General features: G+C 56.7%; 18 protein-coding genes across 18 annotated transcripts in view; 3 read left to right on the plus strand and 15 right to left on the minus strand.

The window, feature by feature from the left end:
• Window positions 1-4: 4 nt before the first annotated feature.
• Window positions 5-3,899, minus strand: B0H18DRAFT_956769 (uncharacterized protein; the record flags this gene model as incomplete). Its single annotated transcript, XM_048042488.1, has 12 exons — window positions 5-557; window positions 804-946; window positions 968-1,031; window positions 1,302-1,565; window positions 1,783-1,915; window positions 2,139-2,387; window positions 2,441-2,461; window positions 2,523-2,742; window positions 2,804-3,068; window positions 3,185-3,391; window positions 3,482-3,544; window positions 3,604-3,899. Coding segments are annotated over 12 exons (2,478 nt in total), but the record flags the coding sequence as incomplete, so codon positions are not given.
• Window positions 3,900-4,318: 419 nt separating this feature from the next.
• On the minus strand, window positions 4,319-5,319 carry B0H18DRAFT_956770 (uncharacterized protein; the record flags this gene model as incomplete). Its single annotated transcript, XM_048042489.1, has 5 exons — window positions 4,319-4,424; window positions 4,517-4,700; window positions 4,752-4,840; window positions 4,870-5,039; window positions 5,095-5,319. 5 exons carry the CDS (start codon window positions 5,317-5,319, stop codon window positions 4,319-4,321), a joined length of 774 nt encoding a protein of 257 aa, XP_047890548.1.
• A 975-nt stretch (window positions 5,320-6,294) lies between these two features.
• Window positions 6,295-7,325, minus strand: B0H18DRAFT_956771 (uncharacterized protein; the record flags this gene model as incomplete). Its single annotated transcript, XM_048042490.1, has 5 exons — window positions 6,295-6,393; window positions 6,619-6,721; window positions 6,763-6,805; window positions 6,832-7,051; window positions 7,101-7,325. 5 exons carry the CDS (start codon window positions 7,323-7,325, stop codon window positions 6,295-6,297), a joined length of 690 nt encoding a protein of 229 aa, XP_047890549.1.
• A 686-nt stretch (window positions 7,326-8,011) lies between these two features.
• Window positions 8,012-11,293, minus strand: B0H18DRAFT_956772 (uncharacterized protein; the record flags this gene model as incomplete). Its single annotated transcript, XM_048042491.1, has 11 exons — window positions 8,012-9,076; window positions 9,100-9,305; window positions 9,355-9,420; window positions 9,491-9,719; window positions 9,778-10,127; window positions 10,175-10,279; window positions 10,314-10,335; window positions 10,359-10,479; window positions 10,519-10,608; window positions 10,777-10,852; window positions 10,993-11,293. The coding sequence occupies 11 exons, from the start codon at window positions 11,291-11,293 to the stop codon at window positions 8,012-8,014; spliced, it is 2,631 nt and encodes an 876-aa protein (XP_047890550.1).
• A 140-nt stretch (window positions 11,294-11,433) lies between these two features.
• Window positions 11,434-13,360, plus strand: B0H18DRAFT_880510 (uncharacterized protein; the record flags this gene model as incomplete). Its single annotated transcript, XM_048040773.1, has 2 exons — window positions 11,434-13,178; window positions 13,231-13,360. Coding segments are annotated over 2 exons (1,875 nt in total), but the record flags the coding sequence as incomplete, so codon positions are not given.
• A 4,995-nt stretch (window positions 13,361-18,355) lies between these two features.
• B0H18DRAFT_956774 (uncharacterized protein) lies at window positions 18,356-21,359 on the minus strand (the record flags this gene model as incomplete). The annotated part of the gene is made up of 5 exons (XM_048042492.1): window positions 18,356-19,755; window positions 20,503-20,597; window positions 20,673-20,806; window positions 20,860-21,197; window positions 21,353-21,359. The coding sequence occupies 5 exons, from the start codon at window positions 21,357-21,359 to the stop codon at window positions 18,356-18,358; spliced, it is 1,974 nt and encodes a 657-aa protein (XP_047890552.1).
• A 6,615-nt stretch (window positions 21,360-27,974) lies between these two features.
• On the minus strand, window positions 27,975-30,941 carry B0H18DRAFT_956775 (uncharacterized protein; the record flags this gene model as incomplete). The annotated part of the gene is made up of 13 exons (XM_048042493.1): window positions 27,975-28,142; window positions 28,200-28,367; window positions 28,421-28,563; window positions 28,630-28,712; window positions 28,983-29,070; window positions 29,124-29,226; window positions 29,488-29,552; window positions 29,734-29,824; window positions 29,875-30,000; window positions 30,053-30,282; window positions 30,338-30,355; window positions 30,415-30,655; window positions 30,711-30,941. 13 exons carry the CDS (start codon window positions 30,939-30,941, stop codon window positions 27,975-27,977), a joined length of 1,755 nt encoding a protein of 584 aa, XP_047890553.1.
• Window positions 30,942-31,436: 495 nt separating this feature from the next.
• Window positions 31,437-33,492, minus strand: B0H18DRAFT_956776 (uncharacterized protein; the record flags this gene model as incomplete). Its single annotated transcript, XM_048042494.1, has 7 exons — window positions 31,437-31,864; window positions 31,918-32,259; window positions 32,387-32,840; window positions 32,883-32,921; window positions 33,039-33,098; window positions 33,128-33,287; window positions 33,467-33,492. 7 exons carry the CDS (start codon window positions 33,490-33,492, stop codon window positions 31,437-31,439), a joined length of 1,509 nt encoding a protein of 502 aa, XP_047890554.1.
• A 162-nt stretch (window positions 33,493-33,654) lies between these two features.
• B0H18DRAFT_1121583 (uncharacterized protein) lies at window positions 33,655-35,698 on the plus strand (the record flags this gene model as incomplete). The annotated part of the gene is made up of 7 exons (XM_048034352.1): window positions 33,655-33,663; window positions 33,759-33,890; window positions 33,944-34,348; window positions 34,423-34,620; window positions 34,670-34,740; window positions 35,013-35,601; window positions 35,654-35,698. The coding sequence occupies 7 exons, from the start codon at window positions 33,655-33,657 to the stop codon at window positions 35,696-35,698; spliced, it is 1,449 nt and encodes a 482-aa protein (XP_047890555.1).
• A 7,330-nt stretch (window positions 35,699-43,028) lies between these two features.
• B0H18DRAFT_1213150 (uncharacterized protein) lies at window positions 43,029-46,004 on the minus strand (the record flags this gene model as incomplete). Its single annotated transcript, XM_048036505.1, has 7 exons — window positions 43,029-44,031; window positions 44,104-44,136; window positions 44,955-45,020; window positions 45,081-45,105; window positions 45,165-45,285; window positions 45,345-45,511; window positions 45,584-46,004. The coding sequence occupies 7 exons, from the start codon at window positions 46,002-46,004 to the stop codon at window positions 43,341-43,343; spliced, it is 1,524 nt and encodes a 507-aa protein (XP_047890556.1). The 3' UTR covers window positions 43,029-43,340.
• Window positions 46,005-47,002: 998 nt separating this feature from the next.
• Window positions 47,003-49,126, minus strand: B0H18DRAFT_574117 (uncharacterized protein). Its single transcript, XM_048038642.1, has one exon. The coding sequence runs from the start codon at window positions 49,020-49,022 to the stop codon at window positions 47,394-47,396; it is 1,629 nt and encodes a 542-aa protein (XP_047890557.1). The 5' UTR covers window positions 49,023-49,126; the 3' UTR covers window positions 47,003-47,393.
• Window positions 48,991-49,689, minus strand: B0H18DRAFT_822848 (uncharacterized protein; the record flags this gene model as incomplete). The annotated part of the gene is made up of 2 exons (XM_048039314.1): window positions 48,991-49,489; window positions 49,538-49,689. Coding segments are annotated over 2 exons (651 nt in total), but the record flags the coding sequence as incomplete, so codon positions are not given.
• A 6,255-nt stretch (window positions 49,690-55,944) lies between these two features.
• On the minus strand, window positions 55,945-58,308 carry B0H18DRAFT_1190060 (lariat debranching enzyme, C-terminal domain-containing protein; the record flags this gene model as incomplete). The annotated part of the gene is made up of 8 exons (XM_048036036.1): window positions 55,945-56,447; window positions 56,526-56,832; window positions 56,918-57,257; window positions 57,293-57,462; window positions 57,571-57,656; window positions 57,714-57,835; window positions 57,889-57,972; window positions 58,049-58,308. The coding sequence occupies 8 exons, from the start codon at window positions 58,306-58,308 to the stop codon at window positions 56,371-56,373; spliced, it is 1,446 nt and encodes a 481-aa protein (XP_047890559.1). The 3' UTR covers window positions 55,945-56,370.
• Window positions 58,309-58,454: 146 nt separating this feature from the next.
• On the plus strand, window positions 58,455-60,094 carry B0H18DRAFT_1022312 (Brix domain-containing protein; the record flags this gene model as incomplete). The annotated part of the gene is made up of 5 exons (XM_048029582.1): window positions 58,455-58,573; window positions 58,623-58,755; window positions 58,861-58,935; window positions 58,956-59,058; window positions 59,105-60,094. 5 exons carry the CDS (start codon window positions 58,455-58,457, stop codon window positions 59,776-59,778), a joined length of 1,104 nt encoding a protein of 367 aa, XP_047890560.1. The 3' UTR covers window positions 59,779-60,094.
• A 231-nt stretch (window positions 60,095-60,325) lies between these two features.
• B0H18DRAFT_880561 (uncharacterized protein) lies at window positions 60,326-60,920 on the minus strand (the record flags this gene model as incomplete). Its single annotated transcript, XM_048040777.1, has 2 exons — window positions 60,326-60,748; window positions 60,825-60,920. Coding segments are annotated over 2 exons (519 nt in total), but the record flags the coding sequence as incomplete, so codon positions are not given.
• Window positions 60,921-61,369: 449 nt separating this feature from the next.
• B0H18DRAFT_1190070 (uncharacterized protein) lies at window positions 61,370-62,020 on the minus strand (the record flags this gene model as incomplete). Its single annotated transcript, XM_048036037.1, has 2 exons — window positions 61,370-61,377; window positions 61,408-62,020. 2 exons carry the CDS (start codon window positions 62,018-62,020, stop codon window positions 61,370-61,372), a joined length of 621 nt encoding a protein of 206 aa, XP_047890562.1.
• A 1,278-nt stretch (window positions 62,021-63,298) lies between these two features.
• Window positions 63,299-63,912, minus strand: B0H18DRAFT_826147 (uncharacterized protein; the record flags this gene model as incomplete). The annotated part of the gene is made up of 2 exons (XM_048039351.1): window positions 63,299-63,712; window positions 63,775-63,912. Coding segments are annotated over 2 exons (552 nt in total), but the record flags the coding sequence as incomplete, so codon positions are not given.
• Window positions 63,913-65,407: 1,495 nt separating this feature from the next.
• B0H18DRAFT_880539 (uncharacterized protein) overlaps window positions 65,408-66,526 on the minus strand; it is a gene marked incomplete at both ends in the record, with an annotated part of 2,061 nt that continues 942 nt past the window's right edge. Inside the window, 2 exons of the mRNA XM_048040774.1 lie at window positions 65,408-66,315; window positions 66,388-66,526. The exon at window positions 66,388-66,526 is cut by the window's right edge and continues 942 nt beyond it. Coding sequence (XP_047890564.1) covers window positions 65,408-66,315; window positions 66,388-66,526 — 1,047 coding nt within the window. The remainder of the gene's footprint in view (window positions 66,316-66,387) is intronic.

Genomic DNA, 66,526 nt, shown 5'->3' on the forward strand with positions numbered 1-66,526 from the left:
GCACGACACGCTCGACCGCTTCCCAGTCGAGCGGGCTGTTGACTACAGCGTGGATCGTGTGGTTCAGCTGCCTGAGGTTTTCATTGTCCCAGTCGTTCTTGGTGGGGACCGCGTCCGTGAAAAGCGAGTATTTTACCGCGTCATTGACCGTCTTTGTCGACGCGGTGAGTCGTCGCTCTTGGGCACGAGTCGTGGCCGCGGCGCCGAGGCGGGTGAGAAACGCGTCGAATGTGATGTGGCCGACCATGGTGCACACGCGATGAGCACAGAGCACAGAGATGCGAGGGAGCGAGAAGAGCAGAGGTGCGCGAGGAAGCGATGGGACGGGAGCACTGACGGTCAAGCCACAACGGAGACGTGGGCCCGTGCCGGATACGAACACAGATCGCGAGATTGATCTTGATCTGTGGGCACGGGGCCGGCGCGGAAGCATTGCGGAGACTTCCGGTAGCCGCGCATTCGTAGACAAGCGCCGTGCACATGAGCGCTCCGTGTCCAGACGCTCCTTTGGGCCTGAGGCGGTGACCGTCTCAACGATGCACCACCGAAGTAGCAGCCTTACTGATCGGCGGCACACTTGTCGCATTTTCACCCAAGTCGGCATCGATGCCCGAGGTCAGTTGGTCGCGGCAACGCGCACACGCCGCCACCGCCGTGTAGCGGTGTGTCTCCTGAGCGCGTCACGCCCATGCACGTATGTTTTGTTCAAGTATCATTATTGTCGCACGCACTTCATGTAATCGTATCGTCCGCATTATGCATGGACTTTGCCGTCGTCTCTCATCCTTGTCCACCTGGCTTACTGAGCGAGCGAACAGTGGCATTTTACCCGCGATCGCGCCATGACGCAATCGCGGGTTAGCGTGCCATTTCGTACGTCCTTACCAACAATGATAACCGGTGGCTGAGGCTCGTCGTCCAGGTGAGCCGTCTTCCTCTGTGTCTCCTACAGAACGGCTGTACTTACCCGCATTTGCGTCATGACGCGAATGCGGGTAAGAAGATAAGCACGTGTGGGGCGCGTCGCGCGTCTGTGCACGTGCGGTCACGCACGACTGGCCGGCACGTGGTCTAGCCGGCGTAGCCCCAAAGACGCCCACGTCGCGCGAGGCTGCTCTGCTCCGGGCACGAAAGTTGGGAACCGAGTATGAGCAACCCACTGCCGGTCCGCACGGAGTGTGCACCGTTGGCGCAGACAATACTAGTGAACACCGGCATTTGTTGTGCGAGCAGGTGGGGCGGATGGTCTGAGCCTGCGGTGAGTGTGCACCATTGGTGCATGCGGGCCACACCGCACGCACCCCTCGACTTTAGTGCAGCTCGCGCTCTCCAGAATCAGAACAGACACCCTGAGAGTAGGTTGGCGGACACCGTTCTCTGTGCCATTTACTAACATGTGAGACAGAATGAACGCAGCCTTATCTACAATAAGTCTCAGAGGATTTGTTCGCCTCCCGCAACCCGGTGTCTTCGGAGATTCTGAGCTAAGTGCACCGTCGATGGCACTGTTGTTGGCTCGCGGTGCACTCAACGCGGCCCGGCGGGGTCGTATGTACAGCTCTGTCCTGCAGTTGATGGATCAATGGACATTGTGTCACTGTGACGAAGAACTTTGACGAGAAGATTAGATCCCTCCCGCAATTCAGGAACCTTCCCGTTGTCCGCGGTGCACCAATGCAGGCATACCGCGGTAAGGGCTGTCCGGTTCGGCATCTAGCACGCATTGAGTCTTGATGTATATAGTTTGCCTTGCATTTAGGTAGCCCTTGCGTGTGCGCAAACCTCATTCCACCCGCATGCTGGTTAGCATTGACCGGAGCCGGTGCACGGGGCCTCCGCGGTGGTCGTGCACCAGTGGTGCACGTCACGCCTGAGTGCTCTCCGGTACATGCCTTGAGATCATGCACTTTACGGACTCCGTCCGGAATCGAATTATGTATCTAGCGCGTAACATCTACTTTCACACCGATGTCCGGGGCAACAACATGTACACTGCGACGGAGGAATCTTCGATTCACGCGGCACGCGCTCCGCCATGACCGAGACCGAGACAGACAAGGATTAGTCAATCAAAATAACCTGTGAATTGTCGGGTATCAGCGAGCTCGCTCGCTACACAAGCTCTGAGCATTGCGCACCTCGCGCGAACATCTCTGCTTTAGTAGCCGACAGGTGAGACACGGCGGCTGACCATTGTGCATTGCGCACACCTTCGACCTTACCTCGCGGCAACGAAAGCAGCGGTTGTCGTCCAGAAGCTAATGAACCGGTGAGTACTCTTCGGCTTTCTTTCAGTACGCTCACACTCACAACCTCGAATATAAAGTCGTCCGGATGCCCGCTAACGTCGGGCAGGCGGTCAGAGCCGTCATCGCGGTAGTGCACCCCTTCAAACCGCATTCAGTGTCCAACAGATACTTGGAGTGTGATCATTACTCACTGCGGCCCAGCCGAGCGCCGACTACGAGAGTACGTTACAGAATGTGAGTGCCATGTATTAGCATTGAGACGAGCATACATACCGTGAAGGCGGTTCAACGTGTCTATTATAGCCTCAAAATTCGCCGCGGTGGGCTCCGGACCCACAAACCTCAGCGCCATAATGCCGTGGTCCCCCAGCCAGTCCTTGAGGTCAGTCTGAATCGTTGGACCGCGAGACACCCAATCCATGATTACTTGCACCCCCATCGGGCGGCGTACTGCGGGCGGACAGGTTTCGAGTGACGCGATCCATTCCGGTGTCTACCGCAGGAGTAGTTTACTTCAGTTAGTACGTGCACTGTGCACTTGCCGTGGAACGTACGAATAACTCGCCCTCGAAGAACTCCGCGATTGCATCCCAGTTGAGATGGCTGTCTAGTACGATCTGCACAGTTGCACGAAGGCCGAGCATACGGTCATCGGTCCAACTGTCGGGGATACTGTCGGTCAGGATGCGGCCGCGGACATCGTTCGTCTCGCCGAACCGAGCGCGGTATATTCTTATTTGATCCCGAAGCTCGACGAGAGTGTACACGCCGACCATGTTGGAGCAGCAAAAGCAGAGGAAGTTTGTGTTCAGCCCCTGCCTGAGGTATCGATGCGTATCAGTGAGGGGATCACGGTGCCGGCGCGAGGTCTCCAATCATGATCCATCAGTATGTTATCCGGGGATCGGTGCCTCACGCGAGAGTTCCGTCCTCACTTTAACTGCGCCGCCCTAGAAGCTGGCACTTCTGCACGACACGCGTGAGCCGCCCGTACGTAATGTGATAAGGTGAGGGTTCGTGTCCTTGTGTTGCGCTCACAGTGATTGTTCCCGCCAGCTGCTTGCTGAGACTGTGTGCACATATCTGGTAGGTATTGCTCGCTAGGTGTTGTGCACCGCGCGGCGTGCACATCGGTGATCATCCTGAGCGTTATACATTGCGGGCACAGCACGAGGCTTATCTGAAGAGAATACCGCCGGATCACTGCTTGCGAATTTGCATCTGTGACTCACTTGACGTGACCGAGACCGGTCGCCCGGCAATACGAGTCAATGGTGCACCACTGGTGCAGCATCCTGACCCAGGCCCCGCGAGGCACCATTAATTCCGAATACGTCGTGTAAGAACGCCGCACGGATGACCGTCCGTTCGGCCGAGGCGTTGCGCCGTGCGCCAGTGGTGCATTGGCGGCATCTGATACCGAGCTTCAGCCGGAACTTGTTCCCGCGTAACGGATACAGAGTACGCCGCGCTGTAAATGGGATTGATCCACGATAGCCCATCTCCGCCGTGCGCTATTGGTGCACCACTTTGGATGTGCCCGCATGGTTCACCCGTCTTCCCCGTTGAATATGTATTGTCGGAGCAGATCGCGGCTGCGTGACGGCTTGTATCCGCACGGAGAAAGCGATCTGTGCACCAGCGGTCCATGAGGTCGTGAGCCAGCCCTTCGCTTGCTCAACCGGATTTTAAATCAATGTAACCGGGATGCCACCGCGCTTACCGGCGATGTTGAATGAGTCTAGGTGCACGCATCTGAGTCACAGGCGTCGGTGTGCGCTGCGGGGACAGCGCACAAGCTTGCGCCAGTGGCGCAGTGCACAAGCGTGTGCTCGACTCCCGGCGCAATTCTAGTGTTCACCGTGGGTGGGATCGGCATACACTATCACTGATATTTTGGCATGTGCACCTTAGCTCAACGTAAGCACTCACTCAACAACTTTCCAATCAGTCTCCTTCCGTTGTGCACCAGCATTAGACAAGTGCGCGCTGCTCGTACCATGTATTTCCGTCGTACCCGCAATTCTGTACACGGATACTATCAGGCTACACGTCGGACCTCCGCCATACTAGCCGCTGCCGGTCTCCGCGTCGTCGTCGCTCGAGTCGCTGACGTCAATGGGCTGTTTGAAGTCCCTGTCAGTCGTGAAACTAGGACCGTAAAATGCCCGAGTGCTACATACTTCAAGTGAGCAGCTCTGAAGCAGAATCCGGCATGTAATGCACGGCGGCGTGCCGTTGTGCACCACGCAGGAGTCGCAACTGACAACCTTGCAGCAATCACATCGGTTCTGCCCTTCCCGCTATTGCAGTAAGCGTGTAAGTACTTGCGGGACTTTTTTTCTCGTAAATAGTTACCCACCTCTTCGAAGACCCAGATCATGCCGCGCTGCTCTTCGGACATCTCGCCTTCTGGAGTGCCGGATTCTTTGCTGTTATTGTAGGGTATGGCTGTCCACGCGCAGTCAGTAACCCGGTGATAGGCCTCGCAAGCCCACTCACAACGGGACAGACGCATGCCGCCTAGGACTCCGGTCAGTGCTCGTTCGACGGCGTAGCAAATTTCCCACCCTTTAGATGCCCCAGAATATCTTTGATAGCCAGCCAGATATGCACGGACGGCCTGCGTCCGAGGACAATTGCCGTCTTGATGTTGCGATGGTGGATCCACTGCTCGAAGGTTCGCCGTTCGGTAGGCCTTCGGGTCACCCATCCCAGGAGCGTCATTAAAAGGTCGGGACACCAGTGGTTGTCCGCAAAGGCCATGAGTGACCCCGCCCATTCAGCCGGCTAAGGTGATACGTGTTTCCTTACTGTGCGAGGCGGTCACTGGTCGAACACTCACCAGAATTTCCCTCTCGATGAGTTCCTGCGTTCCCGCCCATGTAAGATGACCGTCCAGCACAACGCGCAACGTTTCTGCGAGCGCGCGCAGTCTCGCCGTGTCCCAGCTCCCAGGAAGGTCGTCGCTGAGAATGTTGTCGGCACTCGCCGGCTCGTTTGTTCCGAGCCGCAACCGGAAGATCTTCAGCTGGTGGCGGAACTCTGGGAGCGTGTATTCACCGACCATAGTGTAGTGGAATGACGAAGTGGTGCACCGGTTTTCCCTTGTCCATTGCTATATAACTGAAGATTTCTGGTCTCACCTCATGGCCTGTCTCGGGTAGTGCACCGTCGGTGCACTGCCGTGTTCTCTCCGCTGCGTCGTGTACAGCACTGTCAAAGCCACGTGTTTGCTTTTAACACGTCTTCTATACATTCAGTAAATTCTCAGCGCTCCGTCCGAGTTCCCTCGGCATGCAAAGTGCTCTTGTGACTTACCTCCGTCTCGAGAATCGTTCTCAAGAAGACACCAGAATTTCTGTCAGGAGCTCGATGTACGTCGTCAGGGGCCGTGCACCAGTGGCGCATGCCCGGCGAGGGAGGCTTACGTGCGGAGACAGACCAGGACCTGTGCGGATCACCGCCGTGCACCAGTGGCGCACGCCGGACTGGGGTACACCCCAGTGCACAGACACGTATTCTGTTGTGCGGGGTATGTCCCGCCGCCGTGCACCAGTGGTGCACGGGCTCGGACCGAGGCCATTAATTTATTGAGTTATCTTGGCGGAATGTTGAATGATCACAGAGAATTGTGCACGCGCTGGAGTGAGGGCGGCATCACAACACGTTGTCTGTGCGACATTGGCGCAGCGTGACAGAGCTCATCCATTGCTCTCCGTTCGCGTTGTCGCGTACGGACTTGCCAGTGCGGTGCACGGACGTGAATATTTCGTCCGCATAATGCAGTAAACCCGACCAGTCTCAGATAGGCAACTGCGAGCCGGAACCTATTATGATCAAATTAACTTAAGCACACAAACTCGGCCGCGGTGGTCAAGACGGCTGTGCATCAGTGGTTCACGGTGCACAGCGCGCGGCGCGCGGCCCCGACAATCCAGGTCCTTTCTACCCGCAAATATACGTATCAACATCGGCTAGCATTTGCGACGCGAAGATACAGGACGGGCAGTGCGCAACAACGAGAATCGGTAGATAGCGGACGTCAAGTCGAGCTCTCAGATTCACCGTCACTGTCGGCTTCCGCGTTGTCATCGTCGCTCGAGTCGCTAATCTCGATGACCTGTTTAGAGCTCTCCGTCAACTACGCAAGTCAGACAATATAAGTTGCGTGCCATTGCATACCTCTAGCGAGCACCGATGTAGTAGCATCTGACACACGAGGCATGGCGGCGTGCTGTTGTGCAGTATGCAGGGGACTTGAGATACGACCCTGCAACAGTAGCACCGTTTTTCTCCGCCCCGCTGTTGCATCAGTTAACACATGAGCATGCTGCGTTCTATCTCATCTATGTAGTGCACTTCATACCCGCTCGAAGACAAAGTCCATGCCGCGCGTCTCTTCAGGCTCGTTGTCCGCGGGATTGCCGTCCGCTTCGGGCTCGAGGTCGCGGTACTGAATGGCTGTCCACCTAGTCAGTCACCGCACGGTATTTTTCCTCAAGACACTTACGCCAGACCAGACGCCTGCCGCCTAGTACTCCGGTTAGTGCACGCTGTACGGGGATTCTGCTCCGCTCACCCTGTAGATATAGCAAGAGCTTCCGAATAATCTTCCAGTTCGTCTCGGACGGCTTGCGTCCGACAACGGTCCGCCACGGAATGTTGTGGTCTTGGATCCACTGCTGGAAGGTCCGCTGCTCGGTCGGCCCACGGGTCACCCAACCCACGGCCGCATTTACGAGGGACGGCAACCAGTAGTTCAGACCGAGGTTCCCGATGGACGTGACCCATTCGCCCGTCTGAGGTGTGGATTCGATCACTGTACTGTACAGCGGGATGGAGACTTACCATTGCTTCCCGCTCGAAGAGCTCTTGGATACCCGCCCATGTCAGATGCCCGTCCAGGATCATCTTCAGCGTATCCTCGAGCGCACCCAGTCTTAGCACATTCCAACTGTCCGGGAGGTCGTCGTAGAAGATTTTGTCCGCATCTTCTCGCTCGTTCGCCCCGAGCCGCAATCGGAAGATCTTGAGCTGAATGCGGAGCTCTGGGAGGGTGTACGCGCCGACCATAGTAGAGCGGAGGAGGATGAAAGTGTGCGGTTGCTGGCGAGCCGTCACCGTATAACTGGCTGACCTCGTGCCGCCTCATGGGCCGCTTGTGCGCTGCGGCATTCTCCGCCGACCACGTTATCACCCCTCTCGCGTGGTGCACTGCCGGTGCACTCCGTGTTTAGGCATGCCTCATGCACGACTTGTTTTGGGGTAGCATCCGCATTCAGCGTCTCTTACATACAGCGAGGGATTGCGGCGTGATAGACCGGTGCACATTCTGTTGCCGGTGCTCCATCGGTTGACCTCGTGCACCTGTGGGACTGGCACCGTCAGCGGGAATCTAAGCTGCGGCCACAGTGCACGTCTATGAACGGGTAGTCGGACATGCAGCTAATCCGCCCGCCAAGCCTCCAATAAAGGGTGTCCGCCATCCATGTGTGTTGCGGGCGGAGAGCGTCCGGCTCGCTCGACGGCGCGAGGGCTCCCGCCCTCGCGCCGCCGACCTCGCTCGCCGGCCGCTCTCGCCGGCAACACACATTGGAAGGCTTCCACCCTTTTATGTATTCTTGTCAGGCGTCGGAGCATTACCGCGAGCTCATGTATGGACCAAGCAGGCGATAAGCAATCATGCTGGGACTGTAGCGAGGAGCTGAGGGCACGCTGCGGAGGCCTGTGCACCAGTGGCGCACACCGGACGAGGGCAGTCAGTGGATGCCGAGCCAGAGCGCAACGGGTTCGGCCCACTGCCGTGCACCACTGGCGCACACCGCAGGGACATCTACGGCCAGAGCACAAGGTCGCCCCGCCGTGCACCACTGGCGCACACCGGGCCACGGTGCACCGTAGACTACTGAAGCAGGCGGGGCATGCTCCGCCGTTGTGCACCACTGGTGCATGCCTAATGAGCAGACGCGGACGGACTGTACTGCATGAGGACATGGCCACGTCGCTGTGCACCACTGGCGCATGCTCAGGGAGTGCCCTGGTGTCCAGTACAACAGCGGAAAGACGTGCCTCCGCCGCAGTGCACCACCGGCGCATGCTCCGTTAGCAGGAGGACCTGATACAGCCTCTGCGAGCTGAGGGCACATTGCGGAGGGCTGTGCACCGATGGTGCACACCGGACGAGGGAAGGCAGTGTGTGCCGAGCCCGAGCGCAACGGGTCTGGCCCACTGCCGTGCACCACTGGCGCACACCGGGCCACGGTGCGCCGTAGTGGACAGAGACAACCGATATGCGCGAGCGCATGTTCCGCTGTCGTGCACCCCGCTGTCGTGCACCCCGCTGTCGTGCACCACTGGGGAATGCATAATGAGCAGAAGCGGCCGGTCTGTACTACGTGAGGAGAAGGCCGCGTTGCCGTGCACCACTGGCGCATGCTCAGAGGAAGGCCCTGGTGTTCAGTGTAATGGCGGACAGACGTGCCTCCGCCGCCGTGCACCATCGGCGCATGATCCATTAGCAGGAGGGCCCAAGACAGCCTCTGCAAAGCACAACGGACATGGCCCCGCCGCCGTGCACCACTGGCGCATGCGGTGTGAATAAAAATGCAAGTGCCCGGTGTACTCTTTCTGCGCGAGAGACACGGCCCGCCACCGTGCACCATTGGCGCATGCGGTGTCAATGAGAATTCTGGTGCACTGCATTTTCCGTGCACAAAGACACGGCCCGGCCGCCATGCACCACTGGCGCAGGCTTCGCTATTGTGAATGCCAGTGCCCGGTGTACTCTTTTTGCGCGAGAGACACGGCCCCGCCACCGTGCACCACTGGCGCATAATTCACTACTGACAGTCGGAGCGGAGGGCTGTCTGTGCATGTCATCCCGTAGATTGTGTGCGTATTCCGTCGTATGCACTACCTTTGTTGTACTTTTCCAGGCTTCCCTGAGGGTTCTAAGACTCGTAGGCAGATGTTCCGTGCTCAGAAGTGCCGTGAGCATTGTATGCCGTGCGCCAGTGAACTTGAACAGTGTCGATTGCAGTGAGGATGCAAGTTCTGTGTTTAATGCGCCAAAGATGTGCATTTATTCCATGAGTATATGTACTCCGGTGCACCGTTTCCTGCGCCATGGCCTGTAATTTCTGTGTGTAGGGGACTTTCCTAGACTTTCCTACGTCCAAAATGTGTCCAATTTCCCCATAACTAAACCTAAACTAAACCTAAAACACATGAGGACTTACGGATCCACCACTGCTTCAAGAACAGCGCGAGAGACGCGCTCCTGGTCTCGCGCGAGCTGTCCTCTTCGAGGGTGACGTACGGTATGCGCCTCCACATGAAGTATTCCTCCATCGTGTTCGGGAAGTTGCCCTCTGCGGTCCGGTACTGCCATTTGAAGCAGGTCGCGAGCACAAGGGGGAACTGGTCATATTGATTTGACTGTTTCAGCGACATGAGCCACGGGTCGGTCTGTCAACGTGTCGTTTAGTGCGGCCGTATCTCGCGGCAACACGAAAGCTTGACTTACCAGGATGTGGTGCTGGACGATGTACTGGAATGCGTCCCACGAGACAGCGCTGTTGAGCAACGAACGCAACAGGCGGTTGAGCGCCTTGAGTTGCTTAGCGGTCCATTCGCTGGGCTGCGGCGGTAAGTCCGTGAAAATGTACATGTTGTGCACGCGGCCAAAAGCCGCTTTCCGCGTGTTGTCCGTGAGGTCAGCGTGATTGATGGTGAATGCGCACTGAGCAAGCGCAAATTGTTGGAGGTCGTAGGTACCGACCATAGTGATGCGAGCAAGATTGACAGTGGGATTGGGCAGTGGAAACGGCAGCGGTGCGGACAGACCAGTCCACACGGCGCGCACGCGCTGCACGCCTGGTTGAAGCGATACACCACGTGCGAGAAGCGATGCTGGTGCTCACGTGTACTCTTACCCGCAATCGCGCCGTGGCGCAATTGCGGATAACATACTCGGAGTACCCTACCAGGGGCATCCTTTGAATTAAATTCCTTGATTGCCTGGCACTCTGCTTACTATACAAAATAATATTATACTTGCACCTACGTTTACGTCCCAGAAAACCTTGACACAAACAGTGCACTTACCCGCGTTCGCGGGTAAAGAGCATTCACAAGTACGTCTGAGAGTCTCTCAGAACAGTGCACAGTACCTGTGTTCGCGCCGTGGCGCAAGCGCGGGTAGACGATGAAAACAAGGACAGTGTGCCTATTCGCAATTGCGCGGATAGAAACACACAGGGCGCACCGATAGGGTGCCGCAATGATCATCGAGGCGTACCCAGTAATACGAGCAACAGCCCGGGCAGGTGGTTTGATGCACACTCTCGAGCGAGTCCTGTCGCGAGCAACCCGTCGGTATGGCGAATCATCCAGAACATCGGGAGGTGAGCTTGTCGTGTGTCTCGAAACAAGGACACTCTGCTGATGTATACTCGTCTGCCGCGTTATCAACTTGCGGGCGACCGTGTTTCGCACTCACAGAGGTCATCTTGCGTGCACGTACCTTACGCGCGCACAATCTCCGTGTCGGCTGTCTTCATGCGCAGGTACGCACATCACCCCAGGGTGCGGTGGGCTTGCTGGATGTAAAAGAGAGGGAGGCAGGAGGCAGGAGAGGCGGGAGATGGTGGTTGTGGGCAGGAGATCGTGTGAGCGCCCGTCGGTGGCTGAGCAGGTGGCTGACGTGATCTCGCCTGCCCTGTCACTGCACATCACTGACACACAACACGGAATGGACGCTGCATGCGGAGGGTGTAATGGATGATGTGGTACACCACAGATGCATGCCCTCTGTGGCACACGAGCAAGTCGGTGGGTGCCTGTGAGATCGGGCGGGCGCTCGGACTTGCCAAACAAGGCAATGGATGTGCGGACTCATCCGCAATCGCGCCATGGCGCGATTGCGGGTAAGGGTGACTGGCAGAAGGCAGTCGCAGACTCAAACGGAGACTGCATGTTACCCGCGTTCGCGTCATGACGCGAACGCGGGTAAGAGTACCTCGCATCCGCAGTCGCGCCATGGCGCGAACGCGGGTTAATGCACGCTGAGATTCATGCTGCGAGGGTGAGACGTTTAATGCTCAGAACGTGAAAATGCCTTCCTCACCCATCCTCACCCCATCCTCACCCTAAGGATTGGTCAAAAAGCCCCTATAATCGTATGCACGCCCTCTGCAACGGGAATGATATACCTGTGAAGGTACCCTCCGATCTTTGCGAAAATCTCACCGATAATCGTGTTGGCCATTCATGGCTCTCAACTGGCTCTTTCACCGACTCGTCACAGCCTTTGCTGAAGGTCCTCTTCGAACATCCGAGCTACTCGCTGGCGGACGTTGACGATTCTGGCACGTTCCGATGGCACTACGGTGGTCTGAGCGCTCTTCGCAAAGACCTCGCCGACCTGTCAGAGGAGCTCGCTGTTCTGTGTTTCATGACTCCTGCTCCCCCTCCTCGTGGCACTGAGTTTGTCGACACTCGCCTCAGCAATTCCCAGATTCCACGGAACATATACAAGAACTATGGAACATGGTTCATCCACCAGCGCACCAAGACATCTGCACTCACGGAGTCCCTGTCATGGACACCCACGTTATGCCCAGAGCCCGTTGCAGAGTTGCTTGACTGGTACCTTCTTGTTGTCCGCCCCGTTGAGCGCACCATCTCGTATGTGCTCGAAGGGGAGGAGAGTTGGGCAGCACACAATGAGTTTGTCTGGATGGCCCATGGCGAGCAGCTTAACTCTGAACAGTTTTCCAACATTCTCGAGCGCATCACCGACACATACATGGGCATAGGCCTATCACTCCAGTACTGGCGGCATATCGCTGTCTCGCTCATGCGCGAGTTCATTCCACCCTCCAACATGGCTGACAACTTTGGTGACAAGTCCATGAATCACAATACCAACATGGCTCGTCGTGTCTATGCACGTGAGGTTGGACACCTCGCTTTCCTCACCACAGATGCCATGCTCGAGGCTCGCCGGTTCTGCGAACCTTGGCACAATGTTTTGGGACTTGGCAAGTTGCCTTGTCCTGTTGCCCTGCGTGTCTTGGACTACGGTACTGGTACTGGTGCGAATCCTGCGCCAAACATTCCCCTCGGTGCGGGTGTGGCAGGTCAGCCACCTGTTGACATTGCACAGCTTACTACTGTGATTTGCAGAACAGTCACATCCACAATGAATGCGAACTTTGCGACACTCCAGGTCCACCTCGAAGACCTCGTGCGTGCATCTGTTATGCAGGGACTTGCTGCCCAACAACACTCTTCCAATGCCCAATCTCATACCCCTCGTCCCAACCAGCTTCACCAACGGCAGACTGAGCGCCGCCACCAGAGCCTATCTTATACCCCTGAGCAACGTCATAGCCCCATCACCGAGGATCATTTCTTGGAGCCAATGGATATTGATGGGCTTCCTAATCATCCAGTGGCTTCTACTTCCAATCTTGGTCCCATCGATTTCCACCACAACAACCTCCCTGGTACTTCGCATGAGCCGACCCAGCTTGTCGGAACCCCCATTGACGAGGTCCCTATGATCTCACATACCAATGCTCTGCGCGAGCTCAGGAAAGCTTTGAAGAATAATGCCGCAGAGTTCACTTCGGAGAGTCAGTATCAGCTGATAGCCTATTCCCTCTCACGTGACCGCAACATCATTGGCGTACTGCCAACAGGTGGCGGGAAAAGTGCATGTTATGAAGTCCCAGCTATCATCCATCCTGGACGACTCTCTATTGTCTTTGTGCCATTTGTTGCAGTGATCCATGACCAGCTACGGCGTGCAGCAGCCAGCGGTACCAAGGCGGCCAAATTTGTCGCAACAATTCCTCCTGCAGATGACTTGCAATTGTTGTTTGTATCATGGGAACATTGTGGACATGCAAGTCTTGTCAGGTCAGTCCAATATTCTATCCCATCATGTGATGGTACTTATGTTTTATAATAGCTTTATGAACAAGGAGAAGACTCGTATCCATCGTGTTGTGGTCGACGAGGCACATCAGATCCTCACTTCGCACGAGTTCCGCCCACAGTTGAAGAACATTGACAAATTGCGGAAGATAGCGCTGCCCAAGATCTACCTCACAGCCACCCTTGTCCCAGATCACGAAAATGCCTTCATCCAGCATATAGGCCTGCAGCGCGATATGGTCAAAGTCATCCGTGCACAGACGGGCCGGAAGGAACTACGCTATCACAATGTTCACTGCAGATCCAAAGACGACATCGAGGCACTGGTGGTCAAGCTCACCTATGAGTGCTATCAAAGACAATTTGTCAAGCCGGACTCGCGGATCATCATCTTTTGCCACTCAGTTGCAAATGCCAACGCCATGGGCCCTTTGCTTGGCTGCCTGATATATCATTCAAAGCTATCACCTCAGGAGCGACATGACACTCAAGTTGCATGGACCACAGGGGCCACAGCAGCGCACCGGTGCATTGCTGCGACCAGCTCATTTGTTCATGGAATAGATGCCCCTTTTGTTGATCTCATCATCTTTCTCAACACACCTCATGGCGCAGTCGATTTCGTACAGGCCGCAGCAAGGGGAGGCCGACGAGGCCGCCCATGCATGGTTGTACTTGTACACCACACCGAGATGCTCACTGTCAAGGCTCCTGACTACAGTCTTCACAAGGTCATGAATGACTACATGGTGAATAACACAAAATGCCGCAGGAGGATACTCTCTGCCGCTATGGATGGGGTCGAGAAGTGTTGCGATAGGGAGAATGGCGATGAACTCTGCGATGTCTGCAACCCAAACACAGAGATGACAAAACTGATCAAATGGTGCAGCAATGGAGGCGCACCACATTTGTCAGCATGTCTCCAACACTTGCCAAACTCCCAAGGTCATCCAATCAATGTGGACGATGATGACGATGCCATGTATGATGGCATGGATGATTCTCTTTTTCAACAAGTAGAGTTCACTCATGATCAGGTCAGCTATTCCCTCAGTTCAGTATGACATGTCTATTAATTTTGCATTATAGCCCATTGAAGTACATCAGGATATGGTCAAGAAAGCTGGAGTCGAGATGAGTGCAGCAGGCGCACAAATTGACGACATATTGCGGCAGAAGCACTCCGCAGACTTGTCAAGATATCTCATCAAACTCAAGGGTCAATGTCCAGTCTGCTGGTCACTGAAGGGTATTGTTACACCCAAACATACCCCTTTGTTTGCAGGGTGTCGCAGTACCCTTAAAGTGCCATTTGTGGCAAATGGCATTGGCTGGCAGGAGTACAAACATGGATCCCAGCCACAGGACTCAAACATCAATTATTGCTATGGCTGTGGCGTGCCAATGGGCGATTTCATGCCTGAAGCTCATCGTTCCCATCCACCAGGGAAATCATGTCCTTGGTCTGACTTTATTGCAGTATCAACATGGAATGTATTCCACACTCGAGAGCTGTGGGCTGCAGCAAAGGAAGCTTGTAATATTAAAAGAGTCAATACTCTGCAGGATTTCCAATTGTGGTGCAAAGTAGAGACTGATCGTTCTAGATTGTGTAATTCTCTTCACTTGTTCATATGGCTCTGTCAGCATTATGGTCTAGCCTAGATATCATGTATACTCAGCATTGTCCAAGTCCATTCATACAATTGGCCATGAATTCATTGTTTGCAAAGCTCCCATAGCCATGCTATACTGCCCAGCTCTGTACATGATGGGTCTGTTATGAAGCCCCAAAAGCAGTGTTCATGACTCCATGTATGATGACAATAGCCCATCCAATATATGAGATAGCATAGTACAGAGCTGCTCAGTTCATTGACCTCTTACAGGTATACAGTAATCCAATGAAGAACAGTACAAATTTATTATGCCTATACAGTACACTGCAGGACATCCACAAGACTGCATAGACAGCATGCTATGCTGACTGCAGCAATGGGAAGTACATTCAATTGGACATTAGTCAATTGAACTGCATTCAATCAAGCCCATTCAATTAAAGGACATACACTCAAAGTACACTGGGTCAAAGTACATCCAGTCGAAGTACAGACAATTGAAGGACATCCAATTGAATCCACTCAATCAAAGGACATTCACTCGAGGTACCTTCACTCGAAGTCCATTCAATCAAATTACATACAGTTGCAGTACGTACAGTCGAAGTAGACTAAGTCCGAAGTACACCGAGTCGAAGTACACTCACTCAAGATACATACAATTGAAGTACAGTTATGCACTCGTGCCGGCGGACACGTACATGAACGCACGGGGATAGACTAGATATGTACACATCAAAACAATGGGCATGGAGGGGCATTTGCTCGCGGGGGCACGCACGAACGGAATGGAAGACACGGCGAGCAGGGTGAACGGTGGAGTAAAGGGCGAGGAGACGAACAGACAGCAAAGCAGATAGACGGAAGCACGAGAGGAGGAGAGGAGAGCATCTCGCTCTTCCATCCATCCGCTCGCTATTCCGTCCATCCGCTCGCTAATCCATCCATACGCTGCGTCTTCCGTCTGCCCGCTCGACTGCCCGTCTCCTCGACCGCCGTCTTCTTGCCAGCCTGTCATCCAACCCGCATGGCTTCTCGCCCGTGCGTTCGCTCACCCGCCCGGCATCCGAGTCTCTCTACCTCTTGTTCGGTGGTGATGCTCGCCCTGTCGCCACGCATCGACGCGTCCCCCCCTACTCTCACACCATCATTGACTGGGCAGCTCGTCCGCCAGTCTTATGGTACGTCCGTCTTACCGTGCACTCGCCGTGCCATTTGCCAGGTCGCTTGTCCTCTCATCCTCTCGCGGTCTTGCCTACTCGTCGTCTATACCACTCGCCTCTCGCTACGTCATCCACCAGTCAGCCCGTCCTCGTACGGCCGCGGTAGGGCTGGATGGCGTTGACGTGGCAGAGCGGGCTGTTCGACACGAGCAGACGACCCCGCTCTTGTGCGGGGTCATCTGACAGGCACTGCGCCTCCTCGGAGCACAGTGCGTGCGTCCGGGAGACGGTAGGAGGTAGGGGTGGGTGGCGAGACAGTAGAGGGCGGCGCGGCGACATAGGAGGGCTGTGGCAGCGCGAGGAGGCGGTGACGTGGCGGGGAGTGTCCAAGGACGACCCGTTGTTACGCGGGGTCGCCTGGCGTGTCCGGTAGGTCCTCGACGCGCATTGGACGCGTCCGAGAGACGGTAAGCCGACGGGGGCTGACTGCGAAGGCAGTGGCACACGAATAGACGACCCCGCTCTTCCGCGGGGTCGTCATGGGTGCGCGGGTCGACCTCGGCACGCGTATGGTGCGTCCGAGGGAAGTTGAGGGCGGCGAGGCGAGGTAGCGGGGCTGTCGTAGGGCGGCGCGGTAATGGGCAGCGCGAGGAGGCGGTGACGTGGCGGGGAGTGTCCAAGGACGACCCGTTGTTGCGCGGGGTCGCCTGGCGTGTCCGGTAGGTCCTCGACGCGCATTGGACGCGTCCGAGAGATCGTAGGCGGCGGGAACGGAATGGGGGCGAATGGACAGACGGCCCCGCTCCTGTGCGGGGACGCCCGTGGATCGAGGCACGGCCGCGCGTGCGTTTGAAGCGTGCGAGACGCGTGGCGAGCAGGCGGAGGGCGGTTGTACGCGGGGAGGGCGATGTGGTGATGGAGAAGGCGGGAGGATGCGAACAGACGGCCCCGCTGGCAAGCGGGGCCGTCTCGTGTGTGCCGTTCGTATTCGGTAGGCGGGTATCGCGTGCGGGACGCGTAGAGGGCGGGGGGCGATATAGCGGGTGTGTGGCAGATGGCGAGGGCGGTGACGCGGCGGGGGCCCCCTTGGCGAGGCCGGTGCTATGCGGGTGCGTCTGACGTTCGGGGGACGTCGCCGGCACGCGTTTGGTGCGTCCGAGGCACCGTAGATGGTGCGCTGGGAGGCGAGTAGGGGAGTTGGGTGACTCACCTACTGGTGCCCTGTGTCGGCCGTTGTACCGCTCGGTCTCTGCTCTCCATTGTCGATGACGCGTGCCGGGACACGTCGTTGTGTCGTTCGTGTCGCTGTTGGCATTGGAGCACCGCGGGAGGAGGCTGGCACTGGAGACCCGCTGACCCTGGCGAGCTTGCCCTCGGTGGGCGACTGCCACATCCGCGGGGCGATGCGCGCGCGCAGCCCCAGGGTGGGCAACTCGGCGTCGGCGTCGGTGGTCGTAGTAGACAGGTGGAGAGGGTAGAGAGACGGTTCGGGCCCGTCTGCTGTCGAGCGCCCGTGTCGGGATTTTCCGCAGGAGCGCGCGCGAGTTCGAACGCCGGCCAACGCAAAAGAAGAAAAATGAAAATTAAGAAGCGTCGTAGTCCAACGAAGTATGGCACAGACGTATTTAGGCTGAAGGCCGCCCCCTGGTATCAATGCGGGTATTCACCTTTGAATTGTTGGCGGGCTACCTTAGATCCCGTGGGAACACTAGTACCTGGCACAGGTTTCCCCAGCCTTAATTCATCCCGTGGGACGTTCAACCGTTGAGCCAAAGTGGCATTGCTAGAAAGGAAACGGAATAGAATATATACTATACACTCGTTACGATTCCTTACTGAGTTCTTACTTACTCGTTACTTACTCGTTACTTATTCGCTGCTCGCTGTTTTTTCGTCACAGGTGTAGGGTGCGTGTTTTCGTCAATGTTGGTTTCTATTCAGTTGTAGCTACATGTACATATTTACTCCCCGATCGTAATGGTGGGGTTAAGTAAGTTACAAAGCCGGCGTGCGGAGGGGGCGTGCACGAGACGACGCCTGCGTCCGCGAGCAAACGGGGTCGTGTGCGCAGCGGGACCTGTGCGCGTCGCGTGCGAAGGCTCCGGATGGAGGCGAGGGCGATCGGGTATGGTAAGAAGTAAGTGGCGGGCTCGGCACCGAACCGCCCGCCATTCGAATGCAAGGCACCCGCGCTTGAGCGGGTGTTGGTGGAGCTGCAGGGCGTCCTGGGCCTGCGTTTGGCACAGGCGACGGGACTTGAGGGCGACAGGCGGCCGTGCGATGGTGGTATGAGGGCGCAGAGGCGACGTCGCCACTTAATGGGCCGCCGCTCGCACGCAAGGCACTCCGCGCTTGTGCGGGGTGCTCGCGTGCTCTAGGCGCGTCGTGTGCCTGCGTTTGAGGAAGGCGGCGGGGCACAGAGGGCGTGGCGGCGGTACGAAGGCGGTAGGAGGGCGAGAAGCGGGGGGCGCCAATAAAGGGCCGCCGCTCGCAGGCAAGGCACCCCGCGCTTGTGCGGGGTGCTCGCGTGCTCTAGGCGCGTCGTGTGCCTGCGTTTGAGGAAGGCGGCGGGGCACAGAGGGCGTGGCGGCGGTACGAAGGCGGTAGGAGGGCGAGAAGCGGGGGCGCCAATTAAAGGGCCGCCGCTCGCAGGCAAGGCACCCCGCGCTTGTGCGGGGTGTCGGTGCAGGCCCAGGGCGTCCTGGGCTTGCGTTGGGGCGTCGGCGGGGCTTGGGAGTGGCTGGTGGTGGTAGGAGGGCGGTCCGAGGTCGGGGTGGCGGGCTGCGCACTGGACGGCCTGGCGTTGTCGAGGAAACGACCCCGCGCTTGTGCGGGGTGTCGGTGCAGGCCCGGGGCGTCCTGGGCCTGCGTTTGGTGGCGTCGGCGGGGCTTGGGAGCGGCTGGTGGTGGTAGGAGGGCGGTCCGAGGTCGGGGGCGGGCTGCGCACTGGACGGCCTGGCGTGTCGAGGAACGGCCCCGCGCTTGTGCGGGGTGCCGGTGCAGGCCCAGGGCGTCCTGGCTGCGTTGGCGGCGTCGGCGGGGCTGAGAGCGGCTGGCGGTGGTAGGAGGGCGGTACGAGGTCGGGGTGGCGGGCTGCGCACTGGACGGCCTGGCGTTGTCGAGGAAACGGCCCCGCGCTTGTGCGGGGTGTCGGTGCAGGCCCAGGGCGTCCTGGGCCTGCGTTTGGTGGCGTCGGCGGGGCTTGGGAGCGGCTGGCGGTGGTAGGAGGGCGGTACGAGGTCGGGGTGGCGGGCTGCGCACTGGACGGCCTGGCGTTGTCGAGGAAACGACCCCGCGCTTGTGCGGGGGTCGGTGCAGGCCCGGGGCGTCCTGGGCCTGCGTTTGGTGGCGTCGGCGGGGCTTGGGAGCGGCTGGTGGTGGTAGGAGGGCGGTCCGAGGTCGGGGTGGCGGGCTGCGCACTGGACGGCCTGGCGTTGTCGAGGAAACGACCCCGCGCTTGTGCGGGGTGTCGGTGCAGGCCCAGGGCGTCCTGGGCCTGCGTTTGGTGGCGTCGGCGGGGCTTGGGAGCGGCTGGTGGTGGTAGGAGGGCGGTCGAGGTCGGGGTGGCGGGCTGCGCACTGGACGGCCTGGCGTTGTCGAGGAAACGACCCCGCGCTTGTGCGGGGCGTCGGTGCAGGCCCGGGGCGTCCTTGGCTCGGTTTGGCGGCGTCGGCGGGGCTTGGGAATGACGGGCGAGGGTAGGAGCGCGGTAGGAGCGCGCGGTGGTGGGCTGGGTATTGGAGGGCCTGTCGCTGTCGAATGAACCACCCCGCGCTTGTGCGGAGTGTCAGAACAGGGCCGAGGGGTGCCGGGCTTGCGTTTGATGCTGCGGGTTGCACGCGCAGGCGACGGAGGGAGGAAGGAAGGGTAGGGGCAGACGAGGAGGTAGGGGTTACTCACCTCGAATCCTAACGGTATTGCCTGCCGTTCACCTCCGCATTTGCCTCTCCACGTCACTACCGGGGACTCCCTCGACGCGCCGCGCACTTGATCGCGCCGCGCGTTGGCCTGGACGAGTGCGTTGCTCGTCGTCGTAGGCCATCGGACTTGGTGTGGCTGGTGCGCCTTGCTGGCCGGCTGTCCCGCTCGTTCTTGGCGGAATATGTCTGGTCCGTGCGCGCGGCCGTAGGGCGTGCATGAGAGACGAGGTCGGAGGCGGTGGAGGGTCGGGGAGGCTGGTGGAGGACCAGGGCAGTGGCAGGTGAGGGAGAGTGGCGAGGCGCGAAGCGTCGAGCGCCCGCGTCGGGAGTTGCCGACTCGGGCGTTCAACGGTGCGAGCGCGTCGTCCTTCCTTCGTTTCTCGCCATTTCTTCCCTCGCCATTTCGAACGCTTCGCTTTAATCACTGCCGCCACTCTTGTCGACGTCGTCTCGGTCCAGCACAGGCAATTTCTGTGCAAGGTAAGTAACATCCACAGCTTCTTGCATCGAGTTTTCTAATGCACAATTTCTTCGCAGATGGCTCGCACCCCCAACCGACGCATACAGGATTCGGATGACGACATGGACCCGGCGAGCCTACGCGCCCCCGGCTGGACGACGCTGCGTGAACGTGCGGCGCATGAGGACGAGGATGCGGTCGATATCCAACCTGCCGCTCGCCCGAAACCACGCCGCCTGTTGAAGGGTGCCGAGCGCGTAGACAAGGTATTTAACGCGATCTCAGGCAATACTAACGAGCTGACTACTTACAGCCCACTGCCGCCGACATGTCGGCAGTTCAGAGAGCCATGCGGGCTACTGCAAGGTCCGCGAGGGGTGCGATAAGGGGCGATAGTGAGCTCGACGACGAGCCTGGAGCAGTACCAAAGGTAAGAGATCGAGAGCTGCGATGGACGCGTCTCGTGCTAATAAAAGCACGTTTGTAGGTGACAAGTACCACGGCGCCTGCTACGAGAGTCCCGACGCCGGCTACGAATACCACGGCGCCGGCTACGAGGACCGGCGCGGCGGCTGCGAAGACCACCGCACCTGCTAGGAAGACCACCGCGGCGGCTGCGAAGACCGCCAAACCAGCCAAGAGGACCACCGCAGCGCCTGCGAAGAGCGCTACCAAGAGGACCACCGCTCCGCCTGCGAAGACGAGCGCGGCGCCTGCGAAGACGAGCGCGGCGCCTGCGAAGACGAGCGTGTCGGCGGCGAGGACCAGCACGTCGGCCGCGTGGGCTGCGCCAGTCGGCGCAATGAAGCGCCCCCGTCTGTACACGTTGCAGCATCCTGTAAGTAAATGATTAGTACGTAGATCTACCGAGTGTTCTAACCTAAGTCTTACAGGACAGTGAATCGGACGAAGGCGATGATGCCCCGTACAAGGAGCTCAACGAGCCCATTTCAATCGATCCACAGGGACTGCTGATGACTCCGATGCGTACGCGCCATGTAGGTGATGTCGTACCGATTTCATTTCTGTGTTTGCTGATGCTGCCTATACAGAATGCGCGTGCAGATGGCCGCGCCGAGAGGCACCTCGAAGCGCACAACACCTTCCAAGTGGACCGCAGCGCAGAACGCAAGGCTGAGGAGGAGGAAGAGCGTCGAAGGGTTGCTGCTGCGAAGGGTGAACTGACGAAGGCGAAGGCCAACGAGATGAACGACACCATCCCGAAGGTGTTCCGCTGGACGGGCAAGGTTCACTGGTGCTATTTCAAGGCATGCGGAGTTGGTATGTATTTCTATTTGGTATGTTCCGACACAGAAACTGATGTCTTTGTATGCAGGTAACAAGTTGATCAGGGATGGTGACCTCGTCCTTGCACGTATCATGGCAGGTGTCTTTGTCCCGGTGAGTAATACCTGTGATCTCTTCTGTTGTGTTCCTAAGCCATACATGCAGGGCAAGGGGACTGGTTCACATCGTGTCTTCACTCACTGGGAGTGTGTCACGGAGGGTGCGCGGTTGCGCTTCCAGATGGAAGCAACACACCGCGGTCGTGACGTGAAAAAGGTGAATCCTGCTAAGCTCGAGATCACACCTCATCTTTCCCGTTCCGACATCGACATGATCAAGAAGGACGTTGCAAAGGCAAACGGTCGTGAGGGTGAGGTAGTTGGAGTGTCGGAGGAGCAGGCGAGGCACAACCGGAAGCTAAGGCGTATCAGGCATGACGCTTACCGTGCAGAGGCTAAAGGTGGGAAGAGTATCGAGAAGAGTGAGCGGATGTTTGAGCGCCTCGCAAAGGAGGCTGCAGCTATGCTTCCACACAATGCTGCAGCTTCTTCGAGCACTGCACCACCACCTCATAAGCGTCGTCGCATTGATGGTGGTGACTCAGACTCGAGTCTGTCTTCTGTGCCAGAGTGATTGTATATGCCTTGTTTTCTCCTTCTCTCCCTAAACCCAAAAAAACACTTACATTCTTATAATTCTACCTTCTACTTGTATATACTTGGAGTTGTTACTGCCCATCGTAATTAGCGTCCCACAGTGCTCATGTGCTTCCACTCATTCTCTATCTGTCTTGGCTCCATACTAGCATTATAATGAAATACTCGCTTATAATAACTGGCCTTGCTGATGTGGTACATCATATCATCCGGTGAATGTTCTGTTGGGCTGGCATGGCAAGTTTGGACTCTGTTTAGTACTATTGGTTGTCTCCCTGTGCCCTGCTGGATATTGTGTCGGCGAGAATGACTGAGACTGAGTGCAGCTCGACGGAGCTGCCATGTGGCATGTGGGTGAGTTTTCATATTGTCTCTAGTACTGATGGATCACTCTGGAATGTTTAGATGGCTGGGTTTGCCACTGGGTGTTGCTCTGGCAATTGTTTGGGATTTGTTCAGCCAAACTGCTCATCTGGAGACGTGGCTTTACTGAGTACATGTAAGCTTCCCGTTTAACTTGTGGACTGATTCTCAATGCAGACCGCATATTTTGGCATACTCGTATTCACATTTATACCGTTGGTTGTCTCCCTGTGCCCTGCTGGATATTGTGTCAGCGAGAATGACTGAGACTGAGTGCAGCTCGACGGAGCTGCCATGTGGCATGTGGGTGAGTTTTCATATTGTCTCTAGTACTGATGGATCACTCTGGAATGTTTAGATGGCTGGGTTTGCCACTGGGTGTTGCTCTGGCAATTGTTTGGGATTTGTTCAGCCGAAACTGCTCATCTGGAGACGTGGCTTTACTGAGTACATGTAAGCTTCCCGTTCAACTTGTGGACTGATTCTCAATGCAGACCGCATATTTTGGCATACTCGTATTCACATTTATACCGTTGGTTGTCTCCCTGTGCCCTGCTGGATATTGTGTCAGCGAGAATGACTGAGACTGAGTGCAGCTCGACGGAGCTGCCATGTGGCATGTGGGTGAGTTTTCATATTGTCTTAGTACTGATGGATCACTCTGGAATGTTTAGATGGCTGGGTTTGCCACTGGGTGTTGCTCTGGCAATTGTTTGGGATTTGTTCAGCCGAAACTGCTCATCTGGAGACGTGGCTTTACTGAGTACATGTAAGCTTCCCGTTTAACTTGTGGACTGATTCTCAATGCAGACCGCATATTTTGGCATACTCGTATTCACATTTATACCGTTGGTTGTCTCCCTGTGCCCTGCTGGATATTGTGTCAGCGAGAATGACTGAGACTGAGTGCAGCTCGACGGAGCTGCCATGTGGCATGTGGGTGAGTTTTCATATTGTCTCTAGTACTGATGGATCACTCTGGAATGTTTAGATGGCTGGGTTTGCCACTGGGTGTTGCTCTGGCAATTGTTTGGGATTTGTTCAGCCGAAACTGCTCATCTGGAGACGTGGCTTTACTGAGTACATGTAAGCTTCCCGTTCAACTTGTGGACTGTTTCTTAATGCAGACCGCATATTGTGGCATATTTAGGATTCACATTACCACCATTGGTTGTGTCTCTGTGGCCTGCTGGATATTGTGATCGGTCAAAACTGCTCGTATTGTGGTTTGGCTTTACTGGATGCATGTAGGCCTCCCGTTCAACTTGTGGACGGCTTCTCAATGGAGACCGCATATTTTGGCATACTCGTATTCACATTTATACCGTTGGTTATCTCCCTGTGCCCTGCTGGTTATTCTGTCAGCGAGAATGACTCAGATTGTGTGTGGCTCTACTGAGGGGTCATATCATGTGCATGTGAGTTGTGGTGTGGGCCCTAGTAGTGATGGAGCATTCTGGCACCTTCATATTACTTGGATTATTGCTCAGTGTAGCTCTGTGATTTGTTTGATAGTTGTTCAGCCAAAACTGCTCATATTGAAATGTGGCTTTGCTGAGCGCATGTAGGCATTCTGTTTGACTTGGGGAGCACTCTTCGATAGCGCCAGAATATTGTGCCATATTTGGACTCACTGTAACACTGTTGGTTGTCTCTCTGTGCCTTGCTGGTTATTCTGTCAGCAAGAATGACTCAGATGGAGTGTGGCTCTACTGAGCCATCATATGGTGTGCGGGTGGGTTGTAGTATCATCCCTAGTACTGATAGACCATCCTGACATGCTCATACCACTGCAATTGTTGCGGAGTGTGGCTCTGGGATTTGTTTTGTATTTATCCGGCCCAAACCACTCGTATTGAGATGTGGCTTCCCTGAGTGGACATAGGCAATGTGCTTAGCTTGAGAAGCCTTTCTTTATGTCAATGGAGTATTGTGCTATATTCAGATTCACTGTAACACTGTTGGTTGTCACTCTGTGCCCACCTGAGCATTCTGTCAGCGAGAATGACTCAGATTCAGTGTGGCTCTACTGAGCTGTTATATGGCATGTAGGTGAGTTGTGATGTGGTTCCTAGTATCAATGGACCATTATAGCATATTCAGACCACTAGGAGTGTCACTGCGGGTAGCCCTGTGATTTGTTTGATAATTGTCCAGTTGGCACTGCTTGTATTCAGATGTGGCTTTGCTGAGTGCATGTGTGCCTTGTGTTTGACTTGGGCAGCACTCCCTGATATAGGCAGAATATTGTGCCATGTTCACAAGCACTGTAACATGAGTCATTGTGGCTCTGTGCTGTGCTGGCTATTCTGTCAGCAAAAATGACTCAGATTGAATGTAGCTCTACTGAGCAGTCATATGGCTTGCAGGTGAGTTGTGATATGGTCCTTAGTACTGACAGATGATTGTGCAATGTTCAGGCCTGCTGGATTGTCCATTAGAACAGCTCTGTAATTTGTTTATAATTTGTTCAGTTGAGAGCACTCATATTCAAATGTGGCTTTACTGAGTATACATGGCTGTTGCATTTGAGTTGGACAATATTACCTGATATATATTCACTATTCTGCCATGTTCATATCACCACAATTGCAAGGCATTGTCGCTCTGTGGGCTGCCATTGATTCTGTCAGCGAGAATGACTCAGATTGAGTGTGGCTCTACTGAGTGCTGATATCATGTGCGGGTGAGGTGTAGTGTTGTCCCAAGTGCTGATGGACCATTCTGGCATGTTCCTATTACTAGGATTATTGCTCAGTGTAGCTCCATGATTTGTTGGATAGTTGTCCAGCCAAAACTGCTCATATTGAAACATGTCTTTGCTGAGTGCATGTAGGTGTTCTGTTTGACTTGGGGAGCACTCCTCGATAGCGACAGAATATTGTGCCATATTTGGACTCACTGTAACACTGTTGGTTGTCTCTCTGTGCCCTGCTGGTTATTCTGTCAGCGAGAATGACTCAGATTGTGTGTGGCTCTACTGAGGGGTCATATCATGTGCATGTGAGTTGTGGTGTGGGCCCTAGTAGTGATGGAGCATTCTGGCACCTTCATATTACTTGGATTATTGCTCAGTGTAGCTCTGTGATTTGTTTGATAGTTGTTCAGCCAAAACTGCTCATATTGAAATGTGGCTTTGCTGAGCGCATGTAGGCATTCTGTTTGACTTGGGGAGCACTCTTCGATAGTGCCAGAATATTGTGCCATATTTGGACTCACTGTAACACTGTTGATTGTCTCTCTGTGCCTTGCTGGTTATTCTGTCAGCAAGAATGACTCAGATGGAGTGTGGCTCTACTGAGCCATCATATGGTGTGCGGGTGAGTTGTAGTATCATCCCTAGTACTGATGGACCATTCTGGCATGCTCAGACCAGTAGGATTGTTGCTCAGTGCAGCTCTGGGATTTGTTTCATGATTGTTCAGTCGAAACTGCTCATGTCGAGATGCAGCTTTGTTGAGTGCATGTATGCCTTCTGTTTGACATGTGGTCCATTCCTTGATATAGATGGAATGTTGTGCCATATTTGGATTCAGTATAACACCGTTGGTTGTCCCTCTGTGCCCTCCTGAGTATTCTGTCAGCGAGAATGACTCAGATTTGGTGTGGCTCTACTGAGCCATTATGTGGCATGTAGGTGAGTTGTGGTGTGGTCCCTAGTACTGATGGACCATTCTAGCATATTCAGACCACTAAGAATGTCACTGAGTGTAGCCCCGCAATCTGTTTTGTATTTGTGCAGCCGACACTGCTCATATTGAGATGTGGCTTTGTTGAGTGCACGTATGCCTTCTGTTTGACTTGTGATCCATTTCCAGATATAGATGGGATATTTTGCTGTTTTTGGATTCAGTATAACACCATTGGTTGTCCCTCTGTGCCCTGCTGGTTATTCTGTCAGCGAGAATGACTCAGATTTGGTGTGGCTCTAATGAAGCATTGTATGGTGTGCGGGTGAGTTGTGGTGTGGTCCCTAGTACTGATGGACTATCCTGGCACGTTCAGACCACACAGGCTTTCACTGGTGACAGTGCTGTGAATTATTTGGGTGTTTGTTTTATTGAGATCACTCGTAATTGAATATCGCTCAGCTGGGCAGTCATATTGCTTCCGATTGAGTTCAGGTATAGCTCTAAGTAGTCCTGGAGTATTCTGGCATGTTCACACTGTCTGGGTTGTTGTTCAATAGAGCTGTGTGATTTGTTTGGTATTCTGTCATTCTGAATGACTAAGACTCTGCATGGCTATACTGAGTGGCAGTGTGGCTTGTCAGTGAGGTGTGTGTGATTTCCTAGTACTGATTGGCTGTCGTGGCATGTTGAGAGTGCAAAATTTGCCATTGGGCACAGCACTGTGATTTGTTTTGTATTTGTTTCCCTCAAATCACTTTCATTTAAATGTGGCACTACTGAGCGGTTAGATGGCTTGTGTTGGATGTGGGAACCCTTGCCTGAGACAGACATGCTATTATGGTGAGTTCAGACCATGTAGATTGTGAGTTGGTATAGCTCTGTGAATTGTTTGTTGTTTTGTTGTCGGGAACAACTCAGACGTTCCGCAGCTGTGCTGAGCAGTCATATGGCTTGCATATGAGTTGGGGAGTAGGCCCTGGCATTGTGAGCCCATTCTTGCCTGTTGAGAAAGCCTGAGCTGTCATTGTGTGCAACTTTGTGATTTGTTTGGTGTTTGTTCAGCGGAAACAACTTGTATTTCAACGTGGATTTATGGGGGGCACGGAGGGCATGTGTCTGATGGAGAAAACATCTCCTGATATGGACTGACTATTGTGGTGCATTTAGACCACTTGAAATGTCAACAGGCACAGCTCTGGGATTGAATCGGTGGTTAGTTGGCATAATAAGACCAATAGTCGTCCGTGCTTCTGCTCAGTGCACACAGAGGCCAGATATGCTCTGGAATGTCTTTCCTAGCGTACATGGAGTGCTGCCACACATTCAGCAGACCAGGAATCGTAACATTGCATGACTTGGGGATTTGTTCGGTGAGTGATGGTTGACGGTGCAACGGGTGGAACAGTAGCACTACTGAGCGGATGTATTGCTCTCCTTCTGGTTGCCTGCTGTTGACAAGGAATGGATAACAGGTCCCATTGCATGTGGGGACATACAGGTGGTGACGTGTGTACGTTGGCAGTGGGGCACGCCCAGCATTCAAAGTTGTTTCAGCCACGAGTGAGAGTGGTCCGATATGCAGTGTGGGTCCCTGTGAGAAGTGCTGAAGAAAAGACAAAAGAGGATGTGAGTGAGAGAACGACAGTGATGAGCGAGAATGGTCAGGATGGACGTGTTATGCACGTAGAAAGACAGTTTGAGTTGGCGGTCGGGAGTGCCCGGCAGGCACTGCCCAGCAGGGGGGTCGTGGGAAAATATTTCCATATATGGTTAGATTGCCCAGCAGGGGCACCGGGCACCAGGCATAGGGGTAGGGGTAGATTTGCTGGGTGATCTCCCCGCTCTGATGATGCAAGATCAGCAGGCGTCCGCCAGTGAGCACAAATGGTGCAGCACTCACTTTGTTGTTTTCAGCATCCGCAGCCAGTTTGCCTCGCGCGCGTGTGGAGGTCGATACAGGCGGACGTGCTGGTGTTTCCGGCTCGGGCGGATCACTCGACGCTGCAGCCGCAGCCGCAGCCTCAGCCTCCCGCTGCTTCTTGGTCGGTTTCTTCGGCGCCATACTGACCTGTGAGAAATTGAGTGAGACGAACGCTGAACAGACACAAGTAGAGTACCCACCGTATGGATGAGAGTGAGAGCGTGATGGAAAGGGGATGCGTCGCTGGCAGACACAGGTGGAGGACGCCTCATGTTTGCCACATGGACGAGCTGATCACCTGATGCAGCGGTGACTAGCAGCGTAAGAGCAAGAATGTGCCCACCTAAAATACGTACTTACACAGTGTATAAAGTCAATAGTGTAGGATATAATATGCAGACGGACGTACCTAGGAACGAGGAAGGTGCATGACCCGCTGCATGCATCACAATCAGTACATTTAGGTCACCGTGCGCAATTGCGGGCGTGCACCTGTGAGAGCAGTATATGTCTTCAGCGGGACATATACTCACCATCATAGGGGACGCTCGCAAATGCGTACGGCAACAGCAATCATACGGGTCATTCACCCAAGATATAGGAGGACGCGCGCGATCGCGCACGCCCTCCTATTACCGTTGATTTTGTGCTTCAGAAGGGTGGCATTCAGTGCCATATAAACCTGCTAAATAGGAGGGCGCGCGCGATCGCGCGCGCCCTCCTATATTGTATGATTTGGACAGGTAGATGGGGTGCACGCACCTTTGGAGGGTGCGTGTTGAGTGCGCGCACCCAAATATCATCAAAAACACGCCATTATAGGAGGGCGCGCGCGATCGCGCGCGCCCTCCTAAAACAGCCCATTTGATGGGTATAAAATTGTGTTTTGAAGGGTGCGCGCACCACTCATGCCCGTGCGCGAACACGTTCGGAGGGTGGGCGTACGTGTCGGAACACCGTCAAAATAGACGGATATAGGAGGGCGCGCGCGATCGCGCGCGCCCTCCTAAATCAGTGTATTTTGGGCCACTATAATTGGCCCGTCAGACGGCCCATATAGGAGGGCGCGCGCGGACCGCGCGCGTCCTCCTATATACGTATGTTTGCGACACATATCAGGTACCTGTGGTACGTTGATATGGCCTTTTAGGAGGACGCGCGCGACCACGCCGCCCTCCTATATCAGTCTATTTACGACGCATGTGAGGGTCGCAACACTGGTTCAGGAGGACGCGCGTGTCCTCCTACATCGTGGGTATACACTCACCTGAGATGGACCACCGGTGAAATACGCGGCTGTAGGGTGGACGTGCTCCGCCGTGCGCGTCCACCCTGAAGCAGATTAATTACATACACATTGCGGTCTTGCCCATGTTTATATACACTTGTAAACTACGAGTACATTTCGACCAGCCTGCAATACCTATCTGACGTCCGCACATCATTCGCCACGGCGGCGCTTCATACCTACGACATATTAGCACAGTCGCGTCGCCAGTACATAGCCACGCACCTGCCCTTGGGCCTCCTGCAACAGCCGGAGTGTGGGTGCGCGCACGGGCGGAGGGTGCGCGCACGGTCGAGCCAGTGCGTTTAACGGGTGACTGCGAGCGATAAGTGCACCGTACGAATACAAAAAAGGACGCGTACTCACTCCGAAGGGGCACCTCTTCTTGCGCGACCGACAAGTCACGCAGCGCGGGTCGTTGGCAGTCGCCGGGACACGGCATTCCTCCATGCCCTGCTCAACGCAGAGCTGGCAGCGGTCGCTGCCGTAGTGCTGTAGTGCACGCATCGCGTCAGCTTCCGCGGAAACGTAGGACGGCACTTACCACCGTATCCTGCGACTTGGGCGGGATGTTAGGGGGTCGCGCCCATGAGCGCAGACGGACCGGGTGCGCCATCGCAGCGGGCGCACGGCCCTTCGCCTTCCAGGCGAGGTAGATCTCCGCCTGGCGCTGCGCCTTCCTGCAGTCGTCGCCGGTCACACGCCCCACGTCGATCTCGTATCCTTCGCTGTGCGGATCGTCCTCGTCCTCGCGGTCTTGGACCGGGGTTGCAGCTGCAGTGGGTGCGCTGTTCGTCAGACGACTCGGTGTAAGTGCGCAAACACTTACGGTTGAGTCGGTCGTTGCCTGAGATGGGGTGCGCGCAGTCAGACACAGGTGCGCGCACGTAGACACAGAAAACTTACTGAGCCAGATTTCCGCAAACGGCCTCATGGCGGCCTCCTGGTCCGCCGGCGACCACTTCTTGCCCCACCACTTGGGCTTCACGTTGCGCCAGCCGGTTGCGAACGTCTTGAAGTCAAGACCCTCCTTCCACGCGCCCTCCGCCGGCGCGTCCCACCACTGCCAATCGAAGCAAATGTCGGTGAGGCGGGGGAACTTCTTCGCCTTCGGTACGCAGTTCATCTCCTCGCGCCACGCCTCGGTCTGGGGGACCGCACGTCAATCCCCCAGCTCGCATCCCACAGAACAGGGTACTCACCAGCAGGTATGTCGCGACGATCATTTCAAAAACCTTGAAGGACGCCGGGCTGTTGTACAGCGCCCGGAGCATCCTGTTGAGGAGCATGAGGTCCTCCTCCGTCCAGTCGTCCCATCGCGGCGGGTGGTCCGTGAAGACAAAGACGTCGCGCTCGCTGAGACGGTGTCCGGCCTCGAGGGCGACCTTGCGCAGGTAGTTGCGCACCTTTTCCATGCCCCAGGTGCCGACCATTGTTGCAGGGTGTCGAGGAAGAGCGGGGTGAGTGGTAGAAGCAGGGGGGAGAGGGAGTGCGAGTGGGAGAGGGAGATGCGCGCGAGCAAGACCGAGCAGCCACAACGGCGTCTAAGTCTCAGCCACAAGCCACGGCGCTAAGTCGACCGACGCGACGCGCCGGCCACCGGTCATCTGACCGTATGTGCCGTTAACGCTCAAGTGTTCGGCCTGCACTGTAGGTAAGGGGTGATTAAGTGTGCGCAGTTTTATTACCGTGCGCACGGTGATTCTTACCGTGCGCGCGGCGATTCTTACCGTGCGCATAGCATGCGGTACTCACCGTGTTTGGTGCGCGCACCTTTGTGACTTACCTCTGGCTGAATGAATATGTGTCCGACCGTGAGTAGCATTGTTCCACGCGTGTTGTAAGAGACCATACAAACATGACTACACAACTGAGATCTGGTAGGTAGAACATGTCACTGAGTGTTCAACGTTCAGAGTGCGGGATGCTTACCACTGCTGATAGAATTCGACCTGCGCATTGAACCACGCGAGGCGTGTCGAGATAATGTCGACGCTTTTCGAGACGTCCTCAGGTGACGGCCCACCTCCGCGGTATGTACGGTCATTGACCCCGTGCAATGTGGCACGCTCCGACTGTAGACGGAGATATACGTGCTGGCAGTGAAGGGCCTGGCGCGCACGCCATACCCGTTGAGCAATGTTGTCGCGCACAAGCTCAGGTGGTTCGGGCATTGCGACGGGCTTCTGCGATCCGGACTGCTTGTCCCAAAAATCAATCTCCTTGGGGTGCGCAAACAGCGATGTGAGTTGCCCAATGGGGAGCGTGTATGGTGCGTCCGGAATCGCTCTATCCCTTGGGAGATCGATTTCGAGCCAGATGGGTGGTCGGCGCTCACAGCGGATATCGAGTTTCTCTGCAACTTTTCAGACAGGTGCCATAATACTAGAGAGAGAGGGGTGCGCGCACCGTGAATCATGAGTAGTAGTGCGCGAAGATGACCGAGCCAGCGGTCGACCCAAACATGGATGTCTTCATCGAATTCAATCTCACGATCTATGCGCAATTGCCGCTCTTGGAGAAGAAGGGCAATGTGCGCACAGATGCGCTCAAAGAATTCGTACTCGTTCGTGTAATTGATGTGGTCATAGGGGACAAACCACTGAGGGCTCGGATTCACAAACCGTCCGGAATAGCCAACAAGTGTGTTGCGCTCTTGCGCGGCGGTATCGAGGTCAATGGCGTGTTTGGCATGATGGTTGTACAGGATCCGCTTGATGGGTGGATCCTGCCAGAGTATGCCTGCATCGACTGTAGCAATGGAGGGTGAGTAGCTACCGATGTAATAAAGGTGTGGTACATGCCATAATTCTTGTCCAGTATTTCTGTGTGATGAGTCAGTATGCTGAATAGACTAATTGTGATGCAGAGAACATACTGTGCCAGTAATCAACAGTCTCCCTCACCAAGCACATGAGACTGATAGTGGACCGCGCGATGTGCGTCCATTCATCACGATCATGAGTGTGGATGCGCAATGATTCGGGCAATCTGGGGGTGCTCCAGTGCCTGTACAAGGGGGTGATGAAGTTGGCCAATGCGATCATGACCGCTTCGAGTCGATCGATCTCTGAGCGTACATAGAGCATGTTGAGGGGTTGCGGGTCGGTGATTGTACGGACGCATATGATGCGGAGCCACTCCTTCATGTGCTCGTGCCATTTTTGGTAGATCTCGTAGATGGTGAGCGGGCCGTATGCGGGACCGACGGGAACGAGCGATTGCACGAATTGCTCCGTGTGTTTGTGGATCAGCCGGACGAGCACAGCAGCTTCGAGGACGACACGAATCCGGTCAGACCATGCTGGACGGTCCATGGTGACTGGCCAGCGCTGAGTGCTGTGGTAGGGGACATGGTGAGAGCAAGAACGTACCTGGCGCACACAGATGGTCTGTGGATCAAAGGGAAGGGACTGATCACCCATCATGCAAACAGATGAGTCACATGTGTGGAATATTATGGCACGTGACAAGGAGGGCGCGCGCGGTCGCGCACGTCCTCCTTTGACATGCATCAGGGGTGCGCGCACCATGCTATGCATGCCCAAATACACCTCGGTAGGAGGGCGCGCGCGATCGCGCGCGCCCTCCTATTTAGCAGATATATGTGCACACACACCGTATACGTTGGCAGAATAGACGCCGGTACACATGCCATGTAGGAGGGCGCGCGCGATCGCGCGCGCCCTCCTATACCATGGATCATGGGTGCACGCACCATCCCATACATGTCCAGAATATCTGTGTTTAGGAGGACGCGCGCGGTCGCGCGCGCCCTCCTATAAGACACATTTTGATTGGACATGTGCTGTGTATGCACACTGAAATAGACGCTGTATAGGTACGATTAGGAGGGCGCGCGCGATCGCGCGCGCCCTCCTAATTGGTATGTATGCCATCTCCATAATATCCGTGTTTAGGAGGTCGCGCATGGTCGCGTGCGTCCTCCTTAATGTACCTTGTCATGACCCATCCAGCATACATTTTAGGAGGGCGCGCGCGATCGCGCGCGCCCTCCTATGAGGCATCTTTTGGTGCATATGTACTACTCACACAGTGGAGAAATGTCACCACTTGCCTTATATGGTTATGCCCATATATAGTAATTCCTATATCGGGCAACACAACCCCACCACAACCCCCCCCATGTTTACTGTAGGTCACTATAATCAAAACTGTCGCAACCAAAGGTCAGTGGACTTGGAAGTGCAACACGATTTATTTTGTTTTACTGACCATTCAATGTGCAGAATGTGTGTGCCAACCGTGCTGCTAACCTCAACCCGTCGGGAAACTCGCAGGAGGATCAGGTCAACGTAGCGTCGGAGCGACCGTTCTTGCCAGAGACGCACGACTTGCAACAACCGTTGCAGCGGCACGAGGTATGCAGTCGAGGCTTTGCAAGTGAAATCAACCTTAATGGGGTGTGCAATAGGAGGACATTGTCGCCGAGCATGGGTCGTATAACTTCCCTGAGAACGCTGACCGCAGTGCAGTTCCGAGTGATATAGCACCAGAGCCCCCCTATCTCGATCAAGCAGGGTACGGGGGCCATGCATACAGTGCACCGTCTGCGGCCGCACTGTCTTTTGAGCAGGCTTTTGCCGCCGTGGCTTCACCTTCTTATGAGCTGGATGCCAACATCGTGATACCTTCATCGCAGCCGTACTATGGCACAGGTGCACCGGCTTCCTCTCAGTCCTATGGCATGCTGGCATCCTCGCAGTCCTATGGCATGCCGGATTCATCACAGAGCTATGGCGTGCCAGCCTCGAGCTCATTGCAGCCCTATGACACGCCGGGCTTACCGTCCGAATCAATGCAGTCCCATGGGCAGCCAGTGTGCATGTCCCGACTTTGTGGCCCACTTATTCCGACTCTACGGCCATTGCACCGCCCTTGTTGGGGCCTCAGGCTTATGATGTGGCCGCAATGCCCTTATCGCAGCCCTATGGTGCCGGTGTTGGTGCACTGGCATCTTCATCGCAGACTCATGCCGCATCTGCGCCGTCTTCGTCTCTCCAGGTCGCGGCAACACCTTCCTTCCACGACGCTGAGTATCATAATCCATCGCAGATAGCCTACCCAAATGCCCCGCAGTGGGCATTTGGGGTAGGTTATCAGCCTGCACCACCACTGCAGCCTGTTCAATCTGAGTCAGCTGTTGGCCAAGACCGACGGCCCCTCCGAGCTACTGGTCTGGGAGTCGGGCACCCTTACAATCTGGGCCTCGTCCGCCGTGGGTCGCAGTCATCAGAAACACGCAATATGGAGTCTCTCCCATTGGACAGAACTCGCGTTGTCAATGTGACATCCCTCAACACCAACCTGCTGGACTTGCACTGCAAGTGATGTCAGTCGACTAAAGTACCATCGTCTGCTGCAGCTAGTAAGTGATCTTTTTTTCTTTTATTCACAAACATGCATTGTGTCACGGTGTTCATCCTATGTCGTGTAGGCGAATCAAGTGAGCAACAGCCTGAGTGGCAGCTGATGTTGACCAGCCTGTACCACCACTGGTCGAATAACACGGTGCCCAAGCCTAACGCTATCCAGCATCCTCCGCCACTTCTCCTAGAGAAGCTAGAGCCTGATGAGATCAGTGTTTGCCGCCAACTGTATGCAGAGGCTGCAAGGCCTCTTATTGAGGAGTGGATCGTGCTCATGGACACATTCCCAACCGCTGGGGACCTGCAAAGCAAGATCACCAGCATCATCAGGCTCATCCATGACCGCCAGCTCGACGTAGCCAAGTACGGCAACAACAAGAGGCGCTATCAGGTGCTAGCTGACAAGAAATTGGAAGCGAAGGTGAGCTTCAAAACAATTCAAAGAATATTCTCACATCAATTCGTTATAGATCAAGGAATATCCTGGAGCTCTCCAGGCTTGTTCAAGCAGGCCGCGGTGGCCTTTGTCCCGATACTTGTCACTGGGCTAGCACCTCATGGTATGTACTCGCTCGCTACTGATGATGATGACGACTTCAATATGGATGTTGAGCAACTTGGCGAGGAGAGGAGACAGTTAGTTGAGAGGTACCTTAGTGGTACTGTACCTGCATTGGAGTTGTTACACGTCAAGGATTCTACGGTGCGTACATATACTTCACCTGAATTCTTAGTATATTCTGAAATTTTATAAGGGCACTGTCATTGGGCCCTTCGAAAAGGACCTACTCTTGCCGTGAATCCTCGACTTTGTTCTCTTCCAGCGTCCAGGTGGACTTGGACGAACCCACCACTACCTCTTCCACAATGGTATTCCCAACTCCTTGATGGCTCTGGCAGCCATTGCAGCCATTGCAAGCCTCAGGAGTTTGGTGTGGCATCCGCAACAGCTCTGACTTTTCTGGTGCTCTCTACGCCATGCGGTGCAAGGCCATGCTTCAGTATGTCCAGCACTTCAAGAATTCAGATTCACTTGGTCCACACTTCCAGCGCGTGAGTCGCAACATCGTCAAGGTCGGAAGGTACATTTTTTTATTTGCTCGACCAAACAACTAGTTAACTGCTACATTCATAGGGGATGGGGACAAATGCTGGCATAGGCAGCAAAGAACAATGAGTATTGATTGGAAATTGATTGTACAATGTATCTTGCAGCTTTATGACTCAATAAAACCAGGCTCCTAATACCAGCCGTCCATAGTGTTCTCGCTCGTACATGTCGAGGGGGGACTTCAGCCTATATACGAAAAAATATAAAATGAGCGCTTAAATCATATTAGACGCTCTAAAGTTTTGACTTACTATACTGGGGAATTTCTTTAGCCGAATTGACGAGGAGAACACTATAGGACGGCTGGCCAAACTTGTCCCCGAGGCATGGCCGAAGGGGCGCTTATTGACTAGTCAAAGCGACGTACCCCTACGCTAGGTCTTATTTACTGGAGTATCCGACTGGCGTGCGGTCGCGTATGTAATCAAGCTTGGGCGGCTGCCAAGGGCCCGCGTGATTGCAAATTGGCGAAAAGAAATCAAAAATTGATGGGGACTCGAACCTGTGCGCCGTAAAAGACAGCCGTGCGCTATAACCACTCGACCATAGCAGCTACATAGGTTCCTCAACGGCACGCGATAAGAGTACTCTACAGCGTGTGGGCGCTATTCTCGTACGCCCTGCTGTCACCTGTCAGCGCCGTCTGCGGGAAGTGCGCGGCCTGGCACATCAGCGAAGCACACAATGAATTTTCTCGTGTCCGTGTAGGAGTTGCCTCTGACAGTTAGTCAATGACTGCTGAGTTCTTATCTGTTGAGTTCGCCCCGCGATCTCGATCTCCGCCACCGGGCACGTGACATACCGCCGGGGGTGGTTCGTCCGTCTCGTCCTCTCCCCTTCTCTTTCCTCAGTCGAGTTGTTCGAGACTGAGGTAAGAATCCACATCACTATACTGTAGCACTGATACTGACTACCTACGAAGCGTCTGACCGTATCGTCTAGGTAGATCAATCTAAGTCGAGTTGTTCGAGACTGAGCGTCTGACCGTATCGTCTAGTCTCTACAGGTTATGAGCCCCGGGCGGTAATTTTGATCCCGCCCGCTTACCTGAGACTTCGTTTCGGCTTTTCAGACCCGGAACAACCTCGAGGCACCCATCAACGTGTGCTAACCCCGCCTTTACCCCGCATATAGTCACTCTACAGGCCAATGACGATCACCCCGACTTCGAGTCCCAGGGTATCGGTACCCAAAACGCCAAGGAAGCAATCGGAACTATCTCCGGCGATAAAGATGGATCTCAAGGCGACCTCCAGAGAGAAGATCTCGCTCCTCCACGTCCCGTCGTCCCTGCTCAGCGGCGGAGTCATCCTCGACCGCAAGAAGGACAACTGGTACGATTGGAAGACGTACATCGCGAACTCTCTCAAGATTTGCTTCGCCTGGGGGTACCTATCCGGTGAGGAGATCGCTCCCTCTGTCGACGACGACCCCAGCTCCGTCGTGAACTTCCGACGCAACGAGCAGGTGATCATCGCCTTGCTCAGCTCGAAGGCGGTGAAAGAGGAGCAACGCTTCATCGCTGGGTTCACGGACGCACGCGCTCTCTGGGTCGCTCTCTGCGCTCGACACGAGAAGCAGCCTGGCGCATACGCTCAGGTCCGCCTTCTTCAGGATTTCCTTGCCTGTCGTTACACTGCCGAAGAACACTTCTCGGAGACGACTACACACCTCCAAGAACTGGCCGAACGTATCTTCCACATCGGCATCCCGAACCTCGAGGTCTTCATGACCATCGGCATGCTCAATTCCATGAACGGCTACCTCACCCATCTGCAGTCGCAGGTTGGTTCGTCGCTCACGGCTTCGGCCACTTCGGGCATCCCTTACACGTCCATCGACATCGCTGCTCGCCTCGATCTTGAGCAACGACTCCTCTCCGACAGCAAGGTGTCCTCGTCTGCCATCGCTCTCGCAGCCTATTCGAAGCCCGGGAAGCCGACGTCGTCGCAGAAGACGTGCACTAACACCAAGTGCCCACGTCCGAACGGCCACACAGCTCCGGAATGCTGGGCCCCCGGGGGCGGCATGGAAGGTCGTCGCGAGGAGGTGCTCGCGAACAAGAAGACCGGGAAGTGTTCCGCTAAGCCGGCGGCCTCTTCCTCTGGTACTGACCGCGACAAGCAGGGCCGTGCATACATCGTTGACGGCAAGACCGGCCATGCGTACTTACTGAGCACGGTTCCACCGTCGACCGCCGAGTCCGCTTCTTCGGGCGACGCCACTTCCGAAACCGACTTCGCCGGTCTTGCCACTGACACGTCCCCTGAGTGGCTCGCCACGGTGGCGGTCCCGGCAGATCTCTTCGAATATGAGACCTTGGTGTCCGTCGAGGATGAAGAGTCAGTCTCTCTCAACTGGACGGCCCACAGCCGTGCTCCTGACGACCCTGCTGCTTTCTCGGTGGCGCCGCTGCCTGCTTCGGCTCGTCGCATCTCTACTGAGGGGACTGAACCCTTTGTGTTCGATTCCAGCGCGTCCACGCACCTCTCCCCTCGTAAAGCCGATTTCCATGACCTCCGACCCATCTCTCCTCGTGGCATTAGGGGGGTGAGTGGCTCCGTCATCTACGCCTGCGGTGTGGGCAAGGTACGCCTTCACATTGGTCGCGGCGCCTCTATCATCCTCGAGAACGTCCTCTACGTGCCTCAGGCCACTGTCCGCCTTGTCAGTATCTCGGCCCTCTGTGCCTCGGCGTCTCGCTACTCCGTGCTCTTCACGGACACTGGAGTCCGCATTCTCAAGCCGGGCGGGGCTGTTCTGGCCTCCGGCACGTTGACTTCCAAGCGTCTCTATTCCCTCGATGGGACGCCTCCCTCCACCGAGCACGCCCTGTACTCTGGCCGTGTGCCGACACTCGATGTTTGGCACCGTCGTCTCGGGCACGTCAACCACCGCACGATCCACGACATGGCTCGCTTCGGGTCTGTTTCAGGTATGCCTATCATTCTCTCCCCACCGTCAAAGTGTGAACATTGCATTCTCGGCAAGCAGACGAGAAGCGCAGTTCCTAAAGTACGGGTGGGGAGAAGGCGAAGCGGATTCTGGGCACCGTTTTTGTGGACGTGCAGGGGCAGCAGGACGTGCGCTCGGCTCTGGGCAATTTGTATTCTATGAACATTCTTGATGATTACACGTCGCATACGTGGGCTATTCCGGTGCCCTCGAAGGTCATCCTTGAACGTTTCAAAGCGTGGGTCCTCGCTCGTGAGGTCGAGACCGGGGAACACCTAGGCATCGTGCAGGTGGACAACGGCGAGCTGCTCTCCAACGACTTCAAAGCGTGGATCGAGGGCCGTGGCTCTCAATGGCGTACGACCGCGCCGCATACATCCGCGCAGAATGGTCGCATCGAACGTTTCCATCGTACGCTCATGGACCGCGCTCGCGCCATGCGGCTTGCCGCCAATGCTCCGCCAAATCGCTGGGACGAATTTCTCGTCACTGCGAACTATCTGTCCGTCCGCACGCCATCTCGCTCCCTCCCGCCTGGCGTCACGCCGTACGAAATGTGGCACGGCAAGAAGCCGGATCTCTCACACTTACGGGAAATAGGTTGTAGGGCGTTTGTGCTCATTCAAAACCGCCACAATCCCAAGATATATGAGAGGTCCGTGGAGTGCGTGCTAATTGGGTACGGTCAGCACTCGAAGACATATCGGCTGTACCACAGAGGGACCCATAAGGTGGTCGAGTCGTTTCACGTCTCGTTCATCGAGTCGCATGAGGCTCCCTCGGTTCCTCCGGTCTCCGGTGTTCTGCCATTGTCCTCGGCTGCCCCGCCCGCACCAGCTTCGCCTGCGTCTGCGTCTGCGTCGGCGTCCGACACCGTGATTGACGATGATCCAGTGGCTGCTGATCCGCCTCCGTCCTTCATCGCTCCTGTGCCGGCTGACGCGCCTCCGATGCGTTCAGCTCCGGCCGTCCCTCCTGCGCCCGCGCAGCCCGCTCCTGTCCTTGCTCCCGCCCTCGCGCCTGCCCCGCCGCCGGTACGTCGCTCCTCGCGCTTACCAATGCCTTCGCAGAAGCAGGCGGCCGCCGTCGGCGTGCCGTTTGTCTCTCGCCTGGATCGCACTCTGGAGCAGATGCGCGTGGCCTCTCCGCGTCCCTCTTCCCCTTCCGGTATCCCTGTGCCTATTCCCCCTAGCGCCCCGGCCGCTGCCCCTGCTCCGCCTCCTGTGGTCACTTCCGACCTCGACGTAGGCGAGCCGTCTGCTGACGCCGCACCGGACCTTGCGTCTGCGCTTGCGGCGTTGGCTAATGACGATGTCTTGCCTCTCAATGTCGAGTACCCGGGCGATCCCGCCTCTCTTGCGGAAGCCGAGGCGTCTCCGTTCCGGGATGAATGGCGCGCCGCCCTTCGGGACGAGCTTCAGTCCATCAAGGATCTGGGTGTGTACCGCCTCATCCCTCGCTCGCAGGTTCCGGCGGGGCGTCGCGTCATGAAGGGCAAGCCCGTTTATAGGTTGAAGCGGAATGAAAATGGCGACCCGGTGCGTTTCAAGGCCCGTTGGGTCGCTAAGGGTTTTCAGCAGGTATACGGGCAAGATTATAATCGGACCTCCTCACCCACAATGCGCATGGAGTCCTTTCGTGCACTCCTTCATCTAGCCGCATCTCTGGACTGGGAAGTCGAGCAGTTGGACGTGAAAACTGCCTTCCTTTACGGCGTCCTACCTGAGGAGGAGTACTGCTACATGGAGCAGCCTCCGGGTTTTGAGGAGCCTGGCAAGGAGAGCTGGGTTTGGGAGCTGGTACGTGGCATTTACGGCACCAAGCAGGGCAGTCGTACATGGAACGACACCATGAACGCGCACCTGCTGAGCATCGGCTTCACCCGCCTGCCCTGCGAGTACTGCGTTTACTATCGCAAGACAGAGCGGGGGACTGTCCTCACGGGCGTGCACGTCGACGACTTCCTCCTAACGGCTAGCTCGGCTGCCGCTAAGGAGGAGTTCAAAGACGATTTGCGTCGCGTCTGGAAGATCGCTGACCTTGGTGAGGCTCGGTTCTGTGTTGGCATTCAGATCGATCGCGACCGCACTCGTCGGACGGTTGCCGTCTCGCAGACTGCCCTCATTGACAAAATTGTCAAGCAGTTCCGCCTGGACGGCCCTGACTGCGCTCCGGTCTCTACGCCCATGGAAGCCGGCCTGCGTCTCTCTCGCTCTCAGCACGCTCCCAAGACTCCTGCTGCCAAGGAGCGTGCAGCGCGTCTCCCCTACTGCTCTCTCATAGGCTGTCTTATGTACCTCGCTATCGGCACTCGCCCGGACATCGCGCTTGCGATTCAGCACCTCAGCCAGTTTCTCGACTGCTATGCCGAAGTCCACTGGGAGGCCGCCAAACGCGTCGTGCGGTACCTCAAGGGCACGCGCCTCTTCCGGCTCCACCTCGGCGGCGCTGATGCGGCTAATCTGAACGGCTACGCCGACGCCAGCCACGCCAGCTGCATCGACACTCGTCGTTCTACAGGCGGCTATTGCTGGAATCTCGGCTCGGGCGTCATATCTTGGTCCGCGCGGAAGCAGCCTACGGTCTCGACTTCCACGACTGAAGCGGAATACGTTGCGGCCGCTGAGTCCTCGAAAGAAGGCGTCTGGCTGCGTTTCTTGCTTGACGGCCTTGGTTTTCCACAGCACTCGGCGTCCCTCATGCGCGTCGACAGCACCAGCGCCATCACCCTCTCTTCCGACTCCACCTTCCACTCTCGTGTGAAGCACATCGATATCAAGTGGCACTACTTGCGCGAAGTCGTCCTCGCCAAGCGGATCGCTATCCAATACGTCCCGTCTCACCTCAATGTCGCCGACGCTTTCACGAAGGCGCTCGAGCGCAAGCCGTTCCAGCTCTTGCGAGGGCTCATGGGCCTCAGGCCTCCATGCGAGGAGGAGTCTTCTAGGTGAGGAGGAGTTCCTCAACAGGAGGAGTCCATCTTCTCGTCTGCACTGTCGCGTCACCCGTTCTCTTTTCCGATCCTTTCATCATTACGATACCTAATGTCTCTGGACTCTTCATGGACTACTTCTGATTCTCCTTTCCCGTTTATGCGATACCTACATTATACGCGATACCTACAATTTCTTATGTTTCCCCCTACGTACTTCACGTTCCCCTCCGTCGTCTCTCTCGTCATTCGCGCCGAGGAGGAGTGTTGAGTTCGCCCCGCGATCTCGATCTCCGCCACCGGGCACGTGACATACCGCCGGGGGTGGTTCGTCCGTCTCGTCCTCTCCCCTTCTCTTTCCTCAGTCGAGTTGTTCGAGACTGAGGTAAGAATCCACATCACTATACTGTAGCACTGATACTGACTACCTACGAAGCGTCTGACCGTATCGTCTAGGTAGATCAATCTAAGTCGAGTTGTTCGAGACTGAGCGTCTGACCGTATCGTCTAGTCTCTACATTATCATCTTCACCCCTTCTGACAGCAGGGCGTACGAGAATAGCGCCCACACGCTGTAGAGTACTCTTATCGCGTGCCGTTGAGGAACCTATGTAGCTGCTATGGTCGAGTGGTTATAGCGCATGGCTGTCTTTTACGGCGCACGGGTTCGAGTCCCCATCAATTTTTGATTTCTTTTCGCCAATTTGCAATCACGCGGGCCCTTGGCAGCCGCCCAAGCTTGATTACATACGCGACCGCACGCCAGTCGGATACTCCAGTAAATAAGACCTAGCGTAGGGGTACGTCGCTTTGACTAGTCAATAAGCGCCCCTTCGGCCATGCCTCGGGGACAAGTTTGGCCAGCCGTCCTATAGTGTTCTCCTCGTCAATTCGGCTAAAGAAATTCCCCAGTATAGTAAGTCAAAACTTTAGAGCGTCTAATATGATTTAAGCGCTCATTTTATATTTTTTCGTATATAGGCTGAAGTCCCCCCTCAACATGTACGAGCGAGAACACTATGGACGGCTGGTATTAGGAGCCTGCCCTCGACATGTACGAGCGAGAACACTATGGACGGCTGGTATTAGGAGCCTGCAATAAAACCCGATTTTTTGGATATCGCATCAATTCCGCCAGGTATCGGATGTCAGTCTCGCGGCCCAATGGCAGCGCGAACCGCCCGGGCTCTCGAGATCATCACAGCCGATTCAAATTTGAAATTTCTCGACTTTACAGATGGACCATCAAAACAGTATGCAAGACCCCGTAGCCTAAGCAATGTACTTGTCCTCAACTCCTGTGGCTAGCACTGGTAATACCTGTAACTGCAATAAGGGCTCACCCCGAAGCTGAACAACAGTTACAGAACGATAGCAAGGTATAAATCGTCACGACAAAGCGGCATACCCACCAGAGCAAATGTGTGAAGCAGCATAACGTCAGTCAGACCTGCAGGAAATCTGTCCGTAGTGAATCTGCATCGCCCCTGTGCTTCGCACCGGCCCACAAGACCGGACTCGCCGTTAAGAACTCGCGCACACCAGGACCTTTGACCGGCGAGCCGGGTTTCCTCTCACCGCCTCCACCAGGTGCACCATCCTTAGCAGGCACAGGCGGCGCATCAGTTGCCACGAGTGGCAGCGTTGGCGGCGGGCCGCGCGTCGACACCGCAGTGTAGCCCCCTCTGGAATCGGCAAAGACGCTCCCGAAACCGCCGCTCCTACTACCGCTCGCAGAAAGCCCGGCCCCGACGTTCAAGCTCGCCATGCTCGCGCCGCTCATCTCGAGGTTGACTTGCGACGTAGACGGGTCCCTGGAGCTGAAGAAGGGGTTGTGGAGCGCGAAGCTCGTGACGCTCTCGCCGCCGTGGTAGTGCACGGTCGTGCCTGTGCCCCTGCGCCTGCGGCCTGGGATGGCCTCGGAGAAGGCGGTCGACTTGGGTGTGTTGGGAGGCGGGGCGCCGAGGCGGAAGGCGTGTTCGCGCCGGCGTCTGCGATAGTAGAGGTAGCGGAGGAAGGCCCAGACACCGACGAAGATGAGCACGAGGCCGAGGATGCCGCCGAAGAGCCCGGCGAGAATGACGGGCGCTTTGGATGATGAAGACGAAGTGTTGGAATCAGATGCAGCGGACGGCCTGGGGAGATGATTGGTCAGTTCACATAAGAACGGGACGGATGCCGATGAACAGAAAGGTCGGGCGGCTTACGTCGCGAGTCCACTGCCGCTAGGAGAAGAGGTGCTAAAAGAAGACAGTACTCTTGTCAGTTCCTGACTAACGTTCCAATCGATATAGGAAGCAGCTCGGAACTGAGAAAGGAAGGACAGAAGCTGAAACGGAAACACAAGGCGACGCGCGGCACAGTCGCGGACTATTGGATCGGCCTACATTGACCGCGTACTGACCGCACCCAGCGAACAGAATCCGAGCGGGCGTGTGACGAGTTTATAGACGTTGGTTCGTTCGACACTATGGCAGGATCGGGAATACGACCCGATGATCGTCAGGCACAGAGAACAGTACGACTGCAGCCAGTCGCACGACCGTCAGGGCTCTGGCTCTGACCTGGAGCGCGCCGAGTGGCTCAGCCCTGCGTGTCCGGTGACAGGTACACAAACCGCGAACGCACACGGTCGAACACCATTGATACAGCGAGAGCGGTGCAGCGAGCCAGAGAAGCGGCGCCCCAGCGCAGCTGCGTACGACCTCGTATCTCGTCGCTCAGCCCTCGTCCGACGAGACGGGGCAGGAGGGGAGGCAGTGTACCGCAGAGGCAGGCTGAGCACGCTCATGAGACTGTGTGGACGCCAAACGAGTGACGAACATCGCGGATGTCAAACGAAACGTGATGTGCAGCAGCAAGCTGAGGGTCATCTCCGCGATTGATCACACCACAGCGCAGCCGAGAGACATCGGTTTGGGCATCTACAGTGAATGGGGAAGCCAACCAAGAACGCCGCATCCCTCACGGCAGCGGAGCCCGCACGACGCAACAACAGCGACATGGGGCGGAAGATAGAGATAGAGGAAGAGGAAGCGAGACGAAGAGATGAACTCACTCGCTGGATAGATATGGCGGCGTTACAGTGGCCACAGCGGCGGTACTTGTCGCGGCGGTGGTGATGCTGCCACGCACAGGACCATGTCAGAAGACGAGACGCTGCCTGAGAAGACAAAGGACGCACTTTCCATCCGTGAACGTCAAGAAATCTACATCCAGCCAGTTTCCGCGAGTCGTGAAGACAGCTTGAAGGGAGATAAGTGGGTACCGGCCACGTTGTCGGCGGAGAAGTCATATTGAAACAGAAGCTGCTGGAACTGGGTCTTTGAGGCGAAAGCAGACTGAGTGGGGAAAATGACAGCGTCGTCGAATTGGACCTTATAGTCAGCCTAGGCCGCACATGGACGATGTCAGCAGCCGGGGCGGTGTGCTACAAGCAGAGACGTACATGGTCGGGGCCGGTAGAGCCGTAGATGGCTATGGCCGAGCCGCTGAACGTGACGTTGACGGACGCGCCATCCTGCTCTGCGACGTGGTAGGTGCGGTCAAAGTACTCATCAAGGTCGGCGTTGTCGGGACTGGACGCCCCACCCGGCGGAATAGACGATCTGGCTGCTGTCGTCGTCGAGGGTGAAGTTCATGTGAAAGCGGTGGGCAGCGAATAAGGCGGAGGTTAGTAGTTGCTACGATGGTTGCGTCGGCGCCGTGCGTGCATGGACTCGAAGGGGAAGGAGAGAACAACGAAACGACCGACGACAGAAAGGAACGACGAGGAGGGAGGGAGTCCGGTGGACGGAGGAGACAAGCGGAGAGAGCTGGATGGAGGCAAGATGGAGGGGACAGCCTGGGAGTGGCTGATGACCCGGGCTGATCGTACCTCGTCCCCGACCGCTAGTCCCTCCCGCCACCTGCCATCCACTCGTTCGTATCCATCGCCCGGCAGAACGCAGGCAGAACGAGCCACGGTTGCTCGCAGGGGGTGCCGAGGCGGGTCAAGGGGCGAGGGGGCGAGGGATGGAGGTGAGAGGCAAGTGGTGAACCATGCCATAAGGGGCAGGCGGTGTCTCGCGGGAGGCTGGATGCGCGCGGGCGCAGTGGATGGGTGCATGTGCGACGGGGGCCTGCATTGCTGTCCACGCTGTAGGTCGCTATGGGCGTCGCGGGGCGCAGGTGGAACTCGACAACCGACGGCACGACCACGCTGCAGCCTGTAGGCTAACCTAGCTCAGAGCCACTTGGTCTGCTTCGAAGCCAGGCCTCTCTCAGAAGCTATGGCTACCATTTCGCGGCCGTTCTCGTACGGTGAGCTTCCGTGTCCTGCTAGTCTGCGAACAGTATTACAACCCGCTACCTAGATGAGCCGCTGTCCCCACGCCTAGGTACACGGCCCTCAATCGCCGTCGACTTGTCGAGAAAGCCAAGCAGCCGTACAGACGTTCCTCGCTCAGCGATCGAATGTACGGGCAGCCCGGCGACGCGCCCAGCAGCCTCGATCGGCACAGCTCGTCGATTGCTCGTCGATCTTGTTCCTTGTACCTGTCCCCCGGCTGCATCTGGATCGCGGTGGTCAGTAGTGTCCGCCCTATCCACCCAGACCGCTGACGTGAACACCGTTCCGATTGTCCAGTTTCGCGTGTCCTCGTCGGCCGCCTGCTCGGCTCGCCTTCAAATATTTGTGGCAGACGAACCATGTACCGTCGACCGATAAGGCCCATAACGGCGCCGTCTGCACTTACTATGTCCTTGGTACGGCGAATATATTTCGAGCGACGCAGATGCTATCGTCTGCCCGTCCGCATAGGCACACAACGACGCCAATCGTTTCAAAGGCGCGTTGACCACGGGAATATCTCCAGTTTGCGTCGAGGCAGGGACCAGTGGTGGCAAAGCAATTGGTATTGGTATACAGTATCTCCCGGCGGGGGAGCTTCTAGTAGCCACAGCGATGTACACTATTTCGTATTTAGAGCACAGACAGATGGAGAACTCGACGTACACAGCAGCGATCAAGACGGGTAGATTTTGTAACGCTCAACAGGGAGCGCCGCCCAAGGAGGTGCGAGCCAGACGGGAAAGGGGGTTGTATAAACAGAGCATGCGAATGCGAGGTCCAAGTCTTGTATGATGCGACGAAAGAAGGGGGTAACCGCGCCCGAAGACGATGATTAAAAAAGGTGACGCGGCGGATAAGGATATCGAGGTCTGTCGCGGAACGTCACGGAGGGGATGTATACAGTAATATAACACCTGCAGTTCGTGGCCCGGGGGTGTCCGTCGGCGTAGACTGGGGAAAGCCAAGAAGTAGAAAGCAGCAAGTGGAGAAAATAACGGGGAGATTTGCAGACGTACGATTAACCGTTGCCCTTACAATAGCCGAGACACGGCCTCCTCCTCCTCCTCCTCCCTCGAGCGAGCGACGGACAGGCCATTGTCGGCGCAAGGCAAGCACACCGTCAGGCCTCTCGCGCTACCCGCCTCTCGAAGGGCATCTACGCCCTCATTCCAACGGTAGCGGGGATTCGTACTTGATCATTCCCACCTCGGGACTCTGCCCCGTCGCCGAAACCCCGTGGACTTCCAGCGACAGATCCAGTGGATCCTGCCCGTCCACCAGGTGATAGGCCTCGTCCAGCATCTGCTGGTGACGCTGATACTCCTCCGCGTCCCCATCCGCCAGCGACAGGTGAGCCTGGTCCACTACCTGGTAGCCCTGCGTGTAGTACGGGTGCCCATCCTGGCCCAGGTGCACCTGCGAGTCCAGCGGGTGCGGACTCGCGTTGTGGCCATATGCCTGCGCGATCTGCTGCAGGTACGCCTCCTCCTCCGAACGGCGCCGCACCTGGTCCCTCACGTAGTACTCCTCGCGCTCCCTCTCGCGCTCCTGCTCCTCCTGGTGCCGCTGCTCCTGCGCCGCCTCTTGCTGCCAGCGCAAACGCTCCTGCTGCTTGCGGAGCTGATCCTCCTGCTGCCTGCGGAGCTCGAGCGAATATCGGTGCGCCTGCTCCGCGGAAAGCCTCGGTACCGTACTCGTACCCGCCGCCGTACTCTGACCCTGCTGCGGACTCTGGTGTGAGATCGCGGTCGACGAGTGCGAGTTGTGATGCGCTCGTGACGAGTCCGGAGGTGGTGGGCCGCGAGAAGGCTGGTGGCGAGCCGCGTTCGCGTTCGCGTGCTGCTGCTGCTGCTGCTGAGCCCGGGCCTGCTGCTGCTGATAGTGGTACAATTGATCGAGCTGCTGCTGATCCACCGACATCGCCATCTGGCTCATTGCAGAGTTCCATGACGGAGAGCCGTCGAGACTGGGGCCGAGAGTCGCTCCCGTACTCGTGGTCGTAAAGTGGAGCATCTGCTGGTCCGCCGCGGCTGCGTGACCCTGGTGGAGCATCATCGTCGTCGGATCCCGAGAAAGGTCTCTTGCGAGGGTTGCTGTACGGTGCGGGTGCTGATGGTGCATATTCTGAGGCGAACGACGCTGTGGCTGGAGCGTGGAATGAAAATGGAGAGTCGCCGTACCCTCCGACGGGAGACGTTGGTTCCCGTTCGTAGAACCCATCGTCTCGTCCATCCCAACCATATCCATCGCGCCCATCGCGAGCGAGTCGTAGGCTCTGTGCGTTGGCGCTGCCATGCCGTCCAGCGCCGGTAGCCCTGCGCCGCCGAGGCCGTGTGGGGGTGGTAGCTCTGCGCCTGCGCGATACGCGCCCAGCCGTTCAGATCCGGCGAGAGCGTAAGCATTGGATGCGGCGTAGTAGTAAGCTGCGGGAGCGGTGCCCGGGCGAGCTGCTGTGTTGGGCCGTCGACCAAGCCCGACGCTGGGTGTGGGTAGGGGAAGTACATGTGACTCGGTGAGTGGCCCTGTGCTCCCGGGGAATGGCCCTGGGGGATAACCTGCGCCTGCGGATGTTGGTGGGGGCGGGAGAGAGAGGGCGGAAGGGAGGGCGGCGGAGACGACGGCTGCGAGGGGTGGGAGGACTGGGGCTGAGCCTGGGGCGGACTCGTGCGGGCCCCGTGATGTGGGAGACCCACCGACGAGCTCGGCGAGACCGAAGTTGAAGGAGGCGGCGGGGGGACGCGAAAGGACTGGCCCGCATGTGCGGGGTTGACGAAGTGGGTGAGGCTGAGACATGGACGGCTGCAGGGTTACGAAAGGACTGGCCGGGGTCACGAAAGGAATGGCTGGTCGTCTGGCGTATGCTGGGGCGGTCGACGTCGGACGTCTGGACGTGCCAGGTGGTGCCGGCGGAGCTGTAGAGCGCGCCGGCGCCCTCGTAGCCGGTGCTGGTGCCGGGGCGCTGGTGAAAGGGCGGGAGGACGTGGACGCCGTCCTCGCGCTTGATGTCCAGCGCGGGCACGGTGTGGGCGGACGCGGCGGCGGCGGCGGTGGCGGCGGCGGACGCGGCGTGGGTGCGCTTGCGGGGGCCGCCCTTGGAGGCGGCGGTCATGGTGGCGTGGAGGGACGTGAGGTCGTGCATCATGCGCTCGTTCTGGTCCTGCTTGTCTGCGTGGACGGTCTGGGCGTGCTGGCGGAGGTTGTCGAGGCGCGAGAACTGCTTGCCGCAGTGGCAGGTGAACGGCCGCTCGCCGGTGTGCTTTCTGGGGGGACGTGAGGGCGGCGGGGGCGGGGACAGCGCGGAGACGTACCTGATGTGCCTGGCGAGGTGCTCGCTCCTGCTGAAGACCATCCTGCAGTCGCCGTAGCCGCGGCACTGGAACGTCTTGGCCGGCGCCGGGCGGTAGCGCTTGCCGACGCCAGCGGCGGGCGCGGCGGACGCGGAGGGAGACGCGGGCGGGGCCGCGGCGGTGGCGGCGGGGTCGGCGGGGAGGACGGGCTGGGCGACGGCGGCGGCAGCCATGTTTGGGAGGTCGTCGGAGAGGACGTGCGGGGATGGTTGGCTGTCCATTGGCCCCGTCGAGGGCGGGTCGTTCAACCTAAAAGGTGCCTGAGCCCTCTCAATTAAGGCACGTCGGAGTTCCAATCGCTACCGCCTACTCGGGTCAGGCACGCCGCGTCCCCGGCTCCGATTCGACTCTTCCTTCCCAATTTCCCTCTTGTCGATCCCACCGCCCCGGCCTCTCCCCCGGCCCATCCTCCATTCGGCGCCGGCCCCGCCTGCCCGCCCGATATGGCCACCAGCATTCGCCCGTGCCGCGCGGGCACCGCCTCCGTGGCGCCGCTGACAGCGTCCCCGCGCCCGGCCACACCGCCCAGCCTGTGCTCTCGCCTCGTCGGTGTCGCGAGACTGCCTCCGCTGGGCGAGCTCTCGTGACCGGGATGCCCGCGGGCGAGGCCCGTCCGTGCGTGAACTGATCCGGCGCGCTGCTCTGCGACTGCACCCACCTCCGCATCGACTTTGATCCACGATCTATCATCCGCCAAGACTCGCCACAACGTCTGCGCCGTCGTTTCACGTTCTTATCCACCTCCTAACGCCCCTCTGCGCCTCTTCTGGCACGCGATCGCGCCCGTCGCACGCGCGATACGATCCTCGCTCACTCCTCCTCGCCCCTCTCCCCGGCGCGGAAGAGGCGGCCCGCTGCCCGACGCCTCGTCGTGTCTGCACGGGCGCGGTCGCTGGTCGCGCGCCGCTCGCCTCCCGATCACGACCCTCTATGTAACGCACTCCACGCTTCCATGCATCTGCACACATACGCGCTCGAGAAGACGTCAGCCACGCTGCGGCGTCCCAATTGCGCCCTTCGCATTGTGTATGACCCAATCCTATCTCCTCCCTCTTCTGTGCGCGTCAAATCGTTTCCCGAGCAAGTATCAAACCACCGATAGCCACTACGTTCGTCAACCCGCCGTGTCCCTGAATACTTTACAAAACAGGTAATCGTGCACCCCGTTCCATAGCCGGACTTTTCACGCGCAATGAGCGAGCAGTCAGACGGCGAACCAGTAGTGTATCTGCCCCAATGTATCTCCTGCCTGTCATGCCCGCCAGCCACCCCCTGTAAATCATCCGTCCTTCCTCAGGCTAGCACTGCATCACGGACGACGCGCTGCCCCTGATCGGTGCGGACAACCGCCCTCGCTCGCGCTCGCGGAACGCCTTCGCTCGAAAACGCCGACGCACACACCGCACATGCTCACGCGCTCCTTCACGCCAGCATCCCGTCTCTCCTCTCTCACCGCCGCAGCCCATCACCCACGGTAAACCGTTCACCCCAGCAAACAAGCCACAGTTTCTCCGCACGGCAGCGTGGACGGAGTGCACTGGATCTGCAAACCATCGCCGACCTGCGCGGACCTCAGGCGCGCCTACGTCCTATCTGCTTACCTGTGATCACGCGCGCAGGATGTGTCACCAGCTCGCCCGTCCTGCCCAAAGCAGCAGCGGCAGCACTATGCACATACCGTCCGTTTGGTCCAGACAGCAGGGACACCGCCCGAGAACCGCAATGAATGAGACTGCAACGGGATATCCGTCGCCCAGACCGCAGCGACGCTCGCGGACGTATTGCGTGAGACGAAACAGTACGGCAAGTGAACAAGCGTGGTGGTGGACATGTGTGCCGGACGGTAAGAGTGTCCCGTGAGCCGGAGCCTGCAGCGAACAAAGCAGAGGCCGAAAGAGCACAGATAACGGAGGTGGCTCCTTCGGGATGAATGAGGTGGGGGTGCCGGGAGAATGGAATTGGGAGACGCGGGATTGCATCCGTGCTGCTGGCTACCGTCCAGACGGCCATGCTACCGCTGGCTACCGTTAAGCGTGAAGACGCGGTGGAGCAGCTGTCAGCTACTTACGACTTGCCGCGAGAGCTCAGAGGCTGGTCTCGTGCGCAACCGCAGGCCGTCCGTTGGGCATTGATGGATGATTACCGCGACCCGCATCTGTGCCCTGTCGCGGATCTGGAGGCAGATGCGGTCAGGAAGGTTGTTCGGTCGTCGCAGTGCCTGTGCGTTCATAGCACGCGCGTTCGCGGTCGTCGTGCCTGCATGTCGGCACGACTTCAGCCACCCCCACAGCGCGGTCACGGTACGCGCGCACGCGTCGCGGGACGGTGATGTGGCCGCGGCGAAGTTCTCTTGTTCCGCCGCTGGAGCGTCCGAGCTGCAGGCCTGGAGCTGGTGGTTCGTGCAGAAGCCATGCAGCCGGTCGTGAGATGGGATGCTGGGACGTGAAACGCAATTTGCTGGACGTACAGCGGGGGTCGGCAGTGGGAGGACGCGTTCAGTGTGGCGTCTGCAGCCTGCGAACGCGCGGGTCGACTCGAGCCCGGATAAGATTCCCAGATCGCTCCGCCACGCGACCGGCGTCTTCCCGACCCAGACTGCGGGGTGCCCAGCCCGACGCGCCGATGCCCGCAGGCGCCCGCACGCACTCCCACAAACGATGCCGGCGGGTGCACATTAGGTAAGCGCGTGCCCGGAGCCAGGCCGCGCGGTCTGGACGCGGTCTGAGCCGGTGATTACACCCAGTTGGGAAATAGGGGCGGGTGGCGCGTGAATTTGACGCGGCCAATGGGAGGCCGCCCTTCTCGTCAGCTCGAGCGATCCTCGACGAGGCCACACAGCCGCTGCCGTTGGCGTGGGCGAGCAGGCAGCGGGCTGTGTGCAGGTCTGGATCACCCGTCGCGGCGAGGATGAGAAAGCCGAGGGCGACGCTGCCCAAATGGGGTGCTTCGTGGCTTCGCTGACCCACTTTGTGTGGGCGGTGGTGCGCTCCACCGTCGGCCTCTTTCCCCTATTGGATACTGTAGTGGTTCGTGAGTACACAGCCGCGACGGGCTGTGCTGCATCCCGCCTCCCGTCCGTTCTAGCCTCCTCGAACGCTGCATCCCGCCGCCACATAATTCATGCTAATCGCACACAATTCCGTCCACCAGTCAGCGAACAAGGAGCATGAATTCCTTGGAGCCGCGTGAGGCACGGGCGAACCTCCGAGGACGCCTGCACCCAGACCGTCTCGCGCTGAAACTACCAGTCCGACATCTACAGCCAATCCTAGCTGGCAGGTAGGAGCATCCCATCCTGTCTCTCCATCCGTTCCCGTCGTGATCGGCTCAGTAGACAAGCCGCGCCAATCCTGAGGCCTTCATCGCGGTTGACATCCCGCTGACCCCTCAGAAGTCCTGCCTGGCCCCGGGGCGGTGTTCTGTCCACACAAATTTGGAGCAGAACGTGTCCGCCAGCTCCCTGCCATAGGCTGAGCACCTACAGTCGAGCCTTTGCCATGTCCGGCCGCGCAGAAAATTTGCGCGAACGATCATGTATCACGAATTAACGTATTGTCTTCCCCACACGCATGCGGGCCTCCTGGCTCCAGACGGCGTCCCTGAGCGAGCCGATTGGCGGAGTGCGCACCGGAAGGAGCAGCCGTAGGTCTGCTGGACGTCCAAGCCTGCGCGCCGCCAAAACGTCCGCGCTCGGCCGTCCTGTCGCTGGCGATTGTCGTGCTAGATTGTGGGGCCTGGCTCCTTTAGCTGTGTCTTCGGGCGCGGTTTTCGGAGACTGAGGACGCTTCTGGCTAGATTGCCATGGCGAGGAGGACGGAGGGATGACTGGGCGTGGAGGGGGCGAGGCAGCAGGAAGGCAGAGCGGGGTCAGGCGGCTGATCGTGGATGCGCACGGGTCGGGACCTTGCCGTCCTGTCTGTGGGACTGCCTGCGGGCGGGTGTAAGGTATAAAGTCCTGAGGCCGGCGGTAGGAACGATCAGGGTGGGTCGAAGAGCACCCACTGACAAGGGCCCTCAGGAAAGCAGGGACAGGCACGTAGGAGAGTAGGTAGGTCGGTAGGTAGGTGCAGACCGAGGGAGTGAGCTGAGTGAGGGCAGGTTTGCGAACGGCGGCTGGCGCGATTTTTTTGGATGTTGGGTGGCGTGAAGCGCCCCGTTGGCGGTAGAGTGGCGACGGATGCGCCTTGCCGCACATGCGCACTGGCAAGTGAAATCGTAGGAACATCGACAGTATAGGCGATGACTCACTGGTTGTCCAGGGAGAATAACGCGTCGATGGGCAGCGTATGATGTTCGTCGATGATCGAGAGTCGGCGGTGAGCGCGCACTTCCAAGCGCTGTGTACAGCCTCGCATTGAGGGCCGTTGAACTCCCTGGCCCCTGGGGATGCTGCCGACCTACTCTGCTAGTAGTACACGTCGGTTGTCTCTGCTGGTTGCCTCGATATCGCTCCCATCGCTGCGAGAGCGTTGCTCGTGCTGCAGACGATTTCTCGCGACGCCAGACGGCCTGAAAGTCGGCGACGGTCGTCTCTACATCGAGAACGACCAGCCAGTGCGTTGCAATCCGTCCTTCGGTGACGCTGCTCTGCTCGCTGGCGAGAAACGGCCTGTGTGAGTGCCCGACGCGTTGTAGGCCCCACTGCCCAGTCCGGAAGCTGGTGTCCGATCGCGCCGCTATTGTCCTCCGTCCCTCCGGTCGGTCGGTCGATTGAGCTCCGCGGCGTAAAAATAAAATAACAAAACAGGGGGCCGCATCGACAGAGAAAGTTCGGGGGTGGGGGATCCACTCGGTAGTCTGATGACGGCGAGCACGACGTGGCAGTGGCTACCGATACCAACACCGCGCAGGGAAAGGATCCGACACGGGTCTTTCCGAGGGTGGACTGGGGTCCGTCCTCCCAGATAGGACGGCGGCCTGAGTGTTTGTCGCCCGATCAAGCGACAAAGGGAGGGATGGGCCAATGATTGCTCGTCGCGGACGGGGATGCCCTGAAATTGGGAAAGGGTGAATTCGTCGATGACTGTCGCCGATGCGTACACGACCATCGTACGCGCTTGCTCGCTCTGTCATTCTCTCCGCACCAGCCCGGATGTGTTTGATTTGATTTGATTGTGAACGGCCTGGCGACGGACATGATCGCGGCCTTGTTCTTGTCCTTGTCCCCGTATTTTTGGCGTAGTTGTCCTCGTCCTCGTTTCGGTCTACTCGGGTCTTCTGGACGGCCACGATGTGCGACCCTGCTGGATGGACGACAGACAACCGCGCAGGCCGTCCACATGATGCCGGAAGCATACACCCATCTGACAGATCGCCATCGCATTCGGGACTAGAGTCTGCGCAGCACGTCGCAATTGCAGCACAAGTGTGTCGAAGCACGGGACAAATACACGGGCGGAACGAGCTCGCTATCGGGCCTGCAGCCTTCTTCATTCCGCCTCTCGAGCAGCGGCCTTCCGTCAATGGGTAGATTAAGCCCGTGTCAGGGTAATGGGAGATGCGGGCGAGCGAGGCGAGATACACGCCGCAGATGGGAGATGGGAGACCACTGACGCGAAGCGGTGACGTCGACTCGCACTAGCTCCGACTCGTGTTCGTTGCTACTGACCGGTTCTGGGGTCGTCCTCGCCTTCAAGCCGCCGCGTTCCCTGGGGGCCTAGGGGCGCGCGCGTTTCATGATGCCTTCTCCGGATAAGATGCGAAGCCCGGAGGCCCAGGATCCAGGAAGACGGTGCTCCGATGGGACATGCGAAGGTGGGACTGCTGACGCAGAAATACATACGCCGTGCACGCCAGGACCACGCCTGACGTTCGGGGATGTGTGTAGCTCTTCTACGCACGTCCGTTAAGCTCATTGCGCACGATCCTTTCCGCGCTTCGTGGAGTATTCCACGAACCTCGACTGGGCTCGTCGTGTCCGAAAGCGTCTTTGTTCTCGTGGTATATCCGGTTTCCAGACCACCCGACCCTGCATGGCAGTGCCATCATGGCTGTTCTACTTTCTTCCCTGCGTGTCGGTGATCAGCTCGAGCGTTCGGGCTGCGACCGACTGCATGAAGACATGCTGGGTCGCGCTCGGTAGCCAAGTTCTCTCCTTCACGCGTGTTCCGCCCCCTCCATCTATGAATCCTTCCGCGCTGAGCGCGATCACCATGTACCAGCATATCATGGCCTGTCCGCGAGCTGTTTTATGGTTTCTCTTGATCAGCATTGTGCTTGACGGCATGACGAATAATGGAGATCACTTCCGCAATGACATGGCAGCTTGAGCCAGCAGATACAGATGATGATCAACGTCATTGCGTTGCGCGTCCATGTAGGTGCACGCATCTTGATAAGCGGTTTAATATAACTTGAACCGCAAAGGTCTGATGGAAACTGAGCGGCAACTGAATGCTTGAAGGACGACAGCTGAGAGAATGAACAGGCATGATGCCGTGAGCGTCGACGGCTGCGAGACAAGACAGCCCAATACGTATTACAGGTGGGACAGGAGGAGCTCGGAGAAATCACAGGCAATTACAAGCATAATGAATGGAGCATCCGAGTCGAGACAAGCTCTGCATGGTGCAGACCATGTTTCAATCGAATCCGATTGACGTTCGACATTTGTTGTTCCAATTCATCCATATGTAGCGCGACAAGGTGGGTCTTCTGCGGTCCACCCAAGATCCACCTTGGGGAGCTAGCGCAACTTTTAGCCACTCTTTAGCAAACAGCGCGGACCGACGTCATAGGGGCCGCGAGATCTGAATGAAGATTCAAAATAGAAGTCAAGGCCAAGGGCCCCTATGCTATCGTGGATCGATCTTGTTTTCAATCTCCAACATCGAGCAAAGCGCCTGCGTCTGAGGGTTTGGATAGTGTGGCGCTACAGGACAGCATACGTCAATGTCAAACACCCTCGCAGTTGCTACAGCGCCATACGATCCAAGGGAACAAGACGTACGTTGGTCCCTCAAGCTAGCGTCCCTATTATCAGCGGTCGGGTTCGGTGGAGGCGCGGTTACCACGAACGCCTGGCACTCTTCGATTTTCGTCGCCTTTACGTGCTCTTTCACCCACTCAAGGTCCTTCTCGACAGCAGCTCGGGCGGTGCTCTCGTCGGGATACGTCAGCTGGTTCAGACCCGTGGACATGTACGGATGGAAGGCGCGTGTGATGGCGAGCCACTCCGGATCAAATGAGAGCACCGGCACAGTCCGCTCGCCCATCGCGGTCTGCTGGTATTCTGGAGGTTCTGGTATGTCGACGACCTACATTTGCCACCAAGGAGTGCAGGCAGATACCAATGACCTGCATCAGCTTACATACCGCTGAGGTTGTGAGAAGGAAACGCACCTCCAGAAATTGTCTTCTCGGCAGACATTTGTCAAGAGCGACGAATGTAGTCTCCCGTTGTGGGGGTGGTGGCGGCGGGGGTCTCGCAACTTGCTCAACTTCGTCATCAAGCATGATCTCGTCCGGATTGGCGGGAGCAGCTGGCGGCTTCTGGTCGGCCGCGTTCGCAGCCTCCGGCTCGGGAGCTGACGTGGGCCGCTCAGTGCCTGCTGCTTCTCCCGCACCCCCTCCATCTCCATCCTCGATCGTGATCTCGTCGGGGTTCTCCATACCCGCGGCAGCAGTGCTCCCGCTGTGCCTGTTATTCTCCGCATGGGGAGCGGGCCATGCATTACGTGCGCTTCGAAGCGACAGTGTAGGTGTGCAGCGAACCACCTTTCTGGCTTGAGGGTTTGCAGGAGGTTCATGAGCGGGGGTGAGCCGAGCACTCCTTTCTTGACGTCGTCGCGGAAGTGGGGCTTGCGCCGGAGGAGGTAGCGGAGGTCGCCGTGATGCTCGATGCCTTGCGGCCAGTCGTGGGAGAGGAAGACCGTCGGGGATGAGAGCTGTAGCCACAGTCAGAATATATATAAGATGATAGCGGTTAATACTCGATTCGATCGTTGGCGGAGGACAATGAGGAGGCAGAAGCGATGAGAACGAAGCATACTCACTAAGGATAGTTTCCGGACGTTGTATTCGCGTATGTGGTAGATGCTACGCATCGACCCATGGTTATACGGTACCCTTTCGTGATGGCCTATAGAAAGCTGTCTCAGCGCTTCCATCGGATACCTGCAGGCGTTCAAGCACATACCGCGTCGAAAGTCTTGCGGCTTGAATATGCCCGAGGCGCCGGCTATGCGAATCCCGTTCACCTGTACACATCCGGCATGTCCGAGAAAGTAAATATTGGGTGCAATCCAGCCACCATGATACCTATGTAAGGTCAGTTGACAAGTTGCTTCTGGTGAGACGTGTATATGACGCACAGTTCCCAGAAGTAACTAGACGCTTCGTGATTACCTCCGATAACGAGGGTGAGCAGAGGTGCTACTTTCTCTCCCGCATAATATCTTTGTAATGACATCAGTAAACGGTCCATGACACTTGCGGTCTTCATATCAACGCTCGCAATCTGATCTGACCTACTTCCAAAACTCGCCCAGCTGGCGATACTTGTCTGGTACGGCCATGCATTGGAGGTCACGGTGGTTGCGGATAGCCTGGAAGTCACCACAGATGAGGAGCAAGTCCACTTTGTAGCTATGACGCTGTTCGAGGTTGTGTAGCTCAGCGTATATGGCGTCGAGCTCGCCGTGGCAGCAGCCTTCGATGGCAACCTGGTGCGAAGTCTGAGTATCGTGTATGGTTCGGAACGCGTAGCTTAGCACGCCGGTCTGTACCTTCATGGCTGAGCAATTCTTGGCCCCGTTCTGCGCTTTTTGTCACTGACTGATGTAGATGTCGAAGTGCCCGATGCTTGTTCAATAGACCAGGCGTAGTGCTAATAAGTGGCTCACAAGGAGTGGCTGAGATTCGTTCGAGGTCCAGGACGATGTGGCACGTGATTGCTTCTGGCGGATCTGAGATGGCGATCGACTCTGTCTTCGACTGCAAGTTTTCCCCAGCCACAGCGCCCGCACACCTCCTCCTCCTTGCTATGTTGCGCACAATGTACGTTGTTGTGAATTCGAAAAATAATATGCTGCTACAGTATATGAAGAAAACCAAAAAATGCACGTTCCAAACGGGCCCTTCAGGCGCGTGAGCCGAAGGAGGTCGAGGACGCAAGAACAGCGATCTTTGTCAAGGGTACGCACACGGGCGAGAAGGTTAATGCGGTAATGAAGGAACTAGTGCGTAGCGAGCTCTGTTATACGGGCTCTGTCACTCATTCACGCACGGTTTCGTCTCGCTAAGATGGCCCTCAAACGACCAAATGCCATTCATTCTCGAAAAAGAACGCCGTAAGGCCATTTGAAGACGCTTCTTCGTTAGACTTCTGGGCAAAGAAGAACGACGCGAGCTTGTTTGTGGTGGGCAAAGCACAAAGAAGCGGCCAGATGGACTAGTATTCGTACGCATGTACGACGAACGAGTACTGGACATGTGCGAGGTTGGGGTAGAGAAGTGGATCAGTATGAACGAGTTCAAGGTGCGTGGATCTTCGCAATACTGTAAAACCCACTGATCGTCATTTCTTAGACACCGAAGGCCACCCTGGGCATAAGCCATTGATGCACTTCGCATCTGAGCTCTTCGACACACATCCGCGCTTCGTCCAGCTGAAGTCTCTCCTATTGGACTTCTTCAACGGGGAAGCTATTGACTCCATCTGTCTCGCCGGACTCGAGCACGTCATCAGCGTTTCTCTCGGGCCTACCCCAGCTTCGCTCAATACCACCGCCACCTCCAACCCGCTGCTAACATCGACCTCTACTTCCTCAGCCTCAAGCTCAGCCGACTTGCCGACAGTGCATGTCCGAGTGTACAACGTGAAGCTGCTCGCCTCCGGAACGCGCATTCCGCGGGTGGAGCTCACGGACATGGGTCCGTCGATGGACCTCGTACTGAGGCGACACACGGAGCCCGATTCGGAGCTCCTCAAGCAGGCACTCAGGCGGCCGAAGCTGCGGAAGCAGGAGGTGGAGAAGGGACTCGGCAAGAAGCGGAAGAACATGGAGGTGGACGAGATGGGTGACCTGCGCGGGAGGATACACGTTGCCAAACAGGATCTGAGCAAGTTGCAGACGCGGAAGATGAAGGGACTCAAGAAGGGAGGGGGAGAGACATTCGACGAGAGTGGGGAGAGCGGAGGCGAGGAGGAAGAGGTGGTCCGAGTCGATGCGCAGTCGAGGAAACGGAGGAAAATCTCATAGTACGTATGCTACCGCTCTTTGCTACACGCATTCGCTTCGTCCTACATGTTTATCACTGTTAGTCGGAGGCTCAATGGTGCGGGTCTCTTCGATGAAGTATTTTTTTGCTCTCGAGCTCTCTGATCACTTGCCTTGGTATTGTGACACCAGATATCACTTTCCGGGTCAGTGCAATGCCACATCTATTCAGTACAACCATGCGCAGTATGCTGTACGTAAGCCTTCCCAGACGCAAGGCTGAGCTCGCCCCGGGATGTCTAGCTTACAGCGCGCGACAACAGGCTGTCAACGACCAGTTCCCATTATTTAAAACCTGAGACAATCGATGCATCTATAGAGTAATCCTTCGGCGTGGTGAGAAACAGAAAAATGTCGAGATGCTTCCTCGTGCGGGAGTACAACCCGTCGTTGAGCAGGGCGGTACGATGTACGATATGTTCAGGAAGTAGGTTACAATCGGACATACACCTGGGCACAGCAAACCGAGTGAAATTAAAATTCTATCTCAGAGGGCATGGGCACCTAACAATTAACAATCGGCGGCTGTCTATAACGACGATAGCGACAGCGCAATGGAATAAGACATGTCCGCTTGCAAAGTCACTTCCGGCCCATCGTACGACACTACGGACGTCCAGAAAGCGGGGCCATTCGTATCTGGAAGCACGGAATCGCTTGCAGCGGAACGCGTTCTGTACAGGGCACCGAACACAGAAGCGGCTCCACTCAGGTGGAGGACACTGGTGAGCGCAGCGTGAAGTCGTAACAGCCTGGGATTGGGAGGTTCGACTCCGGGAGGTTTTTGGGAGGGCTGAAGAGGCTGCGGTGTGGTGCCTGAGTTCGGGACACTGGCATTGTCATCCGAAGACGTAAACTCGGTGTTGCGATCCTCGAATGTGACATGACGGTCGACGTGGCTCGCGCCGGCATGGTTTGGATGGTGAACCTTGATCTCATAACGGTTTGGAGTCTGCGAAGGGTTCAGTTACATTCCAATTACAAAGTGTTGCGTCAAGGGGTCACCGGTCATGGCCCGATCGACTGACCTCAGTAGCCCTCAAACACCAAGCGAACATGTCAAAGCCTTGGCGTGCCGTCGGACTGAGGAGCAAGCAATTGTGGGTCTCGTCCACTTTTGCCAAATTGTGGAGGATCGAGTCATCGACCTCGCAATAATGCCTCAAGACGTCCACAAGTCATCGTGGAACGAATCTGTGCCGATATGAGCATTGGGCATGATTCAACGCGCAGAGCTTACCTCTTCCGTCGTGTCAGCGCCGAAATAAACACGCTTGACAATTCTGATTCCTTCCAAGTCTAATTCTGGCGCGCCCGGAGAGATCTCATTAGGTGCGACAGGGTTAACCAACCCAGTCATGAAACAGGTGTAGTGATCTCTTTGCAGCAACTGTGCATCATGAGCGAACGTCAAATGGGTGGAGAGGAGTTGGCGTACCGCTGCTCTCATCCCGCTACACCGATCCGTCAGCCAGTTGGGTTCGTCCTCCGACATTGGTGTGCTATAATTAGAGTTTTCGAGTGGGATTTGGTGGTCTTGCCTCGCGCGTACGAAAACTGTGAATCAAGACCGTCAGGTGCCTGTATAAATGGTCATATGAAAAGACTCACTAGGCCAGAGTACGAACGCTGCCCAAGCCGACGCAAGTTCTGCCAATCGCTCCGCTATTGCCTTGGGGTCGGTTCCACAAAAAGCATCGCCGGCGCATGTGCAGATCGCAGCCGACACATATCGCTTCCCAGATGTGAGACCGAGGTCATCTGCCGTCTGGTAGAGCGAGTGGAAGAAACGTGTAGCGGTGAAGATAGGGACCTTTGCTGAGACTTGCGCTATTCGGGACGCCCACCTAGGCGTGTTCAGCGCAGCGAGAGACGGGTCGTCGTACACCCCGAGGAGCTTGTTCGCGTGGGAGTGCAGGGTTTCGTTGGAAAGAGTGACATTGCTGAAGGCTTGGTCAATTGCTTGTCTCGTTTTTTCGTCGAAGAAATGACCGGAAGCCATACGGCCGAGTAACGAGATGGATCCGATGATGGCGGCGAGAGCAGGCGTCGCGGATTTGCAGCGGGGAGAAACAGGGGGCGATGTGTGAGACGGAAGCAAGACGGAATCGTCGGGACTATGACTATGAGCCCCGGCTTGCGAGTGGCTTAGGTCAGCGAAGAAGGGGTGTCGGACACCAAGTGAACGTCTGAGGAATGTTGTCGCCGGCAGGGACATGAACATTGTACATCTGTCTCCATGGTAAGTACGTGCATTCACCGTTCAACGCGCTCGCGACACATCCTGAGGTTCGGACCCATCTGCGCGAACTTCGCAGTTACAACGCGGTTACATGCAGTCAGGTGACCGTGATTAGCGGGCGGACGACACTAGCGTAGTCTGCTGAATTCGTCTCGTTCTCCTTCAACTTGTACATAGCAGTGGATCAAGGGAAGGCCCAACCGACCGCGAACATGCTTCATGTGAGCCCCTATGGGATGTGCCTGACCTTGAATACAACAGTTTTCAGCGTGTACGCTCAGACTAGCTCTTGACGCGGCGGGACCTACCGTTCAAGCAGTGAGCAACGACAGCTCTGGAGGACAATACCGGTGTCATACCTTATAGGAAGCGGAGAACATCGCTTATGATCTTCGCGTCGTACAGGCCGCGACATGACACCGTGCACATAGGAGTGAGTTATGTGGATGCGCTGCTTGCACATCCATATGGAGCGTCCAAATCGCCGGTAAGTTACACGCAGATCGCAGTATACCTGGGCACATAACGAGATAGCAATAGAGTTCTGACAGCGTCATACCGCACAGCTCACTAGTTCCGTCTAAGTTAACTTTTACAGTGTCAGCCGCAGCAGTAGAGACTATCCTGTATCTGGCGCTCTCGAATTTGTATTTGCGAAAGTTGAGGCGATCATCCCCTCGTCGCCGGTGTTGTTCTCGAATGAAGCTCTGCGATGTGGACGACGATGTCGGGGAGAAGAGACGGGGACGTGTGTGAAACGGAAGGGACGGGGCTGTGAGCGGCTTAGGTAAGCGGGGGTGGCGGAGGAGGCCAGGTCAAGAGGGGGGCGAGCAAGAGGGGGGCGATAACAAAATTTCAGACGTCCTCCTCCCAAATCCCAGAGACCCCGAAGACTGGGTAGGGGGGGGGGGGTTCCGTTTTGGGATAGCAAGCGCCCAGGTGCAGTCCCAATACGGAAGTTCCTCCCGATGTATTCCAGATGCACGCAATGCGCATCCATAACTCGGAGGACAGTGTGAGGTCGCGGTCGGCTTAACGATTACTTCTATAGTACTCGTAACACTCTCGTACCATACTTGATTTGTACAATATGTAGATTAATGGTAAAGTATATGCATGTTCGCCGGGTACACAGCCTGATCACCGCTTCTGAACACGCCGTCTCTTAGCTCCCCGCGAGCCTGTAGCTGTCCACGACGAGGCTGCTGCACCAGACGTAGGTCCAAGGGGTTCAGGAAGGGGTGGGAGTGATGGCTTGTACGGAATGTGACTGTCAGGTATTCTCAAGCCTTTGTCTTCTTCGTCCGAGATGTACATATCACGAATAATCGCTGGCGGAAGTGGTATCAGTGCGTCCAGTCCGAGTCCTGCGTTGTCGATGCTATAGGTGGGATGGAAGACACGCATATGCTCACGGAGATTGTACTTCCATATCGCAGTCCAGTTCCCCTCTTTCTCAGTCTTGCACCCGGGTATCTTGCATACAAACGGCACGTTCGTGCAAGGCGTAGTTCCGGACGTCTTGAGGCTCGGTTGATAGAAGAAGAGCCTATAGTAAGGGCATTCACTTCTTGCCTGTGGTGAGCTCCCACCCGTACCCTTGGTCATTGTCGGCGCGACACACAGCCGCTCGGGACGTCCACAGAAGCCACATGGCAGCTCGGGCAGAGCGATCTTCAATGCATATCGTGGTGGTGAGTTGCTGTACGTTACGTCTCGAAGTATTTGATACTCACATGCTGTCCTTGTAAGTCTTCATGTACACCTCGCAATGCTTTGAGGATATGTTCGCCGACGTGGTTCCGCATCCGCGCTGGTTCCACCTCCACAAGGCATTGATAGCACCTTCGCTTCGTGTCGTCCGTCATTCTCTGGGCTTCCAAGTATTGGGCTGCATCTTCAGAGACGAGCATCGGACGCCCTGAGCATAACACATGAGATTGAGCTTGAGCTGACCGAGTAGACGTTGTCTGAGTCATGCGTACCTCCGATATTATAAGGAAACTGCATATTACCCGTTTTCAAAAGAGGAAGCAGGGCGACGGAGTCCGCCTGGAGTGTTGTCTGCCACAGATCGTCGATGACATCCTTGAGTGCGGATGATGGGAACTCCCATGTTAAGCCCGTCTCATTGAGGTGAGGACGTTCCTGCTCCATCAGTATGCCCCGGGCGTCGACAATGTTCGGGTTCAGTACATGACAGACATGACTGCAGACCTTCGCAGAGAGCATCTTGTGCGACAGTTTGTGTACAGGCTGAGTCGTCGTGCGCGATGGTCCGCCGTGACGAGCAGCTTCATGGTCGGAGCTGATGGTTGCGAGTGATCCAGTCCATAGCCAAGTAGAGACTCCGGCGTCCGCGCTGGATGCTGATGCAAGGCAGACGGGACTTGAATCCCCCGTGTCCCGCTGCATTTCGATTGGTAATGAAGACGGCGGCTGTGTTGATTCCTCCGAAGCAGCGTCCAGTGCCATGTGCTTTGATCCCTGGCTTACAGCACAGAGTTCGAGAACTTGCCCAGTAAGCTTGATGCCAGACGCCGCGTGGGCTAGATTTGGTATCTGTATCCGTGACACTGGCTTTCCTTTCTCATGAATTCCGATCGACTTCATTATGGCGAGTGCAGCGTGACCGTCACAGCGTATAAGCGTCGCGAAGAGGTGACCAAGGATGAACATGTTTGGATTAAGGGTACTGCCCGAGTTGACGTCGCGGGGTTTGACGTCCGAACTATAGCATCGAACACGGAAGATGCGCTCGTGCGGCTTGCGGACCCAGTCTGGAGTGATGACCTGTATACAGGCTGTCGACTTATGAATTTTGTGACCGTGTTCGGTCCATAGCCACGGAGAAGTGTCCTCGATAGCTGGTGAGGATACAGCCTGAGGTAGACGGTGACTGGGATCTTCAGGTTCATCCAGGCGGTCTTCAAGTGGGACAGTAGCGGAAAGGTGAGCATTGTCAGAGCTGTCTTCGGAGAGATCATTGTACGCGGCACTGGATGGAAGAAGCTCGCAATGCTCTTCCTCTATGACAAGTATGTCCAACTCCGAGTCATCTGATGTGACTTCCATGTTGGACTCGGACTCGGAGCTGACAGCGTGAGGTTCGCGACTCGGAGTTGGCGCAGGCGGCGGGCCCAATGACTTCAAGGTGCCATCCTCGGAGTCAACTGCTGAGATCGGCAAAGACGGGGCTGGTAGTGTACTGGCAGTGGCCTGGGTCGGCCCGAGAACAGCTGCCAAGAACGTCGGTGACATGTTCGTAATGGGAGGTTGTTGAGGCTGTGAAGTCCGACTCGGAGGGCGTACTATAGTATCAGTGCTGGCGTCCGATGCCAGTGTGGCAGCCGCGGCGCCCACTTCCTCGAGAGAACGATCTATCTCGGTCGAGACTCCAGGAAATTTCCCATGTCGTATTGGCTGGAGCATGTCTATGGAGCGCGTGGAATCGAAGGATTGGTCGAATGCAGTGGCAATGTGTATGAGTTCGAGCGCCTTCACAGCCGCGAGACGACCATCTGCCCAGGCCGACTTCAGATTTACATGGTCAGCGATGACATCGCCCGTCCAAGACTTGTGATTTAGATGGTCCGCGTGCTCTGTTCGAGTGACCTTGCGACGGCGAGAACCCTTATCAAGCTCGGGGTGGGCCGAGAACACCGCATCTATATCAACAGCAGCACCAAGTCGCTCGATCAGCTGTTTGAAGGAGAAGTTGGGGTTATGTCCGCCTTGCATGCGAACGTTCCCGAAGAGTCCTTCGAGCTTATCATCACCCGTGTCGTAGAGATAGAATCTCTGTGATCCGTCCAAGAGTTGTTGCTTCGCGACACAGAAGATCGCGTTCTTCACTGTTGTCATCAGGTCGCCATACAGTTGGTGGGGCATGAAGCTTCGTTCGTGTGTACAGTATAGTGTAAACGACATGTGCGCGAATTTGCTGAGGGATGTGAGCTGCTGGGTAAGGGACCAATCCGGACGGATGAACGCATTGGTGAAGGCCGACAGCAGCTCGCCAATGATTGCGATGGCCCGGAGTTCCTGAAGCTCGGTCGGTGTGCATCCTTCCTGGGGTAGAGTTGATAGCGAGGCTATGCCCTGTAACAGATCAATCGCGCGAGGTACGTCTTGAGAATCAGAGGGGTTGAGGAGACGCTCAACCGCGAGATCAGATAGCTTGGGATCACGTCGTAGGTGGCGAGAGAGACAGTGAATGTTCACAATAGTATCCCCGACAACAATGCCTTCTTGCGTCCGCATCAGACGAGCCAAGCCTGACGAAGCCGAACAGACATTATCAATGGACTGCATCTCTACGTTGCGAAGTGTGAACAATGAAGACGTACGTTTTATTTCATGCTTCCAATCAAAATCTGCTGTGACATCGTCGTCGCCGACACAGAGATTGAGGCCCGGTAGATGCCCGAGTATCTTGTATAAGGCATGCGATGGTGAAATCACATACTGCATGAACAGGTCATACAC

The sequence above is a fragment of the Fomitopsis serialis genome, assembly GCF_022376445.1.
Source record: "Fomitopsis serialis strain Sig1Antser10 chromosome Unknown B0H18scaffold_63, whole genome shotgun sequence".
Classification (NCBI taxonomy): domain Eukaryota; kingdom Fungi; phylum Basidiomycota; class Agaricomycetes; order Polyporales; family Fomitopsidaceae; genus Fomitopsis; species Fomitopsis serialis.

What these genes read in the sequence shown, in the direction of transcription:
- B0H18DRAFT_574117 (XM_048038642.1), bottom strand. Translation starts at nt 49,022, where the DNA reads ATGTCTCAGCCTCACCCACTTCGTCAACCCCGCACATGCGGGCCAGTC.